The sequence below is a fragment of the Lutjanus erythropterus genome, chromosome 8 (genome assembly GCF_056507025.1).
Source record: "Lutjanus erythropterus isolate fLutEry1 chromosome 8, fLutEry1.hap2, whole genome shotgun sequence".
NCBI classification, from domain to species: Eukaryota; Metazoa; Chordata; class Actinopteri; order Lutjaniformes; family Lutjanidae; genus Lutjanus; species Lutjanus erythropterus.
The window spans coordinates 6,980,797-7,042,407 of record NC_139324.1 but is presented as its reverse complement, the minus strand read 5'-3'; the positions used below and the strand labels follow the sequence as shown (position 1 = coordinate 7,042,407).

General features: G+C 39.7%; 1 protein-coding gene across 2 annotated transcripts; it reads right to left on the bottom strand.

Annotated features, from left to right (window-relative positions):
- Positions 1-3,465: 3,465 nt before the first annotated feature.
- Positions 3,466-42,175, bottom strand: ccdc80 (coiled-coil domain containing 80). Of its 2 annotated transcripts, none has more exons than XM_084724355.1 (10): positions 40,604-42,175; positions 38,439-38,636; positions 35,782-36,260; positions 34,001-34,348; positions 31,164-31,320; positions 23,929-24,065; positions 20,115-20,266; positions 15,569-15,672; positions 7,666-7,749; positions 3,466-4,402 (listed from the first exon to the last, which is right to left on the bottom strand). In XM_084724355.1, the coding sequence occupies exons 1-10, from the start codon at positions 41,277-41,279 to the stop codon at positions 4,080-4,082; spliced, it is 2,658 nt and encodes an 885-aa protein (XP_084580481.1). In that variant the 5' UTR covers positions 41,280-42,175; the 3' UTR covers positions 3,466-4,079. The 2 variants fall into 2 exon arrangements, with proteins under 2 accessions (XP_084580481.1, XP_084580483.1); XM_084724357.1 differs by having other exon boundaries at positions 35,782-36,257.
- Between the last annotated feature and the right edge of the window lie 19,436 nt (positions 42,176-61,611).

Below are 61,611 nucleotides of genomic sequence, written 5' to 3'. Positions count from 1 at the left end.
CGCTTGTTATAGTCACTTTACATTGTTGCTGCTCGGGCAGGAGCTCCTGCAGCCTGCCAGAGTTCCCCTGAACGAAGGGAGGAGGGGGCAGGATGAGACAAGTCACATCAACCATAAACCGTATATTAAATAAGATCAACCTTTTTAATATACAGGCTCTATGGAACCAACTTGCTATTCTTACTGCAGGACTCATTTTTGCATGTGGAATTGCTATTGTTCCTTTGAAAGATGAAAAATGCACATCTATCAATAGCAGTATAGGGGAGGAGGTGGAAGAAATGGACCATAGGTATACTGGACAAATTGGATTACATGAGAGTTTGGAAGTGGAGAAAGAACAGAATGATTGTGGATGAAAACTGACAGGAGTAGAGGATGGACCATGAAGAAGAAAAAAAGATAAGCAAAACAGGAGAAGGTAAAAAGAATGCAACTGGGAAAGAAGCAATACACATTATAAAATATTAAAGGGATAAAGGGACAGTTCACATCCTAAACAAAATTACACGTTTTTCCCCTTATTTGTAGTGCTATTTATCCATCTAGATCAGTGTTTCTCAACCCTGGTCCTCAAGTACCACTGCCCTGCATGTTTTAGATCAGGGGTATTCAACTAAAATTCAAAGAGGTCCAGTTAGAGAAAAATATTGTGTTCTGCATTTTTATCTATTACATTACTTATGTTTTATTTAAGAACAATGGTAGTATACAAAAGAGAAGATAAGACAGGTCTATTAATCACTATCTATTTATCACTATATTATCACTATATTATCACTTCACTATATTAAGGACAACTGTGGGGGGGGGGGGGGGGGGCTATTATGATAACTCAAATATTAGATTTTTTTCCACAAATAGGCCTGTTTTGAAATATTTTAAATAATTACTCCATAATTTAATGTTTATAGTTTCTTTATCTCTGGTCCTGGCACCCCCTGCACCCTCCAACCTGGGCCCAGGACAACAGACCTGACTACTGTTAGTCTCCCCCCTTAAGCGGGAATCATGGCAACGGCGAGTGTCCCAAAAGTGGTCAACTTTGGATACAAAAACTACAAGTTTGTTTGAAACATGTCACATCTTTATTGGAATGTAGCCTTTCCCCATCTACCTTGGTCTAAATGATCAAACATGTAATGTAAGAATAGATAAAATTAACAGCTTTATGCTTTAATCCATGCAGACTAGACTGCATGCTCTTTTTTGGATGAGGAACAATAGTGAGAGACTTGACTTGACATAATCTGCGACTTGACTTGACTCGACAACCTTGTGACTTGACTCGACATAACCTTGTGACTTGACTTGATTTGACTTGCCCATGACAAAAAAACTTGGGACTTGGGACAAACAAACATTTGAAAAACTCAACATCAGTGTCTCTTCACAGAAATCTTGAACCAGGGGATTTTCCATCAAGACTGATAAATAAGTCAGTGCTGAAGTGAAAAAGCCTGGTTTTAAATCACTTCAGCTTCCACTCAAAGCTTAAACTGTTCCACTAACACCACTTCAGTGTTGAGAGGGTTACTTCAAAATGTGTTCTGATACAGTTATTACCTGTTAAAAAGTGTCATCAGTAATATAATCCAAGTATCACAATATTGTAATCTGATTACTTTCTGTTACATTTTGATTACCTCATTATAAAATATAGTGAAATTCTTAAGCTTTAAAACAGTGTTTTTTTTGTGCTGTAACTAACCGTTACTTTCATCACCAATCAATCAGCCAACTAGTTTGTCAATTAATCGAGAGTTATTTGGTTCATAAAATGATGAAAACTGTTGATCAAAGTCCAAGATGTCCTCAAATGTCTCCACAACTCATAAATATTCAGTTTACTGTCAGAGAGGAGAAAAGAAACCAGAAAATATTCACATTTAAGAAACTGAAATCAAACAATTATAACTTTTTTAAATTAAAAAATTACTCAAAATGAATAACTGATGAATGTATCGTGTCAGTCTTTTCACTTGAAAGGTAGGCCATATTTTTCAAGTATTTCCTGTAATGATTATTTCTTATTATCAATTAATCGGTCTACCATTTTCACCATTAATTGATTAGTTGTTTGGTCCATAGAATGTCAGAAAATGGTGAAAAATGTCTTGTTTTGTTCACAACTCAAAAATATTCAGTTTACTGTAAGAGAGGAATAAAGAAACCAGAAAATATTCCCATTTAAGAAGCTGAAATCAGAGAATTTGGACTTTTTTAAATTAGAAAAATTACTAATTTGATGAATAGGGACACTAAAACCTAAAATGAGATAAAAATGACAAAAGAATGTCTTCTATTGATAATGTATTAAACATCAGCAGTTAAAAAGTAAAATAATTATTTAATTTACAGATCCCATCATTTCATAGTAAATAGGTTTTAATTACCAAGTAATATGTTTAAAAAAATCATATAAATTAACTGCAACTTACCCACAAATTTCATGGTTAGTTATGTGATAATTAGCAAGTACTGTCTTTATATGGATCGCATGTGGCCAAAACTTGCAGTATGTTTTCATATCTTTGTTTGTCTTTAGTTGAGAGGTGATTCAAATACTCATGGCTTGAAACGGAGGGAAATTTAACAGCTTGTGCTGCGTCTCTTCGGAGAGTCTAGTGCGAGCCGCCATGTTGGCCCGTTGTTTTTGCCCTCAGGTCACTGTGCATGTCACATGACTTAAAACTATGAATGTAATTGACCTAAATGGCACTCGGCTTGTGGTGCTCAAAACACCGAAAAATCCATTTGAAAAAATTCAAAACCAGTGTCTCTTTCCAAAAATGACCTGTTTACTCAAGATAATCCACAGACTTTGTTAAGAGCAGTTTCATGTACAAACTACTTTATTTCTGCAGTAGGATTTACCAGAACTATTTTCTGTGGATTATCTTCAGTAACCCGGTCATGAGTTTTGGAAGGGGACACTGATAGTAGAGACAGACATCTCAACTGCCGACATCTTCAAAACTCTGTAACACATCAAAAAACAATGGATGGATAAACAGCACTACAGGCCATTTGATAATGGGGTGAAGTATCCCTTTAATAATAAAAGCAGCTACAAAAAATTCCAGATATCTTGCACATAATTTAATACACATTTAAGCTAAATTTAGCATGTTCTTTGTTTGGAAACTCTGGAGGAAAAGTACATTCAGTGGAGTTCAGTAGTTATTGGCTGCCCTACATGTTTACTTTAATAATGAGGAAGTTAACAGCCATCTTTTTTTTTTTTTTTTTAATTTGCATTCCTACTAAATTACAGCAGGCTTTTTTCTTAATATATGACAGGGTCTTAATTTGTCTTCATTATTAAAAGGCTGTTAAAATATACTGTCAGACAATTTCCCTTCCCATCTTATTCAGCCACTAGGAGGAGATGTAGCCTAAAAGAAGAAGAAACCTCACAGCTGAATGTTGATAGACTGTGCACAGCAATTCAGAGACCATTACTGGTAGTAAACAAATGTTTATTTGTCATATAGCACAATATAGAGTATAAATAAGAACATTGTGTAGCAACAGAAACTTTACAAAAGAGAAATAATGTGACAGCTTCTTGTCATAAAATAATCGATAACTGCACTTCAAATGCAACAGATGTCCAATAAATACATATATGTCTTATTTTAGCCCATTATCTACAAAATAAAAGTGTGTGCTGATAACATGAATATGTAAATTTGACCTGGAAATTGAGTGAAGGAGACAGATAGTGTGATAACGTGCAAAACACTCGTGGTTTGAAGTCGGACATGGCAAATCCATAAAAGAAAAACTAAGTACACAACAGATCCCTGAACCTCCAGGCTCATCTACACATCACACATCGACTAAAGCCCTTCAATGACTTACCATTACCTGCAGCATACTATGCTAGATATATCAAAGAACTGGATAGGTGAAAGCAACAGGTTTGAGGCTTTCACTAAGTGCTACAAAACATTCAAGGACCTCACTCCATCCGAGCCAACTGCCAACTGGTGGAGGATGGGTAGGAAAGATTAGAAACGGCTATGGGTGAAAGGAAGAGGGCAATTAGAGCTGAGCACCAGCTGCGAGGGGGGTTAGTAACCGTAACCCTGGTGATAGCCATCCTGATAACCGTGTTCGTATCCATGCTGGTGGTAGCCGTAGCCGCCGTACTCGTCCTCAGGGCAGCGCATACCCAGTGACTGCTGGATGGCCATCTCCTGTCTGCGTAGCTGCATAGAGTCCACCAGGTCGTAGATGATCGCCATGGACCACATGGGCGAAGGGTACCAGGACTTCACGTTGCCGTCCTTCCCGACCAGCAGCATGGAGAAGTATTCCGGGCTGATCTGGAAGTAGTTCCTCATGTCCTTCACCAGGGTGGCCGACAGCCCTTCGCGCTCCACAGTAGCACTCCCTGGATCGAGCAAAGATTCAGGTTAGAAATGGGGCCATATTACAGAAACTTCCTCAGTATGCAGACTCTGTCCTAACTGTTTGGTAACCATGGTAATTAGTAGGGTTTGGGTATTGTTACTCGATACCTTTAAGGTGTGGTTTGAAATAACTCAGTAGTGTCAACACTTCTCCAGTCAACTTATACCTGTATTTAATCCTTTTGGTACCCAGATCTAGACAAGTGTTCTTTATAAATAAGAACCTTCGAAAAAAAAAGTATCGAATGACGTACTCCATTGGTATAGGTATGACTTTAAGTGTATTGGTTTTGGTACTGGTATTGTAATTTCTTACACAATACACAGACCTAGTAATTAGGGTTAGGACCTGATTTAGGAAACAGCCGTTACAGATGAACAATTCCTAACTCAATAGTCCTATTTTAACTTAGATAAGAAAAGAGAACCGCTCAAAATCTTACATAAACTATTGTAATGAACTATTAAGCTGTCCTACCTTTAACTTTTCTACCTGCAGAAGTTCCAAACTAACTAGCTAACGGTAGTGTTCAGAGAATGTAACTAAGTACAAATGTTTCATTACTGTACTTCAGGTATCTGTACTTTACTTGAGTGTTTGTTTTTCTGACTCCTTGTTACTTTTGCTCCCTACACTTTAACACAACTATCTTCAGAATTGGCTGGTTAGTTTAGTTTTAATGCCACATGAAAACAATGTAAAAAGACATAACAAGACAAGAACATCATAACAAGGCAAAATGATGTAACAAAATCAAAATGACATAACAAGACAAAATTATGTAGAAGACGTGACAAGGTGAAAACAACACAATGATGAAAATGCGATGTAACAAGACAGAAACAAGGCAAGTGGACAAAAACAAGACAAAAGACGTAACAGGACATAACAGGGCAAAAGACAAAAACAACATAAAAGATGTATTAAGACGAAACAGATGGAGGGGGACACTCAGCTGTGGAGAAAAGATTTGGTTCAGTCTGCTTTACACAGAGACAGATGGTAGATATGTCCTATACTTTGAGTACATTTCAGATCCCGTACTTTTCCACTTTTACTGCAGTAAAGTAGTACTTCTACTTTACTGTACTTCTACCTGAGTAAAATAATGTGTGAGCCTTTGCCACCTCTGGTATTGTTTAGCTAACTTGTTTATAACTTTCATATGACTGCTCTTATTGCTTTTATGGATGCTGAATTCTGTGGAGACGGTGTCTGCTATTTCACTCATCATATGTCTTGAATTCAAGTACCTGTTGTTGTTTTTGCTTATTTTTTTTTATATGTTTCAGTATGTTTCAATGAAAAAACAAAAGTTACATAGCTGGTTGCTAGGTAACATTATTAAGGTTGATAAGCAATGTTGGATTAAGTCTTAGATGTCCTTATCTCAGATAAGATAGGATGAATTAAAATAGCCTACAATAGGATTCCTAAAGTTAGTTAGCAAGTTAGTTGCTTCTGTAATACCAAATAGAGGAAAATCATATTTTAGACTCTTCTTAACCTAAGTCTTAAGATACAAAATTTATGTAACATGGCCACTAAGGTTGGATATGGTTTGGGTTTTTTATGATATTGGAACGGTGCCCGAACTGTTTTTTAAACATCTGTTGCACGTCCTGGTGATGGAGTCCTTTTGAATGTAATACAGCCACACTTTAGACTGTTTAGCTTCAGGCATTTTAGCTGTGCTTAAGGTAGCTACTAGCTAACAGTAAGCTACTTGTTGCTATCACAGCAAGTGTAACTGCTTCTGTTGCCTGTAATGTCTGTTTCAGAGGGCAAATTAGACAGCTCAGACATTTAAAAGGAAAATTTGCTGCTTTTGCATGGATTTCCAATTGGTGTTGATGGTAAATGTAGCCAACTGAAGTAATAAAGTCTTCAGTGTATGCTATATTGACCAAGATGCTATATAACAAGATGCATTGCACATACCCACACCCATTTTGCCATGTACCACCATCCTAGCATGTAGCAATTACTTTGTTGGCCAGAACATAGTGTTAGGTGACAAATCTGCTCATCATCCAAGCTGAAATAGTCTGTAGTTCTTCCTTAACACAAACAACATCACAGTGACATCACTGAATACAGGAAGAACAACAGATTTTGCAGCAGGAGAACTCAGCCACAGCACTCACTGAGGAATACATGGCTTCAATTGACTACAGCTGCCATCAAGAGTGACTGGACAGTGCTGAATTTTCACTTTAAGTGGCACTGAAACCTGCCCTGCGATTCAGTCCTGTAGATACCAGTCATATATGAATCAAAGCCATATTGGCATTTAAGCTGGGTATTTTATTTTTACAGTGGAAAGAGTATTTTTACAGTGGACAGAGTAGAGCCATGCTTTCCTTTGCAGGTTTCTTTGACATTTACTGCATCTCTACATGCTGAGCTCACATGCCAAAAGCAGGAACCTCAACAACTTCAGTCAGCTGGCAACAGCTGGAGTTTCTACAATGTTGCATAAGCCTGACTCCCATTTCTCCGTTCCCAGAAGGGCTGAAACCTGGTGTGATTAAGAGGTTTCTTGAGCAACAGATCTGAGGTTCCCATGGGGACACGGTGGAACACTAAGAGGAACTTTAAGGTTAGATTCTATTTAACATACGGTGAATTACTGAAGAGGAGAAACACTGGTCTGTGCAGAGGTTTTGTGGACTGACTAGGATTCTGGTTTTGCATAAGGAGGCAAGATGTCTGACTTGTAGCATGAGGAAAGACAGCTGTTTTGAATAGAAGCCCATGTGACCGAAAAAAAAGATCCTGTGAGTCATAATAAGAAACAAAATAATGACTTGGTATCTAAAAGTAATGAGAAACTTTCTCAAAATATTGACTTAGTATCTAAGTCAAACTACACTATACAAACTTTTTACTTTTATAGTTTCTCATTACTTTGCAGTACTGTACAAAGTCATTATTTTATGATACTAACTATTTTGTGATACTAAGTCATTATTTTGATATTTTTTTGAGCTTCTTTCTCACTATAATGACTTATAGGATATTTTTATAAATAATAAATATTGGCAGAAATGGTCTTCCATATTTTGAAATGAAACAAGGGAACTGAACATCAGTTTGTGAGTATGGTCTGAACGTTTCAGGAAAAGGAAGTATTATGTGCATAAATAGAGGTACTATGTGTACTATGAGTACTGAGTGTGTTTGCGCCAGACAAGCCTGACCCACAGTCCCATTCATTATTTTATGAGACAAACTTCTTACCATTGATAGGATACAGTTCCAGGACTCCACCCATATCCGGCGGTTCCGTTCCGACCAACTTCAGAATGGCGATGTGCCTCAGACCTACGTCACCATGACAACGACAACCACAGTGACACACACATCAGAGAGAGGCAAATATGTTACAGTAAAAGAACATCATGCCTGACCAAATGTTTTTTATCCATCAGTCCCTCTGCTTATCCAAGCTGATTTGACTGTGGTTGTTTATTATTAGAACCATCCTGAGCGCTGGTTTCTAGGTAAAAAGGGAGGAGAACGTGGTGGTCCGGAGAGTCCTGCCAAAAAGCTGTTTCCTCTGAAGCGAGAGAGCCCACATTAAACACAGGAGAGGGCAGGCTTTACTTGGTGAGAGCCAAGTGCTGAATACCAGGATCAAACCTCCGAGGCCGTCAGCCCAGTCAGCAGGACGGGCCTTTGTCTGGAGCAGGGAGGGAGGGAGCCGGCCTGGGTGCCAACCCGGCCAAGAGCAACACATGAGGGGAAAAAAGTCCTCACAAACCCTGGTGTGGGCCTGCTGATAAGCAACACCAGCTTTTTTCTTCAGTCAGTTTACAGACATACTGACATCACGAATGAGGACCACCTTATAATAAATCATATTTTATGATAGAATAACTGTATCAACTGTAACTAATGCATTTTTAATGGATAATAAATAATTTATAAAGGCTTTATACATCAGTAACAAACCGTTATTAATAATCCATCAGAGGGCTCCCACCACATACCTGTGAGAGAAAAGTCTCAGTCCTCTTATAAACTTAAAGGGACAGTTCACCCTAAGTTAAAAAATTTTCTTCTGACCTGTAGTGCTATTTTTCCATCTAAATTTCGTTGGAGGGAGCTGCAGAGATCTGGAGATATCAGATGTATAGATGTCTGCCTTTTCTCCGATATAATGGAACTAGATAGCATTCAGCTTGTTGTGCTCAAAACACCAAAAAAATACATTTGAAACCAGTGTCTCTTTCCAAAAATGATTACCCTGTTAGTCAAGATAATCCACAGACCTTGTTGTGCGCAGTTTCATGTAGGAACTACTTTCTTAGAAGAAATAAAGTAGTTCCGGTATATTTTACTGCAGAGAGAAATCTTCTTCGTTGCATCAGAAGCCTCTGAACACAAATCTGTCTCAAATTAATATCATGTCTTTAAAACCATCAAATGACTTGCTTTAATGAATTTCGTTTATAAGATGAGGCAATAAATGAACTTGGCATTTCATCCACTTATCAGGGAGGCTAATTGGAAAAAAGGCTTCAGTTTGCTAGGGAGCATGAAGATTGGACTTATGTGGTCTGATGAGTCCAGGTTTAACCTGTTCCAGAGTGATGGGGGCATCAGGGTAAGAAGAGAGGCAGATGAAGTGATCATCTTCATGCCTAGTGCTTACAGTACAAGCCTGTGGGGTCACAGTTATGATCTGGGGTTGCTTCAGTTCCTCAGGTCAAGGTTCAGTAACGGTATGAGCCCAAAAAATGAGGTCAGCTACATGAATGGATTTTTTCTTCCCTGATGACACGGACATATTCCAAGATGACAATGCCAGGATTCATGGGGCTCAGATTATGAAAGAGTGGTTCAGACATCATGAGACATCATTTTCACACATGGATTGTCCACCACAGAGTCCAGACCTGAACCCCACTGAGAATCTTTGGGACGTGTTGGAGAAGACTTTAAGATCTTGGTGAAACATTAATGCAGCTCTGGACAGAAATAAATGTTGTGATATTGCATAAGCTTATCGAAACAATGCCATGGTGAATGCATGACATAATCAAAGCTAAAGGCGGTCCAATGAAATATTACAGCGTGTGACTTTTTTTTTGGACAGGCAGTGTAGTACTGTGTGAAATATGACCACTGTGTTCCGAGAATAATGTGCTTCTTTTGCCAGGATAGAAAATGTCTAATTTTCAGGAAAAATATTAATCCTTACTAGGGGATGCAGCTATATAATGGCAGATGTACTGCTTGGGACACAAAATAAGCATGATGACGAGTGTGAAGTTGTTTTGATGAGAAAGCTACAAGTACTGCACTAGTAGGAATCGAATAGCAGATAATGCAAGAGTCAAAGTCATACATTTGACAAATACATCTATGTTCCAGGCCATTTTAAGCTTTGTTAGGAAGTTCTGAGGAAAAGAGCCAGGGAGAAATGTCAGAAATCTTGAAGTCATATAAACAAGCCTGGAACACAAGGTTCAAGAAAGGGAGAGACTCCAGATGACAGCATTTATTTGGTTTTACTCAGAAGTAGAGTTCACCATGGGCTATTTGAAGTTTACATTTATCTTTCATAAATCTGTCAGACGCGCCAGATTGTTGAGAACTGCAAAGTTTAGATAAATGTCTCTTTTTGAGATATATAGTAATAACACTTAAGTAACTGTGGAAAAGTTGACTAACTGGCAGGCTGAAAAGGCTGTCATCAGAGAGAGAAAAGAGCTTGTTAGACTCAGACAGAACAGAACGAGCTCTTGCCAGTTCTGTCATCTGGGATCCTTCTGCACATCCCTCTGTGGACATACACAGATTCTGGCTACTTGAAATCACTCAAAAGATGCATCTACAGGTGAATCTTGGCACTGAAGTAATAATTTAGGACGCAGGTTTCCCACAAATTTTCACAAACAAATTTCAAACATTTTTCACGGTCAAAAGTAGATTTGACATATTGAAACAATGATATATGCTCTTGTAGAAACCACAAATCCATGTAATATCAACCTTGTTTCAAGAAAAACATGTTTTATTCGTGGAGGAGTACTACACTACCCACAATCCTAAAGTGTAATATCTCTAAGTGGCTGGTCTCACTGTTACAATGGAAATGTTTATTACTCCATGTAGCTAACAAGAGTCGTACTAAAAATCTTGTTATGCCATATTAAATATAATTTATATACATGCACAACACAAACTACAACATATTGCAACACTGTTATAAGCATTAAATCCTATCAACATGACAAAAGTTCAATTTAAGAAGCGGTACGCAGTGGTTTCTGGGATGAGTAGTTCCGTCACTCTTGTAATAACTATGTAAACACCTTTACACCTGTACCTTGGCCTTTTTTCCAGTCTTTTTTGCTCTGTATCAAATTTTTATGGTCATGATTGATCTTGTAGTTGTTTGTCTTGGTTCCAGGTTTAAAACTCTTTATTTAAAGATTTTACTGAAAGTGGAGAAAATGGATTGAAAATTCATTTGCGGAACCAGAGACGCTGAAAAAGTGGGCGGTCACTGTTGAGCGCTATAGTTTCAAATAGGAAGGTCTGAAGCTGCGCAAGCTTGTTCATTCCAGCTTTGGAGAGCATACGTTGTCCTGGGCAGCTGCAGTCCAAGCCTTCATGTCAAGTTTTCACCTGCACCCTCATCCCAAACTCAGACGTGCAGGTCCATCTGTTTGACTTGGAGACCTTTGTCGAGGTTCTCAACAACAGTCATTATGTAACAAGTCTGGACACTTCTCGAACATTTGAATTAGGGTTCAAAATGTGGTGCAAGTGTACACACTTTGTTTCTCTGCAACAAACATTGCCTGCTTTTCTGTTGTTGGGACATGCAGTCCTGAAAAGCTCACAGGTGTTAGCGCATGAGCTGCATGAATAATGTGAGTGCATCATCTTCAGTGCTCACATCTCTTCAGGCGATGGCAGATCATTGGTTAAGTTGTCTCACAGGGATTCTGATGCTTGCTGTGCTGGTAAAACGTTAACGTTGTCTGGCTACTGCAGGCGTGAAATATGTGCCTTTTAGCATGGCTCACCAGAACCGCTTCCCCCGTGTGACCTGATGTTGGTCACACGGGGGAAGCGTCATCAAGGTTTTGGTGCAGAACTCCATCCGGTGCACCCCAAAATTTCTTTCTATTAGACAGAAAGCAGTTCCAGTAGCTTTCTGGCAGTTCTGGCTGCAGACAGACAGTAGTTCCTACATGAACCTGTTCACAACAAGGTCTGTGGATTATCTTCAGTAACTGGGTCATGATTTTTAGAAAGAGACAGTGGTTTCGATTTTTTTATTTTTTTTTTTGGCGCTTTGAGCACCACAAGCTAGTGCCATTTAGTCCAATAGTATCTGAGAGAATGCAGGCATCTCCACAGCCAATCTCTCCAAATCTCTGCAGCTCACACCAAAACCATCTAGATGGATAAACAGCGCTCAAGGTCTGGGTAAAAATCTTGGGGTGAATTGTCCCTTTAAACAATAGCTAAAACAATGTAAAATCATTCATTTTCTGTAACCACTTATTCCGTAAGGGTCGCAGGCTGCTGGAGCTTATCCCAGCTGACATTGGGCGAGATTCACCCTGGACAAGTCGCCAGTTCATCACAGGGCTGACACATAGAGACAGACAACCACTCACACTCACGGGCAATTTACAGTCTTTGGACTGTGAGAGGAAACCGGACAATCCAGAGAGAACCCATGCAGACACGGGGAGAACATGCAAACTCCACACAGAAAGGCCCTGCTCCAGCCGGGGAGCTGGGGGATCGAACTCAGGACCTTCTTGCTGTGAGGCAGCAGTGCTAACCACTGCACCACCGTGCCACCCCAATGTAAAATCAAAATTAAAAAAAAAAAATACTCTGTTAATTCCCAACCATTTCCAGGCCTGGAAAACAGTTCTTCTCATTTCAAAGTTTTTCCAGGGAATTTGTGACTGTAGGAACACAAAGATGATTCAGTCTACTGCCGCTTCATTAAAGATTTCATATTTTCTCTTCCAGGTAGGTCTTTCCTGGGAGGTGAAGCTTTCTTTTTGTTTGTTTGTTTCTGGCTGCAGCAGCAGGAAATTGTTTGGAGCACAGAGAGAGAGTCCTCAGGACGAGCAGAGCCACTCTCGCTGAGGACAAGCAGAAATGACAGAAAACCCAAAGGACAGAGTCCTCACAGCACCAGCCACGCTGACTGAATACATACTTATCAGCAAAAAATGAGAGCAAAACAGAAAACACTTTAAAGGTGCTTTAAAGGATGAGTTCACTCAAACTGCACACAAAAGACATTTTCTAGCTTAGCTCTAGTGGCCTCTCACCAAGTGGATTATTTCAAACATTATTTGTATGGTTTGAGGTAAAATCACTTCACACTCGAGACTGGCTGTACTGTAAATGCTGCTCAGGTTCTTGAACTCCAGCCATGCAGTGTGAGTCCTATCAATCCCAATATATTTTTTGATTTACTTAAATCAGTGCGTGGTGTGTCTGTTAAGATATTTGATTTGAAAGTTAATAATTTTTGTCTTCTTTGCAGATATTAAACACTTAAAGAAATCTACAAAGAAATGAAAAGGAAAGAGCTTGATGTCCTGCCTCATCTGTCTATAGGTTTGTCCAAATGACCTCAGCCTGCCCACTGGGTTTACAACCTAACAGTTTACACATGCATGTGGGTTCATCTTCAGTGATCAATCCACAGAGACGATTATCACTCAATTCTGCAGCTCCATTCGGCCCTAATGGGCTTTATAGCGTCTTTTAAGTCATTGTTCTGGTTTTACAGTCTGCAGCTTTAGTGTGTTAGTCACTCATAATGTCATTTTCAGCTGTAGCAGACGGCAGCTTTCATCAAACTGAAATCTCTAAAAAGCACCAAACAGCAGAAGGACACAATTAGTGGCTAACTGGTGAACACAGTGGAACAATTAGCAGCTGAAGAGCCACATATTTGCCTCGGGAGTTATGTGTAAATAAATAAATATTTGCTATATTAAATTTCCTCTCCTGGCATTGATTAAACCCCTAAAAACCCATCTGTGTTCATCCTTAAAGTCTTAAAGCAATAGCTCACCCAAAAATGAAAATTCAGTCATTATCACCCTCGTGCTGATTCAAGGTCGGGTTTAGTTTTTTTAGTTTCACAGGAAAACAGTATTGCAGAATCTCCCTAAAGCTCCGACATGCCAAGTTGATTGAAAGACATCATTAACACCATGTTTTATCCTGAATCTTAACTGTAGATCCTTAGCTTGGAGCATTTCCTGTTTGAAAACTGGTCACCATTCACTTCCATTGTTTGAGAGATTCTGCAACACTGTTTTCCTGTTAAACTCCAGCAGTGTTTTGTGGATTTTTCTTTATTTAGAATGCAAAGACCTAAGAATATGCCAATCGTCTCTGTCTCTTCTCCAACCACCCCTCCGACGCTTACCTGCAGCTTGACAGACCTGCTAACCTCGACTCTGCTCTGTTTGTTTTTAGCTATGGGACACCACACAATGGAAAGTAGGAGCAGCCAAGAAACCGAAAAACCCATTCTGAAGAAGAATGACAAGAGTAAATTGTAGGGTTGCCTACAGAATTAGAACTAGACAGATATATTGCTCTATATCAGTAACGACATATTGGCATGTTGTCCAATATGAAACTGCATTATGCTCTGTTTGTTTAACAGAACATAATGCAGATTGTTTTTTTTTTTTTATTATAGTAGGTTTAAAGGCAGCATTTTATGTATCACATTTCATATATAAATATTTTTTGTTCTATTTGTCTTTTCTTTTCATTTAAAAATACTGGTGAAAGTTTACTGTTTCACTGCCCTGATGTTTGACGATAAAGTTTTTTGTTAAACTGTAAAATATGACGGTTGACGTAATAGAGGGATGGACGTGATAGACAGATGGTTCATCCAAACACCTGCCAAGTGTTTTTTGAAAGTGCCTATGTCATAGTCTGCCTTCTCCTTCATTCCTCGTGTGTCAGTTGTTTCCCCTTCCCCTTTGTTTCTTGTGGTTCCTTGTTTGTCTGTGTGTCTGGGTGTGGCTCATCAGTTCTGCTGCCAATCAACTCCTGCTGTCAATCTGCCTGCTCACCTGAAATCCATCCACCAGTCAACTCCAGCAGTACAAATACCCCGGCTCTGCAGTCCAGTCTCTGCCAGATTGTTCAGTCTGCCTCGTGGTACTAACCACAACCTACTTGTTGCTGATTGCTTTTTTGCCTTGTGAATTTTTGTTTAAAACCTGTCTTTTTCTGCCTCAGATCGACACTCACTGGCAACCCATTTGCCTGCCACTTCAGCCTGCAACCTGTTTCCAGCCTCGCTCTGCCTGCCTGCCCTGTTTCTCCTGAGAGCCCAGCATCAACTCAAGATGTCCATTCTTGTTTTTTTTTTTAAAATAAAAGCCACTTAATACTGAACAGCTGTCTGGGTCTCGCTTTTGGGTCCAGTTCTCTCCGTTTCACACAACAGCCTACCCTTTTCCAAACAGTTTCTAAGAACGACTTCCTTGATGGTTCTGTGTAACAAACCATCTGGCATGTCAGGTTAATCGTTGTTGGCACTGGCCCTAAAAATCCAGTATTGGCTGGGATCTGATGCTAACTGAAGTTTAAGACTGGTGCTGTATTTTATGTAGCGCTTTCCATGAAATTAAAAATGTAACAGGAATAGATGATTTGCAGCTTTCAGCTTGACTTTGTTATCAAGCAGCAGTGTTGTTAAACCTACCTGTTGACCAATATGTTGGCTCGTACTCAGTGTGTCCCCATGATAAATGGATGGAACAACACCAGACTTCAATGTAAGTTTAGTGGTGATACCCATCATTTTTTTGATTTTTCAAAACAATTCTCTGCAAAATGGCTACTGCAAATTTGGTTTCTTCTCTGACACCCCTAACTCATACATATAGTGAAGCTTCTCAGCCAGATGCAAACTGCAGATATTTGGACAGTCATGACTCAGTAGTGGTCTCACTACCTGTGCAAATAACATTCCCAGCATGGCTAGAGTCCACTTTAAGTGCAAAAGTGCGTTTTTTTTTTATTTGGGTGGACTGCCCCTTTAAAGTCCCTTTCCTGCCCTTTGGAAAGTGAGTTAATTAAGGAGTCACAGGTTAGCGTAAGAGCGACTCACCGAGGTTACAGGCCTGGCTGTTCAGGCCGTACAGCTGCTGCTGATAGGCCCACTCCTCGTCGTTGGGGCTGGAGATGATGAACAGGCGGCGTCTCCAGCGGAACCTGCAATCACAGGAAATTTCAGCCTGGATTTAAGTGGCACTTGGGCGCAGCAGTGAAAGCCCTGTTCTAAGACAAGGAGTTTGTACACTAACATGTTCCCATACTATTACTGCCAGAGGGTGACAACCCCGAATTATGGTCCAGATCTCAGCACTGATCAGGAGCTGGAATCCAGGTCTCCATGGTAACAAAAGACAGCCTGTCTGGTTTTAGACATCTCAGGAAAATGTGTGATTGCAATGATTCAGCCTTGAGGTACAGCAGGCTTTATGCTATTTTTAATATCCACGGAGCACACACACAAACAGGCAGCCGCAATCTGCCCACTGCTGCTTATACACTGTGTTCCAGCTGATTATTGAGCAAAGCAACAGATGTTTGATGGGAGCGGAAACAGCCTGATGGGACCACCCAATAATTCTGACTCCCAGCTTCTCAAACAAAACACTTCAGTGAGACAATATCAGCAACTCAAGGAGATGTTTTTCAGTCCAGCAGCTTTAATAAAGCCAACCCCAGTGAAGCAGAGATGTTCATATGCCGTATAAACTTTCAGGTGGTTGGTTGCTGTTTTTATGAATGTTCAAAGAAAAGCTATATGGCCCTGCTTTTGTATACTTACTACTACTTAGAGGGAGACTTCACCCCCAAATCAAAAATACTCTGGCCCGTGTTTATCCATCTCAATTCTATTCATGTGAGTTTCAGAGTTTTGGAGATATGAGCTGTAGAGATGTCTGCCTTCTCTCCAGTATAATGGGACTAAATTGCACTCGGCTTGTGGCGCTCAAAGAGCCAAAACTTCTCAACAGCAATGTCTCTCTCCAGAAATCATGACCCGGTTACACAAGATAATCCACAGACTTTGCTGTGAGCAGTTTCATGTAGAAATTACTTTCTCTCTAGTGAAAAAGAAAGTAGTTCCGGTAGATTCTACTGCAGAAAGAAAGTAGTTCCTACATGAAACTGCTCATAGCAAGGTCTGTGGATTATCCTGAGTGACCGGGTCATGATTTTTAAAAAGAGAGACCATATTTTTTGGTGCTTTGAGCAACACAAGCTGAGTGCCATCTAGTTCCATTGTATTGCTGAGAAGGCAGACATCTCTACAGCTGATATCTCCAAAACTCTGCAACTCACATCAAAACTATCTGCAATAAATAGCACTATGGGCCAGGAGGAAATGCGTGTGTTTCATTTGGGGGTCAACTGCCCCTTTAGAATATGCTAATAAAAATCCCAAAACATGCTTCATATTAAGCAAAATTTGTTCCTTGTATTACTTATTTAAAATGTAGTGCCATGGACTCCTTAGCTGATAAAAAAGATGGAGCAGGGACCCCCTGCCAAGAAGGATAATAGTAAAGCTGATTGGCCAAAATGTTTTAATTAGATATAGCTAACTAGTTTACCATTATGGATAGATGCTGCACAGTTAGTTAGTAGTTTAGCTTGCTCTCATGATCGCACAAGGATTCATGGGTATCCTTTTGTCAATAGTTCATGTGCCCTTTCAAACAAATTTTAATTAAAAATATATATATCAAACAATAATGTGGGGGACCCCTGCAGTAACTGTGAAGACTCTCTAGGGGTCTTGGACCCCCTGTTGAAGACCCATGCGGTAGAGTTTAAAATTTTGTGCATTTTCCTAAACTGATAAAAACGTTAAAAAATCCATCATTCTTGATAAACTGGATGAAAAAAACTCTTTATGTCATTTTAAGTTTTATGTAAACAGTTCTAGCACCACATTAATCCAAGGAGCATAAATGAAGCGACATCCGCCAGCTAATTCAGACTGTAAGCACTGTAATCACACATGACACACCTCACTTTCTGTAGTCAATACCAAACGCACCCTTCCAATCTGGAGGTCTATTTAACCCACTTAAACCTCCCATCTCTCCCTCTGTCTGTCAGTGTCATTGATGCCTTGTATCAGCGTCACTACCTGTTCATTCAGCCCCACCACCATCCCATCATCCACCTGCAGACTCTGACAGGGAGTCCAACATATGTGTTCATCACTCCTCAATATCTCCATGTCAACATGATCTGTGAGGAGTGATGAGGTTGGAGCCTAGAAGCCAAACTCTAACTATGTTCTGCTGCTGAAATAAACATTCGTAAATGTGAGCTGTCTGACTGAAATACTTTAAATGAACTGAACAAAAACAATGGTGCTTTACAGCCAAACAATAAAATGCCAAATGAGGCACAGTTTCTGTTATTTCTAGTCTAACAAAGCAGGCCTGTGCAAACTGTGATAAAACCTGTGAGCTCATGGAGAAATGGTGCACAAAGCACGCATTATCAGTGATAACATTTTAATCAGTTCAGTTCTTCAGTGCAATTAATCAATTATTGATTAACCATTAACATCCCTATAACCTGCAAACTTCAGTAGGAAGTTTTTTCTTCATACCAAACCAACCGTTTCACCATGTTAACACCACTAGCTCCAGCATGAGTCTCTCATCCACAAATACATGCAACAGATGCTTGATAAAAGAAATAATTTTTTGGGGGTAAACTATCCCTTTAAAAAGGCTTTTTTCATGGTTTGAGTAAGTTACATTTTAAGCAAAAACTTCATGCTGCATCAGTAGTTATCAGTAGTGTGCCTCCAACTGTACGGCAAGTGTGAGGAATTCACCAAACAACAACGCTCCTGTGAACACAGCCAGGTCCATAAAGACAAAAGACGAGTCCTGATCTCAACCTCATCCAACATGTCTGGGAAGAGACTGTGAGCCAGACCCTATCACACAACGTGGCTGGATGGGAGCTTTGAAATCTTGTGGAAAGTCTGTCCAGAAGAGCAGGCTGTTACAGACGCACTCCGGTGACTTTGGTGTTTTAAAGGGTTAGTTTGGATTCGACAAAGTCACACGACGACACAAACACACTAACAGATCGAGACAGTGGTAGACCAGCAACTCTGCTGATATTGCCAAAGGAGTCTGGTGGTTTTGAGAGGGTGATACAACAGTTTATATAACAGCAGTGTCCTGAAAGAAAGGCAAGGCAAAGTGGTGAAATTATTCTGAATACAACGCACACTTAAACTGAAATAAATTGTTCTAGATGGGCCTTTTTTTAGGTGGATGTACAGTATTTTAACCACCTACAAATGCTTGCTATTAGCCATGTAGTGTAGAGCTGTAACAATCAATCTAATAATTGATTATTAATCAATTATTAGATTGATTGTCCGCCCGCCAAAGGTGCCGGACCGGAGGCATACTGTTCTCCGGTTGTCTGGCCATACGTGAGTCCGTGCGTCCGTCCGTCACAGATTTTTGTTTGCGCAATAACTTTTGAACAGGTGGACGGATTTGCACCAAATCTTGTGTGCTAACACTCTATAACAGGTACATGAACTGGTTATTGACTTTGATATATTTTTGAATAACTATGTTGGATACTATGAGGTAATAAAGGTAATAGCTCTTTCCTTGCAATTTTTTCTCATTAATTGGATACTGTATCAATAGAGCCATAATTTCTCAAACTCCTGGGACACTTGCAAATAGGATTTATAATGAATCGATGGTTTCAATCAGGTGTAGGGAACACAAAAAGTCACAGTTGTATGAAACTGTTGCAGGCGGAGGCATCAGAATCAACGCTTTAGCGTCGACTTCTACCCGTTTTCATTGTTTCTGGTTTCTGAAGATGTCATGTTTGTATTTACATTTTTGACATATATCAACCAAACAACAAATTGATTTATCAAGAAAATCATTGACAGATTAATTGATACTGAAAATTAGTGGTAGAGGAAAGACCTGAAAACTAGATCTGAACATATGGAGCATACGGACATGCGTCTATTTTCTTTCAACTGATATGATTGTGACAATATTAATTATTGAGTAATCAAGAAAATGGTCAACAGATTAATTAACAATAAAAACGATCATTGGTACCAGCCCTAATGTAGAATATTTTAAGGAACAGTTGACACCGAACTCAAAAACACATCTTTCTCCCCTGGCCTGTAGTGCTGTCTATCCATCTAGACAGTTTTGGTGTGAGTTTCAGAGTTTTGGAGATATCAGTTGTAGAGATGTCTGACTTCTCTCCAGTATAATGGGACTAAACAGCACTCCACTTGTTGTGCTCAAAGAACCAAAAAACTTTTGAAAAATGAAAAAAGCAGTGTTTAACTTTCCAGAAATCATAACCTGGTTACTCAGGATAATCCACAGACCTTGTTGTGAACAGTTTCATGGAGGAACTACATCCTTTCTGCAGCAGATATCATTTATTTATATCACAGAGAAGGCAGAAATCTCTACGGCCGAAATCTCAAAAACTCTGCAACTCACACTAAAGAAGTTTTAACAGACAGACCAGGGGAAACATGTATTTTTGATTCTGGGATGAACTCATGAAACTCATACTCCTCATAAAACCTTTCAAAACAACGTTACCTGGAGAGGAAGTTCTCCAACGATCTCGGCTTATCCTCCTTCTTACAGACGACCCCGTCTCTCTTCTGCTGCTCCATCTCTCGGATGCGGGAGGAGAAGGTGTCGATGTAGTCAAACACAGCCTTCATGGCAATGGGAACCTCATAGGATTGCTGGCAAAAGAAGAAGAAGAAGAATCAGTTATCCTCTGCCAAAGGTTGACTGGAACTGTGGTAAAGCCACGGGATAAATAAATCAATATGGCGGTGGAAACAACGCAGAGCAGATGAGAATAGAAACAATGGTGAAGCTGTTTCCAATAAAGTGATGAGGAGAGGTTTTGGATTGTGTTAGTGGATGTTGTTTGGCCTCTGCCACATCACCAGCATTCTTCATCAACTCTGAGAAGAAGGACAAGGCAGACTCCTTAAACACAACACGGTATGACATTTAACTTATGAAATGATAAGCATTCTCAGCATGAATATATCCAGGCTTGGGAAGGAACAGATTACATGTAACAGGATTAGAATGTAACTGAAGAAGGTAACTGTAGATGTAATCTGATTACAGATGCTTTAAGTAAAAAAAGGGGCTTATTAGTAGGATTATAATTTTAAAATAATGAATGATATTCTACCATGCACAGTGCACACACACAGCTGACAATTCATTATCATGACCTCTAGTGAAAAAATGCTTCACTGGGTGAAAATTTCACCATTTTCTGTCTGGAAAATTAATCAATCAATCAATTGCACCAACAAATCAAGGAACAGCTGGACAAACTAATAAACCTAACAACAAAAATAAAACACAAATCTCCATCTATTTTGAGAATCAATTAATAGTTTTGAGTCATTTCTTAATATAAAAATGTCAAAACTTTTTTCTTTACTCTTCTCTGACAATAAACTAAATATTTTTCAGTTGTGGAAAAAACAAGACATTTGAGGACGTCATCTTGGACTTTGGAAAACCCTGATCAACATTTTTAAACATTTTCTGACTTTATGGAGCAAATGACTAATTGATTAATGGAGAAAATGGTCAATTGATAATTAAAATAATCATCATTACAGGAAAGAATTGGAAAAGTCTTTTTCAATGACAAGACTGTGGTGGGATTAATTCATTGATTAATTGTTTTGAGTCATTTCTTAATAAAAGATAAGTCCAAATTCTCTGATTTCAGCCTCTTAAATGTGAATATTTTCTGGTTTCTTTACTCCTCTCTGACAGTAAACTGAATATTTTTGAGTTGTGGACAAAACAAGACATTTGAGGACGTCATCTTGAACATTTTTAACCATTTTCTGACATTTTCTCCACTAAACAACTAATTGATTAATTGAGAAAATAATCAACAGATTAACAGATGATGAAAATAATCGTTAGTTACAGCAATAAAAACTCTATATTAAGCTAAACAATTTCACCATATTTTATCCAGAAGTAACAGAAAGTGAAAGTTACATTACCATAATATTGTGACACTTGGATTACGTTACTGACTCCATTTTCTAACAGGTAATTAGTAACTGTATAAGACTACATTTTTAAAGTAACCCTCCCAACCCTGACTATATCAAACACATGTGAGAAAATGTAATACAGCCACACTCTGCTCACTCTTTCACACCTCACTCCTCTCTCTCTCTCTCTCTCTCTCTCTCTCTCTCTCTCTCTCTCTCTCTCTCTCTCTCTCTCTGCCACTTCTCTGTCTCATGCCCACACCCACATCCTCACATGTTCACAGACTTCCCTGTCTCTGCCTCTGTCAGCACGGAGGTGAACACTGGCCTCTTTGATGAAACTGTCCAAAAACAGCCTGCTGATTTACCCTGGCACGCACACACACACACACACACACACACACACATACACACATACATGCAGGCGCTGGGCAAATGTCATGTTGCGTGAATTAAAACAGTGTTTTAGTGCAGGCAGTGTGTTGGCAGCACTGGGACAGGTCAGTCCACCTTCAAAGAGAAAGGGAAGATGAAAGTGTTGGACAGACGGGTGGTGAGCCTGTAAACAGAGAGCAGACCAACAAACCCACAGCAGTGCTGTGAATAATGCAGAAAAACAGTTCATTTAAGGGAATTACACCATGAAAAGGAGCAAGAATTTTAACCTTAAGGTAAAGTATGATTAAAATCATGGTCAGATTGTTAAAGTATCATGGCATGCTGAGAGTACTTTGAAAAATCTGTCCCAAATCAGGGGCTGGATCCTTCAAAAGATATCACTCTTTAAGGCGGGTCCATCAAAATAAATAATTAAATAAATAAAACAAAGGCTCAACTGAACCTGCACTTCCTTCCTTTTTTTCTAAGAAGTATGCAGATGGCCGACAAAATGAAAGAAGCAGAGCGATACTGGGATAAATGTCATGACATCTTTGTTTAGAAAGCAAGTTGTCTTCATGGTGATTCAAGACGTCTCTGTTTCACGCCAGGATCCTGCATCACCCTGTCAGGGGTTATGTACATTATTCTGCTTATTATATGGTTACTTACCAAAAAATATACATTTGCTTCACATTTATGTGACACAAAATATGAATTTTAAAATGATTATATGGCTTTATTTCATAATAGTGACCTGCTGACTGTACATTATTCTGCTTGTTACATGGTTATGTGCCAACAAAGCAATAATCTGACACAAAATATTAATTTTAAAATGATCTTAGTGATTTAACAATGATTTTATTGTTCTTCCAGAATTTATGATCAGCACTGTGTCCATAACAATGGTCTGTTACAGTATACAAAAATAACAGACCTCAGAATGCCAATCAGAATTCAGTATTTAGCAAAGCCATGTAATAATTTGTAATAATGACCTGGTCCTTTACATAAACAAGCAAAGTTTTGTGTGTGATATAATTCTACAGAGGGGTGAAATTATAGGTAAACACAACACAGTGTCATGTTTCAAGATATTTCACCTATAAGTAGACCCAGTACTCGATACAACCTGCTTGAGCCAAAATCTGATTTATTTCTTTATCTAAAAAGTGAACTATTCAGTCAAGTATGGATTTATCACAAAAGTAATGTAATTACAGTTTTAAGTAGTTTCAAGTACTTTATCCAAAATCCAAACACTTTTCAAAACTTGAAAACATAATATTAAAATTCAAGTGTTTTTAGAGGATTTCCAGCACCCGTACAAACCCTGTTTAATGTCAACTGTAATTGGTGTTTTTTTTCTTCCTTTTTTAAGTATCAGTTCAGGTGCTCTTTAGGAACAGGTACCATTTTAAAAGTATAATTTTAATATGAGAGAAAACCCAAACGATACCCAACCCTGTGTTCACAGATCATTCATTAACCAAAAAAGTTAAATACCAGCAGGGATGCAGGGATGCAGGGATGTCATCTTTGGTTTTGAATACAGTGTCCCTCAGTCGGTAGAGAAGAAATGGTACAATAAAAATTAAGAAAAACAATCTCTCTGTTTAAGGCCTAAAATTTGTATGTAGTTTTAGTGAACAGCACAAAAAATGGCAAAAAAAAAAAAAAAAAAATCTCTGCAAATACAAACATAGTTGAACAGCCAACCAGCTACTGTAAACTGAAACTCCCCAACTCTGCCTAGATAAGGTGCTGCTTGAGCGGATAAAAATAAGTTAGGTGCATAATATGATAGAATATGTCCTGACTTTACAGTTTGACTAAGTTGCCTGAATGCTTTGTTAAACAACTGTCAGATGGATTGCTGGAGATTGCATCAGTTTTATCCTCCTAATTAAGTTTCTACAGGGACTTTAAAGGATGCAGTCCCAAACTTTCAGGCACTGTCACAGAGAGCACGTCTTTACCTTGACCCTCATGTCGGTGTCAGTGAGGACCATGTAGAAGTCATCATGTATCATGCTGAACTCTTTCCTCAGCTCTGTGATCAGCTCCTGGTTCACCAGGTCCTCCTGACGAAGACCCTTCATAGGCTTGTCATTTTCTGGAGAAAGAAAGAGACCATGGTAAGACACCGTGAGACAGTTGGTATTTGTTATTTCCTCGTGATTTGACTGTGACAGGGAAGTTTTTTTTTTTTAATCTCTGCCAGATGTAAGCCTGGAGACGATCATGTGTTTGGTGTGTCTCTGTTCGCCTTTCAGAGGCTGTAGCAGACTTAGTTTTAAAGCTAGAAGATACTGGTGAAGATACTGGTGAAGTACTGGTATCACATGAATCTGGATACACTCAGGCATCCATTGGTACCAACCATGTCGTACCAGCATGAAAATGAGTTCTACAGTATTCGAGACTCTCCCCTTTATAGACATGCCCACTTTATTTTAGTCCCATGCAGTTTGGGGCAAAAACGTGGGATACAGTATAAATTAAATTTTTGCCTATTCTAAAATTATATTTGAATATTTCTGCATACAGGGGTCCATGAACCATATCGTACAGCTGCCTGGTTGCTTGTAATGCTTTAATAAATAAATAAAAAGTCCTAATTAAATAATGAAGTTTAAATTGAGACGTTTGGACTTACTGTCTTATCTATTGTCCCATTAGTTTAGATTACACTACTCTATGCATCTTAAAGACAACTGAGACTGCGCTGCACAAGCACAAGTGTTTGGTGTCAAGGATTCGCCATCATCACTCCCTGCACATTATGATTACATAAAGATATTAAGGAGTGGTGAGTCTGCAGGTGGATGCTGGGGTGGTGGTGAGGCTGACAGAGCAGGCAGTAATACTGATGCAAGGCAGCAGTGGCACTGACAGACAGAGGGAGATGGGAAATCTTTGCAGTTTAAGTAGAATGCCAAGTTGGGAGGGAGTGTTTGGTATATTACTATGGAAAGTGAGGACGGTCACGTGTGGATCAATTTGAACCTGCTCACAGGTGTCACAGTCCTGGGGTTTATCTGGTGATTTCCTGTTTTATTTTGTAGTCCTGGTCCTCCCTCATGTGTCTCGACTTTACTTCCTGTCTTTGTCCTTTTCCCACCCTTTTTGATTACCATGTGATTCAGCTGTGTCTGATTAATTCTTTGTCCATTTAGTCCTTGTGTTTCTCTGTTTCTGTGTCAGCTCATCGTCCTGGTGTGATCCCCTGTGTTTCAGACTTTTGTTGCATTTGTTGGACTTTGATTTTTTTTTTTTTTTGGTCCTCATTTGCCCTTATTTTTGTACTCTAGTTTGACCTGTCAGCCTCGCAAGTAAGCTTTATGTATATTGTTTCTTTATTAAAACACATTTTTAAGTGTTTCACATTTTTACTACATTTGTGGTGACTTTGCAGTAGGTGCTTCATCATCTGTTTCCTGGCAAAGATCAGCGCTCTACTGAGTGAATATGATTCATTCAGTGTAATGTTTCTTGTGCTATCCAGCATTTTCAGTAGAACTAGTGAAACCTAAACATAAAACACATCTCAGCTTTAGCTTTGATATTTTGACTTAAGAAATTCAACTGAAAAATGTAAATCTGACTTTTTCCTCTTGAGACGTTCAGTTACTACATCTGACAAATAGAAGCTCTTACATCACTGTAAGAAAGCACAATTGCGATGATTTCCCATCAAATAAACTGAACTAACACAAACACAAAGTGAGTGTGAGCTCACATTGTGATTTCCAAAGAAAATGTGTTTTCCATTGCTAAGCTCAAAACAATGTTCCTGTGAAAACTGCGCCTGACATAACGGTGAGGAGCAGAATGGAAACATGCAAGGTGAATCCGGGACAAACTCCACAGAGAGCAGCTTTTCTTCACTGATATCTGGCAGGGATGATGAAGAAATTTACTGTATCTGGTGTTTTTACAGGCCACTCCCTTCATGCACGTGTGCACAACACACACACACACAACACAGACCACAGAACAGTGTTTTTTTGGTGGTTAGTGCACCCAATCTGTGCTTTGTAATAAGTATGAGCAATCACATCAGGAAAACCCCAGCACATGCTGGAGACAGCAGACAGAAATATACAGCAAACAGACTCAAATACACTCCACATACAACACATGGTGCTGACCAACCAACCAACCAACTTGAAACACTATGAGGTCACCTTAAACCGAGGGAGGGGCAACTCTGAAAGAACCAGTTGTTTATATACAGTACGTTCTCACACACACACACACACACACACACTGACCCTCTGAACGGTAAGTGGAACAAAAGTGTAACCCAGTCCTGCCGTGTGTGTGTGTGTGTGTGTGTGTGTGTGTGTGGGTGGGTGGGGGTGAGTGACGTCACCTCTGCACTTTTTCCAGCATTCCATCTGGATAAACCCTCGTTGTCATGTGGGGTGACAGACTCATAAAGTTTTACAAAGTGGGTTTTGCGTGTCCGGATGTGAACGCACACCAACACAAACCTCGGGTTTGAGACAGCTGTAAAATGTCTCCAAATGTGAGGAGGCTGCCAAGCACAAATGACACAGCACATCCCATAAAAACAGCAGTGTTTCTTTCCTTTTCAACAAGCAGTAAGCTAAATAAAATTTTGTGTGTGTGTGTGTGTGTGCGTGTGTGTGTGTCCACTTTCATGGACACATTTCAGAGACAAATTAATTGAGGATTGACTGTCTAATTGGGGACAAAAAACACGTCCCCAATTTGGATAAGCTGATTTTGGAGTCAGTTGTTAAAGGGATAGTTAAATTTTTCAATTTTTTTACCAATATCCAGTGTTTTACCTACAGCGTATGCTGGTTGGCACATTTGAAGAAGCACCAGGACCACTGGTGTAAGAAGCTAAGCAATGTACTGCTGTGGACAGGGTCAGCAGCAAATCTTATTTTAGACACCTAAAAAAAAGCCCAAATCGCTGTTACATAAGTCAAATATAGCTCTTGCCAGAGCCACCAGACTCCTTTGGCAGAAACAGTAATTTTATCTCACAGAACACGGGAGTTGCCTGCCTTAAGCGGTTAGTTAGGTTCCATTATTGTGTGAGTTTGGTGTTTTAAGGGCTTAGTTTATATTCACCAAAGATACATGATAATATATAATAATTAACTTATTGAGGCAGTGATAGTCCAGAATCTCCTGTACTCTGTTTTTGCCAGAAGAGTCTAGTTGCTTTGGAGAGAGCAATATTTGACATATTTAACAGTCCCTGTATGTTTCGTGTAATGGTTTCCTGCTAGAGAAAGTTGTCTGACAGCAAGGTATGGGGGCATGTCGATCGCTGTCATTGATTATAGATTGGTACCTCACATAGCCCTACTTCAAAAAATCCAGACTATCCCTTTAAGCAGTGGTGGACAAAGTACTCAACCCCAGTACTCGAGTCAAAGTACAGATACTCCTGGTCAAATATTACTCAACTACAAGTGAAAGTTGCTCAGTCAAAACTTTACTCAAGTTAAAGTATTAGAGTACTTGCTTTTAAAAATACTTAAGTATTCACAAGTACATGTTTTTAAAAATACTTAAGTATTCAAAAGTACAAATTACAAAGTACATTTTCTAATATCAATACATGCTGTATTGTTTTCATGATGCATTTACAGAAGCTTGTAACTCTCTGAAACCACCTAATGATGCACTGACTTGCTTGTAGAACCACTCTGCTACACAAAGTCTATAGAAACACCTTAAAAACTTCAACATAGAAACACAATCAAAAATTTAAATGACTGAGATTTCTTTCTGTCTTCAGAGGCAGTATATATACATGAATTATGCTGTATTTTTCACCCTTATAAAAACAATCCAACTTTAAAAGTTACCTGGAATAATGAATAATTATAATAACATCTTGAGATTTAATTTTGTCTTTCTCCTGCCATCACCATTACCACTTTTTGTTTGAATGAAAGAGGGAGAGCTTGCTTGTGCTTGTTAGTGCACCTGGACGTATTTCTGCTTTTACATCAGTCCCATTTGAGAGGAGCTACTGTGATTGGTTTCTTTCTGTGAGGAACACAGCATGTGACCAACTGCATTTTAGAAAAGAAAAAACAGCAACAGCTGACTTCAACGATGTGCTCAGTCAAAAAGTAACAACAACCTTCCTAGAAATGTAGTGGAGTCAAAAGTACAATATTTGTCTTTGAAATGTAGTGGAGTGAAAGTCATAAGTTTCCAAAAAAACAAATACTCAAGTAAAGTACAGATACTCAAAAAATGTACTTAAGTACAGTACTCAAGTAAATGTACTTCACTACTGTCCACCACTGCCTTTAAGGCAGTGGTTCTCAACCTTTTTTCTTTGGAGCTGCCCCCAGCCCAAACACACACCAAAAGAATAAGGGACTCATATCAAAGCTTAATTGGCTAAAATGAACATAAATTATTGTTTCCATTCTTAGAACCTTTACATGCGGTAAATGTCTACTTTCTGTTATAAGCTTAACTTTTTTTTTCATTTATCTTTACCATAAATAAAAATGATTCATTATTACAGAGCTTGAGAAGTCACAGAGGTGTGGCCTACCAAGTAGCCTATAATTTTTGAGTGAGGACACAAAAGTTATCTTCTAAAATTGTTTTGTACACAGACTTTTGTGATTTTAGTTATTGTGTAAATCTAATTTTTAAGCCTTGGGGACCCCCATGACTTTCAGACCCACATTGGGAGCCAATGCTTTCAGATTATGGTAAGAGTTGGAGTTAGGCTAGTAGTGACAGTGGGGTAGTGTAGTTATGACGGACCCCAGTATGAGCTATTATGATTGGCCGTGGTGCACGCTAGTTGTTGACACACCACTGATGACAGTGTTGATGCTCAGCTTGTCAGTCTTGACAGATCTTGTGTTATGTATTGTGTCATCAAATTATCAAAAAGTGACCTGATAGTGGAAAACATCAACATATATAGTTTATTACAGAGCAATCATCACTGTGTATCTGTTTATGACAAAAAATATCAAGGTAAATAAGAAATTATTTCTAGCATAGTTATACTAGGTGCATTTCTGACGTTGCAGTCTTGCAAGGGCCCATTCTCTGCCCACACTCTCTATGGCCCCCCCAACCCATGGGCCCCAGTGCAACCCTGTTGCCTGCACATCTGTATTTACGCCCCTGAGTAATACTTGTGTATAGGGTTAGGTTAAGTCCCTAGAGTGATCTAAATCAAAGAGTGTGTGTGAATGAGATGAATCAGGTGTCTCCAGCTCACGCATCAGCACCAGAGGGGGCCGACTGGGGGCCGTCAGGAGGCTGATTGGAGGCCGACTCACCCCTCTCGTTTCAGATGATACACAAGGAAGGTATGTATTCTGGCAACTTTTCCACCTCCTCCCCTGATACACGTGATTCAGACCCCTGTACCAACAGCTGCTCAACTCATCTCATCTATTGTTATAGGAAGACCCACACACTCCCATCTCATCACTAAATGAGCGTAACATTTCTTAGTTGTACAGAGATAATGTTACTGAGGGAGTGAACACCACAGGCTTTTTGGAGCACAGAAGCCAGGATCACATAATCACCAGTCTGCTCTGTCTAGTATCACCTGCACAGTGAAGTACACAATGCTGCGGCTTTGGCAGAGTCTGTGCACATTCTGAATCCTATACTTGGCGCAGAGGTCGCTGCTGAAAGCGTCTACTTTGACATCATGCAAACAAGGTAAAACAAGGACAGGAGAGCAGACGTGGCAGGAGACACCTCTGACCCGCACACAATACAACTTCCCCTGGACTTACTGTAGCTTCAGTAAAAATGCTGAAATTATGACTAAATGTCAATGTTCACAAGTCTCTGACAACTACTGAGTCATTACGGGCCACACCACAACTATAAAGTTGCAGTCCAAACTCCACCATCCACTTGAGTGTGAACACTTTTTAAAACAGTATATTTATATTTATAGTTATTTTTATAGTTCTACTTAATGAGGTGGCCGCCCCTTTAAGATGTTTTTTTTTTTAAATAACAAAATCAGCTGTGGCTAGAATACAGTGAGGCATACACTATTTCGATTCTCTGTTCAGTGGAGAAAACAGAAAAACTATATGTCTTCAACAAATTTAGGAGGTCACAAATTCTATATGGATATTAGTCCAGGGCTAACAGAGTGCTATTTGACTCTACATACTTACATGTTTCCTATAAAAAACAGGAAGTTAGGGAGGGACTTGTCGCAGATATTGATTGGTGTTTATTGTAGCCAATAGAGCTGAATGTGCATCACGTAACACTAACATCTAGGGAATCCAGTACCAAGGTGGTTTTCTTGACAGTTTTGGGTCCTGGCATCCAGGGAGTCAGCTACTAGGAGTGCTAGCTGCATGGCTTAACCAAGCTAACTAGCTAACAGCAGCTACAGTAAGCAGCAGTTAGTGATTACTTTAGCAAGTTAAGCTATCTGTCCATCAGGAAACTGCTTAAATCACCTCAGTACTGTATCCCCATAATCAAATGGGCCATATAACATTTAAGGAATCTTCATTATTTAAGACAGAAAATGTCAAAACCAACCACATTTCACAGTTTAATGTCATATTAACACATAAAGCTTAAGTTTCTTTTTGATAATTAGGCCAGTCTGGTATGTTTATGATCTTGTCTTGGTTAATGTCAAGTTGTCATAACAAAGACATCTAAAACTTTTTTTAAAGTAACAGAATTGACCGAATTACACATAATGAGACCAGTCATAAATGTTCATAGAGACTCCTCCTGTGAAAGAAGACACATTTATGACAAGTCATGTCATGGTTATGATGGTGCCATGTCAGTCTTATGCACACCTGATCTATCTGCACAAAGACAGCTGCCATTTTCTGATAGGTCATTGAATGTATTTTACAGTATTTTAACACTTTTTTGGGAGTTTCAGTTTAGAATGTGAATGATTTTTACAGACTGAGAGGAGAACAAAGTGAAGTGGTTGCAAAATCAAAATACAGCTCTTAGTGGAAAACATTCACTGAGATTCTCATAAACATTTACTCAGAGTAGGTGCATGACTCAGCAACTGCAAAGATCGCTGACAGTCCACACTGAAAAATGCATTAACCCAGATGGAAGTGTTGGTTGGGTTAACGCTGAAATGTCTGAGACAACTGCCAATCATCTACTGCCATGACAGAAGTGAAACTGTGTGCTGTCACTGCATGTGGGAGCTACTCACCCAGCTGGTAATGGTCAATTTTCATGGTGGAGTTGGTCAGGGTGCCAAAGATAGTGATGATGGAAACTTTCCTGATGGCCATTTCACACACAGACTCCAGATACTCATCCCTCTGCTGAACATACATACTGTTCTCCTCACTGGGGGACGTAATCAGCTGCAGGGAGGGAGGGAAGATGGTGTGTAATGATGTAACAATCAATAACTCACCTAAAATGCATTAAAACTAAAGTAACAAGCCTGTTTTGAATATGCAAGGCATACAAAACATAGATTCTTGCATTAAAAAGAAGGGAGTAAAAGTAAAAAGGGTAACACTTTATATTAAGATGCTTGTAATAAGTGTTAGTTCATAGGTAATAAGGTCCTTATAAGATGCTTATTACCATTAATATGTGTCAAATTACTATATACATTATAATAGGATAATAAACATTTTTATTGTTAGATTAAAGGACATTTATAAGTGCAGTTTAACTTACTTCCCTATTATGTCATTGTTAAACCTTAAGTAAGCTTTTGTTGTTGCTTTATTAAGATTTCAACATACTTTATTATGCATTTATTAGCAGTTATTAGCAGAAGGAAAAGGCGTGCAAATAGTAATAATCATAGTAATAATCATGGATCATGGATTAGGATTAATTAACCTTAATAAGCATTGCTCACAGTTTAGATCTACTATCCCCCAAAATCTATAGTTAACTGTTAATAAGTGTATAATAAAAGATTAATTAATCTTAATAAACACTGTTCACACTTTAGATCGAGTACCTCCAAAATGCATAGATAACTGTTAATAAGTGCATAATTAACTGCTAATAAATGCATAATGAAGTATGTACAAAGCAACAAAAGCTTAGTAAAGCATTAGCAGTGACATAATAGGTTAAACTCAATAATGTGTGGAGTAACTCATAAGAGCAATAAAGTATTAACAGGTTTCTTATAAGACTGCTTACAAATGTCTTATAAACTTACTACTTACTTACTATCACTTATATTGTCCTATTAACACATATTATATGTGGATTTATTGCCTATTTATTAATACTCATTACAAGCACCTTAATATAAAGTGTTACCAGAGTTCTCAGAAAAATAAATATTCAAGCTGAAATGGTTAGGGAGGCAGGTTAGAGTGTCATGTATATGCTTTAACACACACACACACACACACACACACACGCACACACACACACATACACACACACACACACACACACACACACACACACACACACGCATGCACACACGCACACACACATAGACATATAGTGTGCTGCAGAGGTGATGTTTACATTAACCTGCAGGCGGAGGATGGGGCATATTTTCCCAGCCTGCCCACAGCACTGCTGTGATAAGAATCTATACTGGCTGCAAAACAGAGACACACAGTCTGTTAGCACACAGCTGTGCAGCCGCTCGGAGAGCTGCTCCGCATAGTTTTTGCCTGTTCACATTACAAACCACTTTAGTGTGGCATTGGCATTCTAGACAAAGGGGAAAGAAGTGAATGATTTGCTGCCCCTGCTTTGTTGACCAGTACAAATTAATCAGCAATAGGTTACTTTTCCAGATATTGAGATTTGTTGGCTTTCATAAGTTTCCAGCACTCTGTTTTGGAAAACAAACTCCCTCTCACTTAAGTTGCAGTATAGATCACCTCCTCCTGCTCCACATGTCCAACTGTTCAGTGAGGCACAGTGGTGCTACATTCAGCTCATTTTGGCTGAAAACTGTGAGGCAAGTCAAAAGTGGAAGGCAATAATTTATGACTGTGATTTTTGATGGCTTTTTCAGACATTTCTGTTGCATCACTGCTCTAATTAGACAGTTTACTTCTCCAACTTCCTGTCACTTATTGTGAAAGGATCACTTTGTGGTAACCACATGTAATATCAACACTTTCCTCACTCCCAGTTTATCAAATATATTAACTTAGTCAGTGCCCTTATGCTTCAAACTAACTAACTGTAGGTACCCCTCTAGTGCATGTGCAAATATGCAACATCTGGGTAGACTTTCAAAATAAAGGCACAAAAACCACTTGGTTAGCTTGAGAGTAAAAACTGACCCTTCCCGCCCATTTTGGCTCTCTGCTCCAATGACAGTTGAATGAGTTTAATACCTTGGTCAGCTGTCTCCTTCCCTGTTTTTGTACTTAATTATGCAATGTATTAGGTTTGTCTATGCTAAAAAGAAAACCAAATTTTGAAGATGGTTAAAAGATGTTGCTGTGGGACCTGTATATAGCCTTGTATTGAACATATGGCAGCAGACTGTGTTTGGCAAGATATTATGTGTTAGCCAATGAGCTTCAGAGGTGTTCTGAGGCAGATTTTGTTACCTACAGACAGAGCCAAGCTAGCAGTTTCCTCCTGCTTTGATGCTAAGCTAAGCCAGCTGACTGTTGCCTTATAATGAACATATGAAGGTAGACTGTACTTGGCAAGATATAATATGTTAACTAATGAGCTTTAGAAGTGCTAAAAGGCAGATTTTGTTACTTTTAAACAGAGCTAGGCTAGCAGTATCTTATATGCTAAGCTAAGCTAGGTGGCTGTGGCCTTATACAGAATAAAGTGGTAAGAAAGTGGTATCTATCTTCTCATCTGACTCTGTATGAAAGTAAATATGCATGTAACCCAAAAAGCTAACTGTTCCCTTAAAACTGGTACTTGCACGTGCTGGAGGTTGGTAGATTAGAGCATTTTAATAATGCTACTGTATGTGAGCACCAATATTTCTCCCTGGTCAAATCCTGAAACAGGAGACTTGCCAGGCAACAGAGGTACTGAGCCTCTTATGAACTGTGAGTTATGTCATGCTCTCACCAGCAGCCGTCTCCTGTTCTCGAAGTAGTCCAGGAAGGAGGCCAGAGATCCCTTTGGAGGGGGCGTGGGCTTCTTAGTGGGCTTCGGGTAGTCCTCTTTCTCAGGGTACTTTAACAGCTTCTTTCCATTTTTCTTTCCCCCGATTTTGCCCTCTTTCCCTGCCTTTCCTCCCCTCCTCTCTGCTTTCTTGGCAGCCTTGTCGTTCTTTTTCTTCCTCTTGTCAAGCTTGTCATGTTTGCCCTTGACCTTCTTGGTGGGGCTGATGTCGGTGAAGGTTTCTGCCTCCTCAGGATCGCTGACTGTTGGCTTGCTGGGCTCGTACTTGTCCTCGTACTCATTATTCAACACCTGCACAGATAAATATGTGTTGTTTATTGATTAAGAGTTACTGTCCAAAACATTTTATGGTAATACATTACTGATTAAAATAACATGACAATGACTTTGCCAGTTCCTAAGAATTTTCGAGTTCCAAGAGCCAGTGTTTCATAAATCTTTACTGGCAAAAAAAATCCCCTCATACACACAAAAAGTGAGATACAGCAGGGTTTTTTGGCAGGTAGCATCACCAGGATCAAGATCCACATCCATCAGAGTTAGCACTGCAATTCCAGAGCCATATAAGCTGTATTATATATCAAGGCTGAGTAGATGAAGAAAAGTCTGATCCCTGCAGATACCACATCAACATACAATCTGAAAAGAGACAAATCGTCTCAGGCAAAGTGTAGTACAATGCTCTCCACAGTGACATTTTAGTAGATAGTAGTTATTTTAGCGGTTCATTTTAACAGAATAGTAGTTCACATCTGTAGGTCTATACTGTATTTTTTAGCCTGGTGTTTGGCTGTACTGTGTAGAAAAAGTCCACAGCTGGGCTGACAGAGCGCACTGGATGCGCTGCTGTGTGCACCACTGGAGCCAGTGTGTGTGTGTGTGTGTGTGTGTGTGTGTTTGACTGAGAGGGAAACAAAGAGGGGGAGAGGAAGGTAGAAAGAGGATATCTGCATGCAGACTCCCTGGAAGTCATGAATACTGAGTCCAACCACTGCTTTGTCACTTGACCTGCATGTCACAACCCATGGTATTTTCTAGAAAATTGATATGAACCTGCCCGCCCTGTGGGTTAACTGGGTCTATTCACATATCACTTCTTTTTTGTTTTGGACGAGCTGAAGCAGAGCTGTTGCTGCAGCTGCATATGGTTCTATCTTACACATGTAGTTGTTGTTGTTCAGTGGTGGTAGGTGTTCTTCTCCTTCCTCCAGCTTTTAACAGCAGACTAGTGCTGTCGTGTTTTCAAAAAATTTGGCATCGGCTTGGTACCAAAGTATTGATTCTAGTGACATCTCTAGTACGGTTGACAAAAGTATTGAAGATATTTTTTCAATACCACTTGTTTAAAACAATAAAATATCTGTTAATTATAGTATTGAAAGTAGTTAAGTTATATTTAAAAAAATCTAGTGCTTGTTCCAGACCTTAGTTCGTCTTTATTGTTCTGAAATTTGGCTTGCAGAAAAACCAGACAGTGTTCACTGATTATTTTGAGTGCCAAGGACTTTTTCCTTTTTGCTGAGGTATTGAAAGAGGTATCCAGTATTGTTTCTTTAAACTGACATTATGACAAAGTTTAACATTCTGGTATTGTGACAGCTACAGTATAGTACGCAGTATCAGAATGAACCCCAAGCACTTTTTACAAGCCAAATACATTTTGCAGTCAAGAAAAAAACAAGTACACTTGAATAAAACACTTTTGCTACAGTTCATTGACTCACCTTCTCTCCCCCGTTCTTCCTCCTGGTGGGTTTGACCCTGGAGGGTTTATGTATGGCGGGTAACAGCTTGCGGCTGTGTGGATCTCTGCTGTCCTTGTCAGTGCGGTTATCTCCAGCCGGGGTAGTTTTAGCCGGGTACCTCTCCCTCTCTCTGCGGTTGTAGTAGTAAGGGTCGGCAGTGGTTCTGGGGGCTGGGAGCCACAGGGCTGTGGTGTGGGCTCTGGTTGTTCTCTGGGTGGCGGTGGTGGTAGTGGGTCGTTTTGTGGTGGTTGTGGTGGTTCTTCTGGTGGTGGTAGTGGTGGCTTTGGTGGTTGTCGTTGTTGCTCTGGTTGTAGTGGTGGGCCGGGTTGTAGTCGTGGTTGTGGTAGTAGTTGTTGTGGTTGGTCGTGTAGTTGTTGTGGTGGTTGTGGCAGCCGTGGTTGTTGTTGTGGGCTTTCTTAGGAGTTTCTTCATTGGTTTTCTTTCTACTGGTGTGTCTACTAATCCACAAACACACAAAGGCAGATAATAGATAAAAGATTTTCTTCAATCACTCTCCCTTTTTATGAGTTAGACCTAAAGACAGTTAGTCCAACAGTCTGACTTAAATTGTTCTGTCAAAATACATTATAGCGTGAAAATCTCCAGTATGTAACATTTACAGCAGGCTTGTCACTCTGTGTGCCAAAACCAGCACAATGGCAGATCAAACCCAGCCTGAAACCAGCCTGATGACTAATAAAACCAATGCCAGCAGGCAGCAGGCATAGGCACATTGTATTTATGTGTGTATATGTGGGTAAGCTTGTGATGTGTGCCAGGTTCATATGTGTATATGCTTATCTGAAGTCAGTTTGATGGGATTTAAATATGAATAAATTATTTTATTTAAGATATGGATGTGTATTTATAGATATTATGCAAAATAGGTTCACTCAATCAGCAGACAAAAAATCATCCCGCAGCAACATTTCAAAAGTAGCCTAATTCTGTCGGAAAACGTGGACTTGGCAACCCTGATTTATTGGGATCTTCTGGCGGAATGGGGCAGAAGTGGAATACAATAATCATAAGTATGTTTTCATGAGTATATAATCACCTGAAAGTAAGAATCATTGTGTTTTTGTGGAATGAGCCCTATATATCCACAGAGGACATGGGTCCCCTATCCTGGATCATAATGTTTCTACAGTAGCCCAAAATATACAAACCAAAAACTTGTAGATATAGCAGTTCACGTTTTTTGCGAGTTTCATGGCCATCGTAGGTGCTCCTACTCACTTGGATGGAGAGTGTGAGGCGAGTGGTATTCAGCTGGTTGCAATCTGCAACCTCGCCACTAGATACCAATAAATCCTACACACTGATGCTTTAAACTGACCCTTTTCAAGTATTACCAGATGACATGCTCAGCCAGTGTAGACCAGGGATCTTCAACGTTTTTCAGGCCATGGACCTCTTAGCTGATAAGACCTAAAACATATATTTTTGGGGCTTCTCTCAGTGCAGCTAAGTCAGCAGCAGATGTAGCATGGCTAATGTTAGGTGTGGGTTTGAGGGTATATCAGAGGCTCTTGCTCTAGAAGTCACAAAACACAAGAGTCTCTGTACACTTGAGATAACTATACAGCTAATGAGCCCCTATGTTTCAATAATATGGTGCTAACTAGGAGGTTAGCTAGCTCATGAGGATTCATGGGTAGCCTTTTATCAATGTTATGTAAATTAAATGCCTTTGGGAGTTTTTTTTTTTTTTTTTTTTTTTTTTAAACGTGTGTTAATGTATATTTGCTAAAAAAAATAAAATAAAACATTTGGAAAAAAAATTTGACAGTTTGGGGGGGACCCCTGGAGTAACTCTGAGGACCCCCAGCAGGGAGTCCCAACAACGTGCTGATGACCCTTGGTGTTGATTTTACTTAAACAATGGCCACCTCTAAAATATGTTTTAGTTGTTGTAAGGATCATGATTTAAACCCACATTCCATAAAAAACAGGTTTTTCTCACATCTCCTCCAGTGATATGTAGCCATGCAGATCGCTTTTAGAGACTGTTCCTGGAAATGAAAGGTCGCTGTGGAGCTTTTTTACACAATGTCCCCATAACTCTAGATAATCCACAAAACACACTGCTTTCCTTGAATGTATTTTCCTCTCATGAAACACCGCCTACGAAAACTACGGGAGACCATTTCTGCCGATGTGATGACAAAAAAGATCCTGTAAGTCATTATAATGAAAAACTTTCTAGAGATAATGAGTTAGCATCTCAGAATAATGAATGAGTATCTCAAAGTGATGAGGCAAAAACCAAAATAATGGGCTTCCATAGAAAACGGTGGTCAGAGTAACGAGGAAAGACTTCTTTTTCTGGAAAGAGATGGTGATGTTGATTTTTTTTTTTTAAATGTGAATTGTCATTGCCATGAGAGCCACAAACAACCACCACCATTGTACTGGAGCGGAGGTTTCACAGACAGGTTTCTGACAATCTGGCCAAACGAAACCAATGTCTGGATGGCTCGATACCGCTAGAGAGAGAGAAAGTATGATATTTTTTTGTGATTTGAACTGTCCCTTTAAATAGATAGTGACTGACAACCCCCAAACAGTGTGGCTTGTGTCTTGTCCTCCTGTGATAATTGTGGAGAGAGAATAAAAATTCACTACATAATCACCTGTGAGTGTTCCCTCCTCCACTTGGCCCTCCACACCTGCTCCTTTGCACTTCTGGACGAAACCTTTCTGTCGGAGCTTCTCCAGCTTCCTCATGGGCGACTGGTCAATCACCTCGTACATGGCCTCCAGCCTCACGGGGTAGGGGTACCTCTCCTCCACCTGCAGCGTCTTCTTCAGCAGCACCATCCCAAACTTACCTGCAGGTCACCACATCACTGATCACATTTTGATACAAACTATGTCAGGTTTTCTGTCATGTTTTCATCCAGTGTGAGTGTGTAAGCTCTGACCATGCACCACGACAGAAAACACTCAGACAGCTCTCTTGAGAAAGGAATTTTTGGAAGGAAATTTTGGGAAACTTAACAGGTATAAGCACCTTCACTTGAAAGGAAAATTCTTCACTTTTCAAGTGGATGTCCAGTCAGCATTGTTGGGAAATTTAGTAATAAATTGGTCAGTGTTTGCCAATTTCTCCAGCTTGCAGTGCCTACATGTACCATGATGCACTACACACGTTTTCTGTTGCCCATGTCGTCATGTATCACACCCTAGCCTGTAGCTACTTTATTGGCCAAAACATAGTGTTAGATGACAGAAAGTAATAATAATAAGTAATATAAAGCCAAATATCACTCTCTCCAAACAAACCAAACTCAACAGACAAAATCTGTCATTTTACCTCATTGAACACAGGAGTTGCTGGACTACCACTGCCTCCATCTGTCAGCTTGATTGTGTTATTGTGTGACTTTGGTGACTTCAAAGTAACTTTTTAAAACATAAAAGTCACACAACAACACAAACAGATTAACAGACTGAGGCAGAAGTAGACCATTATACGTGGTAAAATCACTAATTTCACCCATGGAGTTTGTTTGGGTTGGAGAGAGTGATCTTTGGCTTAGATAATGTTGGTGTCCTGTCGGGAAAGGCTGTCTGATGTCAAGGTTCAGTGGTGAAAATATTCTAAAATACAGAGTACACTTAAACTGATATTATTAGTTTTTTAGGTGAACCTTTTATAAGTGGCTAAAACACCTTTTGCTGCTGTATGTGTCTACTATAATAGGATTGTAAATCACAAGTTTCATCAAAAGACAATATTATATAAGTTGTTTGGACAATAATACAATATTTGCAGATATGACAAAGTCTGCTATGATGTGATTTCCATATAGTTCAGAGGTCTGTGATCTATATCAGACTATGTCATGTGCATTTAAGTCATTCGGTTACTTTTATGTCGATTCCCAAAAAGCAAGTACATTACGATTTAACAATTTCTTTGACACAGAAATGCCGTGTGATTTTCAAAAATAAAAGTGTATCTTAAGATGACAATATAGGTTCATATGCTCACTTTGCATCAATCTTTTTGGATCCCTGAACATTGAATCGATATATTGATTCAGATCGATGTATCATTACACACTTAGTAGCAATTACACTGAGTATTGATAAGTACTTTATACAGCCTCACTTCAAATAATAAGTAATTATCCCTGTAATACCAACTACATCACTGTGGCATCACTGGTGCAGGAGGAACAACTATTTTGCAGCAGAAAAACTCAGATTTCTCAGTAAAGATAACACGCACTGAGGAATGTTTTATTTCATTTACCATCAATGCTGGTTAGACATCCATATGAAAATTGGCATTTTTAATCCTTAATGGGACAGTTCACCACAAAATCAAAGATATGTATTTTTCCCCTGGTCTTTAGTATTGTTTATCCATCTTAATCGTTTTGGTATGAGTTGCAGAGTTTTGGAGATATCAGCTGTAGAGATGTCTGTCTTCTCTCCGACTACTCAGGTTGTGGTGCTCTTTCTTTCTTCAGTAGAATCTGCAGGGACTACCCTCTTCTCTACTAGAAAGAAAGTAGTTCAAACATGAAACTGTCCACAACAGGGTCTGTGGATTATTTTGAGCAGCCTGGTCATGACTTTTGAAAAGAGAGACTTTTTTTTAGTGCTTTGAGCACCACTACCAAAGTGACACCAAGAAATCTAGGTGGATAAACAGCAGTACAGGCCAGGGGAGAAATATGTATTTTGGATTTGGGGGTGAACTGGCCCTTTAACTTGGACTAAGTTGCTGTGGAGAACTTAAAACCCCAAATACAGACTCCAGTTGTGACAGTGATCACCTCCTTACCTTTCTCCAGTTTGAGGAAGCTCATGAGTCTGGGGATGAGGGCTGTGTCCAGCGGCTCCTCCATCACCTTCCCCTCGTTGGTGATCCTCCTCACTTTGCCCCCCATCTCTCCCTCCTGATGAAACATGACAATTTGGTGGACATGTCGCTCGGCCAGCTCGCAGTACACATCTGGCTTGAGGAGAGACATCATCAGGCGGAAATAACCGTCTGAATCATGGGGCGCAGAGATCACCAGGACGCGGTTCTTCCCTGCAAAGCTGGCCAGCAGATTAGGTGACCCGGCACTGCTGGGCATCCGTGCGACCCTGGCTCTGGCTCCCGGGGCGCCCTCATCTTGCAGCATGTCCGGCTGGCGGGGCAAACCGATCTGTCCGGCCACCCCTCCCCTCGGCAGCGGACCCCGACCCTCTGCTCTCCTGCCCTGCACAGTCCCTGCTGGAACAGCCTCATCAGCCAGCACGTCTCCCTCCCCCTTCTTAGTGCCGTGCACCGAGATCGCCGAACCAAACCCGGGGCGCACACGCCCGACCAGGCGCTCCTTGTTCGCTGCGCCCAGCTGGGCACGTCCGAGCAGTACGCGTCTGCGCAGCTTGAAGCGAGTCTGTGTGTCGGCCTCACCTGTCCAGGTCAGCAGATATATGAGAGATAAACTAAGCACGAAGTATCTCCGCATTGTGGCGAGATGTCAGATAAAGTCACTGAGGAAAGAAACAAATCCTGTGGAGTCGCGATCCTGGCGCGTCTTTAGCGCATTTGAGATTGTTAATCAATTAATTCCAGATGAAGATACAGCGTGCAGAGTCTGCACATAATATTCTACCGGTGATGTGTTTCAGAGCATGCCTCCTGCAAGAGGAAATCCGCCTCACTGTCTCCTCTTTAAGGCGAGCGAGAGCAGAGTTTGTTGTGCGTAAAGACAGTTATATCCAAAGCTTCATCTCCGTGTTCAAATATAATCCCAGCAGATCAGGAGCACATCTTTATTACACACACATCCAAACTATGAGATAATCCCTCAGCCCTCACAGAAAATGAATGAAGTATTTCGGAGAAAAGTTCTGGACCATGTCACGCCTCCAAAGTACACTCACGCTCACGTTTACATCCTAATAATTTACCTTACCCACATTATCCTCCAGCATTGTTTATCTCCAGCACACTGAGACGATCTCCTGCGCGCAGGAAGGAGGAACCTCCAACAAAATGCAAAAAAGAAAAAAAAAGAAAAACCCTGCTCTGATTGTACGGGGAAACGCGGCTGTGCTTCTTCCCAGGTTCTCCTTGGCAGAACTGAGCTTTGGAGGCTTTCCCAGAAATGTCTGCACAAACCTCAGCCTCCGGACTCTTGGCGACGCAATGGCAGGACCTGCCCCGGGACTGTCGGTTGCCAGTTCAGTCTGCAACACCCTTTTCACTAAAAATGTTGCAAAGTTTCAGTCCCCGTGCTGGGCTGGTTTTAGGTTTCACTGAAGCACAACGTATTAACCAGCAGACTAAAAGTAGGTTTCAAAATGTGTCAGAAAAGTTGGACACGTTGCCCCCCCTCTCGCTGGACTGATTACCGGGAAGAGAAATGACCAGGATCACACTCAGTGTCAAGTTCCTCCTTTAAAGCCAACAGAGAAACGCCCCCAAAATCCCATCCCATCCCCGTCCACCATGATTTTCTCCAAGTGGACCGTTTTTTCTCATCTACCTCCAGAAGGCTGCTCCTTATTTAGGTGCTGCTGTCCAGAAACAGATGATTTAGAAGGAAATACAGCGCGGGTGTATATTTAAACTCAGGCTGACCATCCATTTACTGTCCTCCTAAATGTTTACAGTGAGAAAAAGCAAAAATGAATGTTGTCTTTACACGTTTATGGCCAAAATAATATCATTGCAAATGACTGTCTTTGCTCTTTTATGATGGCTCTTTCAGCCCAATTCAGTCTCTTTCCATTTCCTCCAAGAAACTTTCCCAGTTTTGGCTTGTAATTAAGGCCTAAGTAAAGAAAAGTAAACCACTAGGTCTGAGCCACATCCACTCTCACTGCAAAGGCGAAACACTATATAGTATGTGCCACTGCCACAGCATGCTGTATAGCTGCTAGTTTGTTTCAATGTGAATACATTTTCCACCCATCTCTGCCTGTACAAAATGCAACAACCACATCTGATATGTTTAGAACAGTTTCATGACACCTTTGTCATTTTTTTCTTGGTTTTCTCTCAAATCGGTACAAGTCCAGTGGTGGATTCTTAAATTACAACAACTGCTATACCTCTGTAATAAAAACATACAGAAAACTATTAGCTTCAGCAGTGGGTGGGAAGAGGTGGGAAATAACTAAGTACAAATACTTTGTTACTGTACTTAAGTACATTTTTCAGGTATCTGTACTTCACTTGAGTATTCTTTTTTCTGACAACTTTTTACTTTCAACTCCCTACATTTAATGCAAAAAGCTGTACTTTCTACTGCTTACATTTTCAAAACAGGCTCATTGCTTTAGTTTTAAAGCATTTCAGGGGAATTCTTTTTTTTTTTTCAACTTAACGTCATTGCGGAAGATGTAATGAGACAAAAAACAGCGTAAAAAGATGTAGCGAGCACATTATCACATTTTGTCCAGTGGAAAGACACCCCAAGGGCATTTTATCAGATTTGTATTTTTGTATTGTATTTTGTCTAGTGGAAATGCACCCTAGACCCACATTATCACATTTTGTCAATTAGAAAGACACCCTAGGGGAATTTATCATGTTTTGTCCACTGGAAAGGCACCCTAGAGGAAACATTATCATGATTTGTTTCATGGAAATGCACCCTAGATGGCACTTTATCACATTTGACCATTGGACAGGCACTTTATAACATTTTGTCTTGTGGAAAGACACCCCAGGGGCATTTTTTCATGTTATCACCCTAGATAACAGAGGGTGATAACTCACATTTTGACCAGTGGAAATGCACCCTAGAGGGCACCTTATCCCATTTTGTCCAATATGGACAATATGGAGGCATCATTAAGGGCACTTTATCAAGTTTTGTCCACTGGAGGGGACTTTATCATGTGCAAGTGATTTATTTGTAAGTGGTGAACTGCACCACTGGATTTGAAGCATTTGGAAATAATAGACGGTCCTGGTGGGACTTTGCTAGAAGGATGCTAAAAATAATGGAAACACAATAAAAACTCTCCTAGACTGCTCTTTTTTTTTGTCTGAAAACCTCCAGCAGGAACAAGAGGGTGCCAGCTGTTTATTTACACCATCACTCTGGGAGTCGACACACACTTAGCTGCAGGCTACTGGGATGTGTCGAGAAAACAATGGGTGCTATACAGTTTATATCAGAGTCACATGCGGGTTCTCGAGACAGTGAAACAACCATTTAATAGACATTTTTTGTATGATGAGAGCAGCAAATGGCCTCAAGCATCCTGTGTCCCTCCTGATGTCAGCAGATATTAACAGCTGGAGGACAGAGTGTGATTTGGGTCGGAGTCAACTAGACAGACAGATGTCGTGCTCCTGCTATGGTGGGCTTGGATGTGTTCAGTCTGTCTCTCTGTGGTACCTTGTTGTGCTGTCGGCATTACACAGAGCACTGATTGCTACATGCAGTCCACAGAGATCGCCACGATTTGCTCTGTAATTACACTCTCTGTGTGTCCTCTGCCCACTACACACACTGTTCACTTCACCCCGAATGAGCCAGAGTGCAAATCATTCCCAGGGCTGCCGGCTGAAGCATGTAGTTTACTTCCATCAGATCTTTATTACATTCAGACAAACCAACAAAGTCACAGAAGTGGTGGTCCATATTCAAGTACACATACAGTACACCACACATGAGGGAGGCAGATGCCACAGCAGCTTAACTTTAAGATACACTTTAAACATCTGCTGCATGTGGTGTTCACGTGTGCCACTTATGCTGACCCACCGACCCCGACATCCTGCACCCAGTAGATCTGTTAAATAATAAATGTTCATTCATTTTCTGAAGTTTACAACATGATTTCTCTTACTAAGCGGGTCACAGGCCATGGTGGCTGTGGTACATAATGTACATTTGATCAGTGTCCCTGTGTGGCCTTACTTTTATTTCTGTAATGTCTATTTGCGACTAACCGGACACTGTGACAGACACATATTCAAACTGGGTTTCGAGTACGTGTTAGTGCTGGAAAACTGACAAGTATGTTTGGTGCATGGACACTATTGTCCCTGAAAGCACAAAGGAAATGGTGGAACTACTTACAGCTGGAAGACATTAAAAGAAGCTGCAAATGGTGGTGAGACATCTCCAGGAAGATCACGGAAAACAAACAGTATGAACTCTTTGGAAAAACAGTTTGTTGTCTCTGTTAAAGGGTAAAATTAGCGCCCTATTTTTACAGATTCACATATTAAATGACTAGTAGCAGTGGTGGATTCAGGCTGTCTGAGGGGTAGGGGCAAAAAAAGTAAAAAAGGGCACCAGCTATACTTGGTGGGGCACCAGAGCAGCAAAAATTGTTTTATTGTACAATTACAAATAATTATACAATAAAATAACTGTAATAAAACAAACAGGGAACGATTTAACTATTTTAAGGCACATAGCAGCCAAATAATATTTTAGTATGTAGGGCAGCCTATATGGCATTTTACCACATTTTGTCAACTAGAAGGGCATCTAAGAAAGGATTTATTATGTTTTCACAACTGAGAGGACACTTAATAGGGCATTTTTGCACATTTTCTCCATTAAAAGGGCACCCTGGAGACCACTTTATCATGTTTTACATTTGGGCACCAGTCACTAGGGGCACCCCAATCAATCAATCAACCAATCAATTTTTATTTATATTGTCCCAAATCACAGGGGGCTTTATAATGTGTTCAGTGTGTGACACCACCTGTCCCTTTAAAGGCTAAGGAAAAACCGGAAGAAATCTCTGGGAGAACCACAGAAGAGGGATCCCCCTCCCAGAATGGACAGACATGCAATAGATGTCACATGTACGGAGCAGCAAAATCACAAAAATACAGAAGACAGTCTCACAAACTGCAACGTAATCCTTGGGGGCAAATACACCTGACAAAATACATCCAGTAAAAGTGCTTATTTTACTGAAAAGTGACCTTTTCCGACAGCCCTTTCTGACAGGCAGCTGAAGCCCTTATATGACTATCCTCAAAGCCACCAAACAAACAAACAAACAAAAACAGTACCTCGCAGAAAACAAGAGCTGCTCACCTACCTATTCTTATTCCTAAGTCATCAAATACTGACATTTTGTCACGCTCCTCAGCCGCCCCACTGCACCTCAGCAGCTAATATAGGGATAGACGAAGAGGTGTACCAGGTGTTCAACATAATATAAAGAGAAAGTCCACATACGGAGGAGGTCAGGTGGATGGATGGATCCAACAAACACAAGACTGTCACCCAGGAGACCAGGGTTTGCGTAATTTTTGTGTGCATCATATGACTTGAAACTTGCTTCATTTACATGACATGACATACTTATTTTAACCCAAACCATAATCCTTTCTTAAACATAACCAAATTGTACCTACCCAAACTGTGACCATTTCATGTTAACCACATGTTAGAAAGGGTTAGGGTTAGGGTTGAGCTTGGATGACAATGGTGTAGCGCTGCCTCAGTCATTGTCTGTGTCTGCAAGTCACCAAGAGAAAATGGCGGCTCAACTGCAGGAGAAAAAACCTGGGCAAGACGCAGCTGGCGTTGGATGTAATTTCAAGTTGTTATCATCAAGTTTCAAGTTGTTATAATCCACAAAAGTAGACTGTCATCACTAAACCATAAAGCTGAATGACTTTCATTCAAAACATTCAACTTCCACAGTGTAGTACAGGCTGTATATATTAGTAGGCTATGTAATATGGAACTGGACACAGCTCAGGACAGGGTCTTGGCTCTCCTGCACCACCCCTCAGCTGTTCAAATCAAACTCTTCACAAAGTCTGACATCCCACACACATCTGTGTGTCACATGTTCTGTTCAAAGCCTTGAGTGTAATATGCCTGAAACTTCACTGACATCTTGAGTTCTCTGTGAGATTTAGAGCTTAAAAGGTCCTGATAGCTTTCCTCCGCCCCATAAAACATTAATCGGTGTGTGGATGAATGGCAGCCTGCTACATGCCTCATTTTCAGATGGTCTGAGTTCAGTGGATATGGTCACATCTTCGAGTTTCACCACGCTTACAGACACGTGAAGAGATATTATCAAGCTATTTCTTGTTGTTGTATGTTTTAAAGTTCAAGATGTCTATCACTTCAAGTTTAGAAAAAAAGTTGGACAGACCTTGTTCATCAACTGTGCAACAGACCAACCTGGTGGAAATACGAGACGTTGTTTAGGAGACGGTGTCTCACTCCACAGTGACATCCTGACCCTAATGAATTTGTGTTGACGCAGCACATCCAGTCTAGGGCTGCATTCATAAACACGATGACCTTTGACCTTGCCCCTTGACCTTTGAACTCTGCTTCTGTTTTATCAGCCTGCTGACAGGTCAGTGAGAGAGTTACCTGTCACATGGCACACACATACACATTTACATGACACATGAACACACACAGACAAATCTATCTACATTCTGATTGGAGAAATTCTTTACGATGCACAATGATGGACTCTAGCAGAGTAGGCTGGCCTTTGAGCAACCAGACAAAAACACATTTCTGCCTTGCTATGACTTCTGGGGTGGTTCCAGGAGGGGGGCAACAGGGGACAGAGCCCCTGTAACAGCGAGTTTGGACCTGCCCTGAGGCACCCCTATGTCCTAAAAAAAGTGAAGACTTTGAGTTTTAGTCACCAGACTTACTTCTTTAACCCTGTTTCACAGAGTGATGCAGTGTCCCTTAGCCCACTTACTAAACATAAAAATTATGCTCCTTATTACTCCAAGCATTGCCTGAGAATCATCACATTTTTAAGTTTTCTTCAGTGTGAAAGTAATTAAGTGATAGTTGTCTTTAAATCCATGGATACATGACAAATATCAGCTGATAACAGATACTTTGGCTAATTTTAATGGTGCTAATTTGCCAAAATATGAACAAGTATTTATATTTTCTAGGGTTTTTTTGTGCACTACTACTTTATGAAACCATTACTACCCAGGTCAAATGTACTCCTCTTACAAAACAATTGTCCCCAGTCAGCCTCTCAAACCAAGCAACTACAACAACAGGCACATTCCATATACTAAACAGAATATAATGTTGACACAATATTACATACTGGCTTACTGGCTTTCCATAGAAATTCTACTATCAGGTGCACAGACTGTGTAAAAGAAGTGGACATAGCCTCCGGGTCTGATAAGTGAAGCCAATGTAGAAGTGCCTTAATCCTGTATACTTTCTAATATCCAACAGGGGGCGACTCCACTGGCCGCAAAATTAAGTCTAACTGTATGGAAGTCTATGAGAAAATCTATCTACTAAATGGACTTGGATTTATGTATCACTTTTTCAGTGGTGGCTAGAGTACACACATTCTGTACTCAAGTAAAAGTATAGACACTTTTTAAAAAAAAAAAATACTCTGTAAAATTAGAAGTACAGATTTAACTTCTTTATTCAACTAAAATGAAAAAGTACAGGCTCTGAAATGTACTTGGAGTATTAAAGTGAAAAGTAACCCTCTGAATGACATTTCTACCAACTGTTTCTGTGCAAAGCCACCTGAACCATGTGAGAAGTCATCCTTAGAAACTGTTTGGAAAAGGGCAGGCACTTTCAAAAAACACTTGGCAGGTGATTGGATCAAATCTGTCTATCACGTGTAACACAGGCTAACTTCAACTTTGTCATACTGTACCACTTTTGGCACAGACACAAACGGATAAGTTGAAGCCTGGCAAGATGGATTCTCATGTGATCATGCAAATCCAGCTGCCTCATAAGGTAAAAAAAAATAACCTCAAGTGAACATTTTCTAATGAGATACTTCAAAATGTATATGAAACTACATTGACGATGGCCAGAATGCCAAAGTCGAGGCTTGACCACAAACCAATGGGTGACATCACAGTGGGTATGTCCACTTCTTTTATACAGTCTATGATCAGGTGTTTGTGAAGACAGACAAAAAACACAACATAAAAAAATCTGATTAGAGAGATGGAGAGGTGTCCTTTAACTGTTATCTGTTATATTCCTCCAAGTGTGCTTCAGAAGCAGACTCCTTGACCATATCCACCCACAAAGATTTTAGTTGGGGAGCTAATGAAAGAGAGGACCAGTTTAGAAATAAAGGGGAAGTGCTCAGATGTGACTGAAATATCCTAATGATTCTCATATGTCGTCATTTAGTGGAGCTCAGTGGAAATATAAAAACTATCTGACTGAGCAATATGCAGATGCTGATGCAAGTCAGACACTGACTTTAACTCATATCCCTGATGTCTTTTTTCTCACCCTCAGTCCATTGTTCTCTTCGGGGTTGTGTCCTCTGTTTTAATGTGTACTACTGTTTTTTCCACTTCAACAGACCATGACTTCACATGTGAAAACACAGAACAGCTGTGAAAGTATGTGAACGTGCATGCATGTGTGTGTGTATGTGGTGGTGGCTCCTGGGCGTGGAGCTTAATCCCAACCACAAGTGTTTTGCTGAGACCAGAGACCCCGTCCACTCCTGTTGCGCACACCTTGTGCAAACAGCACAAAATGAAAACCCACTGGAGAGTAAAGGAATGATTTATAGTATGTCTTTTACTTATTAATACTTTATGTTGCACTGCAGAGGAAGAGAGATGGATGAGGCAGCAGGCCAGGAGAAATACCCAAAAGGCTAAAGAAAAACAGCATTGCTGCATACCAGGTCACATGTAATTGTTATTACATTTTTTTTATTAAATGTAGACGTCAACTCTGTAAGATGTAAAATCTGACAGTACACACAATGTTACATTTTGAATTTGACAACATAGTAGTGAGCAGCCAGAGCTGCTCAGAGTTCTCTTAATGCTAAGTGTGCTGTAAAGCTAATAAACAATGCATTCTGAGTATAAGTCATGCTGATAATGTATTTAACCAGTACATTCTCACTACTAACTCTTCAAACATGGCAGCTTGGTCAGTGGCCCTATGCTTCAAACTAAGCTTTAAACACTGTTGTACCCCCTCTAGTGTCGGTTTTACTCACTGCTGTGAAGTTAGCAACAATAAATAGTCAACTTCCCGGCAGTCTTTTAAACCAAAACTACTTGGTTACGTTGGGGAAAAGATTGTTGTTCAGGCTTAAGTACATTAGTTGCTTTAGTTCACATGTAAGTTCGCATAACTTATGTACACATTACTTAAAGCTATAATATGTTACAATGTCTAAAAATGCTAGACCTATGTTATTTATTTTGGTAGGTTGTGTACTTGCATTATCCCACATCCTTCCTACAATGGTCAAACCCAGAGAAGTCTATAATTTATTTGAGGTAATGCTGTGTTTCCTGCTAGCTTAGTTGCTATAACTTCCGGAAAAACATCTGTCCTGGAAAAAATTGATTATGTCAGATGTGTGAGGGAAGAGTGAGGAAGGAAGGCTGCAGATTCACCAAATGTAACCTGAATAAAACTTGAATGCATTAATCATCAGTAAACATCATTTCTGCCTGTGTCACATCAGTCAGATTTTCATCAGCTATTGTGGGTTTTTAACAATGAAGAAAAGAACTCTCCAACACCAGAGTCCTGCACAAGTCTGTTTTACAAACCCACCCACACTCGCACCTGCAAAGCTGTGTACCCGCAATTATATCTACGTCAAATACACTCCTACCTAGAACCGTTGATATAAAGTCCTGCAACCCAGCCTGCACCTGTGGGTACCCAACCTGTTGCAGGACTCTAGTCATGCAACTTCAGCCAGCATTGACTTTTGGTTTCACATTGGACGTGAACCCCATTCTTCAGGGTGAAAGTCTTATGTTTGTTTGACCCATCCGTCCATGCACATCCTTAATGTTTACCAAAAGGAATGCAGGAATGCAGTTATTGTTTGACTGGAGATGTTTCGATACTACTTGATACTGGATTATTTCAGTCAAGGTATTGAGTAGCGATACCCAGCCCTAGCCTCCAAAAAAGACATCAGAGCATCATATTTTGAAGCACAGGGGCACTGATCAAGCTGCCGTATTTAGCATGTTAGGAGTGAGAACGGCCAAGTTAGATGGTTTAGTTGTTTCAATCAGTTTGCTCATACATATATTTTTAATCATGTTAATGGTGATAATACTCACATGGTCTCTTTCAGAGCATGCACAGATCATCACATTTCCCCGTTTTACCTCTCAGGTCATTTTAAAAAAGGGTAAAACATACCCCTTTGGCCAACAGAAGACCTCCTAAAGAATCTGATGTAGAAGGATGAGATTGGGAGAGTAAAGTGACTTAGAATATTGGCACTGTGGTACTTAAAACATTTTAAACCACATGAAAATACAAAGAAATGCATTAAAATTAGTTCTCAGTGCCAGTTATCAGGCACAGGACCTTCACAATTCTGAAAAGCCTTTAATTATATCAACCAACATGGCAGACAACCTTCCCATTGAGACATGTGAATAGATTCTTCAGTAAAGTTTGCTCAACTAAGTAGCCTCTAAGTGTGTTAACCCGCTATTGCCTGTGGGTGTATATGAGGACGATTATGTTCATGTGTAAACCAGGCCTGGACCGATGACCTCCTGACTATGACTCCATTTCCCTGTGTGCTGCACCGCGAGGCTGAGGCCATTCATCACGTCAATAGGGAGCCTTTCATAGGGGTGAAACATCATAGAGGGCCTGTGGCGGAGGAGGACAGACTATGAGTCAATCCCCACATGGGGCTGCCCAGGCCAAGGCTTCCCAGCTAATGACCTGAACATGTGGGGCTTTCAAATCCCACTCTGCTGCTCTGTGGAGCATGGCAGGTAAAGAAATAACTTGTCTGAGATTGAATTCAGACTCATCCACGAGATTCCTCTGCATGAATGAGATGGCTACAGGCTGAAAATGATGCATTGCTTATGTGTATGATAAGGATTTTTTGTGGCATTTGTCCTTATCTGAATGAGTGATCTTTAATGTCATTACTAACATGACCAATATTACGAAAAATTACCCATTTTTGTTCCAAATATTAGCCCGTCCTCACCAAAAAATGTGTGTATTTGTTCCTCTTAAAGGAATACTTAACCCCAGTTAAGTATTCAGTCATTATCTATTCACCCTCATGCTGATTGAAGGTTGGGTTTAGTTTTTGAGTCCACAAAACACTGCTGGAGTTTCACAGGAAAACAAATGGTGGAAGTTAATGGTGACCAGTTTTCAAACATAGAAAAACATAAAAAAAACATAAAACACCTCCATTCTCCTCAGCTGGTGTAATTCAAGTCCCCTGAAGCCCCAGCATGCCAAGTTGACTTGAAAGATACATTTACACCATGTCTTTGACCTAAATCTTCAGTGTAGATCCTTAGCTTGGAGTCACATTCAAGTGCATGTGTACACCGTCTGAACTGGGTGTGTGTGGTATGTTGGTGTATGAACAGCATGTTGGGGCTTTAGGAGACTTGGATTACACCAGGTGAGCAGTATGGAGGTGATTTGTGTTTTTTTCTGTTGGTTTTTCCATTTGAAAACTTCAAGTTTTGGATGAACTAGCCCTTTAAGGGTACAAAGATTTATAAATGTAGATTTCTAAGTGACTCAAACAGGCTATGACTACATTAAAAGAGTTTAAACTTTAAATCACCTCCAAATCAATATCTGACAGCTAGAGGGAACAGAATAATAATTCAGTGAGGCAGCGTGTGATGCGGGTGGAGTCGCAATAACTGCAGCAGAGCCAAATGCAATGAGCCGCATCCCCAAACTCAGCGGGACAAAGCACATTCCTGCATTGCATTAGTTCTGAATAAAAAAGGGGGAAAGAATGTTGCCTGATTTATCTTGGTAGGAGCGACACACTGAGACCAAACTGTATCCCAAATCCATTCCATGTGCACTTTTGTTAGTGCTTCACTAATGGTTTTAGTGCAGTGAGACCCTGGGAATGTGTGAAGGAAGCAGTGGAGCAATAATGAAGGAAAAAAAGGAAGATGTGGCACTATTTTTATTGTTTTATTTGCTGCAAAACTTTTAGTAGAATTAAAGGCCACCACTAAAAGATTGGTGATTTTAATATATTTTGAAACTTCAATGATTCCCATGTGTAAAGTGAGTCATCCCAGTAGTAAATAGTACCAGAAAAACACAGAAAAACAAAAGGGAAAATAAACAGAATCTGCACAGAAAAGTTGAGTTCAAATGACCATGCACAGGTACAGGCATCTACTGAGATGCAGAAAAATTAATGCAGAATATGTATGATGAGGAAAAGGTGCCACTAATATGAAATATATGAGGTATTTGCAGTTTTTCTGTACTCAGGAGTCTAGTTGTACTGCAGCACAGATTGGATAATGACTTGCAGACGTCCATGCTGGGAGAGCATGGGGACTATTAACCTTGAATACTAGCCACACACACACATGCGCAAACATTTCTAAATCCAAACGCATATCAAAATAGAAATCCCATGCCTTGCGGAAGGAAACTGCAGCTATATAACAGAGTACAGATGAGGATGATAATGAAATCTGGCCATGTTGCAGTATAAAGAAATCCAGGGATGGCAATCAGATCCAGGCTGGACAGCGGATGTTTTCCTTGGATTTTTTAGGTTACCTGATAGGCATCTTTAATAAGCCTGTAAATGTGTTAGACCTCTAAGCTTGTTAAATGTTTGGATAATTGTAACTTCAGGAGGAAATGTCCTTCTCCCTGAATTTGATTTAATACTTCCTCATTGTTTAATTACTCTAGCAGCTTGTTTAAAAGATAATAATATCTTTATATGTTTCCTTATCTAAACAGTTTTGTTTTTTGTTCATTACAACAAGCAATTTTGATTCTGACTTGACTCTAGTGTTTGATTTTTACTTCTGGTGATTGAATTTACACTTCAAAAATCATAAAAGTGATGTTTATTTGTGAAAATTATTTTGCTGAACAAAATGTGACTCGACTGCAAGTGAGTCTGGTGTTTTTCACCTGCATGTCTCACACATCAGAAATTCTTTCATTTTTATCAGTGCAGCTGTCTGCACCAGTTCTGTGAATCTCACATCATGAATGCATTAATACAAGATGAAGCATTTATTTTGACTTCAAGTCTATTTTTTTGACAATACTTGTGTATTAAGGCTCATTTATACTCCCTTATGTACAAAGATAGACATGTACATTTCAAACAATATAAACATCTGTACCCATATACTTCCATGCATCCTTTACATTGGCATAAATGTTAAGCAATACATCCACAAGAGGATCAGAGTCAACCTCAAGAAGAATGAAAAGTTTCTGACTACAGCAAACATGACAATGCTGGAAAATGATAATTAGATAAGAATGTATATATTTTTTTTTCACTATTTGATAATGAATGTCATTTACAATGCTGTTTGATTTTTAAAACTTCTTCGTCATGTACTGTAGTCATGTCTTGTTTGAACTACTGGCTATACTTACTGCCCCCGAAGGTTGGAATCCATGGACTGAAGTTACTGCTCCATTTGTCTTCAAGCTTTCAGAAAACGTGCAGAAGTACAGACGGAATGAACGCAGAGTACTGACAGAGGGCTCCACCCATATCCATATGCATATCTAATGTAGAGCATAACTAAGGCTTTAGACTGATGACCACTGGAAAAATATTGTAGCCACATTTTATAACCAAGACAGACCACAGTGTGCTGTAAAGCCTTAGATCAGCCCATTCTGTTCCTATTTTTTCCCCACAGTATCTCCCTTCACTGTGCCCAGCAGGGCAAGCAAGTAAGTTAGATACTGGGACCTCTTCCTGCAGTGTTTTTGTGGGCAAACTGTACATTTACTGCCACCGGACAACTGGCACTCTCTTTTTACCCTCCTCTCTTTTTCTCATCCACACAAACTGTGCACACACATTCACACTGCAGTGCTTATGCATTATGCTGATGAAAATAAATCAGGAATATTCATACATATCAGAGGAAAACTGCACAGACAACAGAAAGTTTTGCTGCTCAATTGCTCCTGGATGCTTTGAAATACATGGACAATCCGGGCCTATATAATAAAATAGGAAACTTACCACCATGTTCTTGTTAACTTCTACAGGAGACCAGTAGAAAGTATCCTGACATCACAAACTGACATCATGGGATGTGCATGACCCAGGACAGGAGGACTCTGCAGTGGGTTATGAAAACTGCCCAGGACATCATTGGTGCCCAGCAGAGCATCAGTGATATCAGCGGGGGGTGAGGTGCTTGCAGAGCCCAGAGGAAACTATAACACAACACCACTACAGCTGTTCACAGCATGTTCACCCTGTTGCCATCAGGCAAGAGATACAGGAGTACCTGCTGCTGTACCACCAGAATGAAGAGCAGTGTTTTCCCTCAGACTGTGAGACTACTCAAGTCATCGTCAGCACTCCTCCACATGGATTAGTTTGTCCAATATTTATTAACCATCTCTTCAACCAGTTCAAGTCAGTCACAGTGGGAAATCTAAATTTTCAGCTTTGTTGTACATAATAAATTTTCATTGTATCCTTGTTAACCTTATACACTGGACCTTTAAAACAATAAATATTTGTTTTTGTGTATAGGAAAAATATTTGTAAATCTTCTTTTTTACATGTGAACTTTTCTAAGCCCAGCTGCACCTCTGGCGACGGGGGAGGAGAAACTTTTCTTCACCGTTGCTGAGGACTGGTGTGAGGAGCCGCTTCTTTCACTGGAGTAAGGACCGCTGTGAACTGAGTAAGGAGCCGTTTTTCGGAAGCTTGAGTAGGGATGTAAACGGGACCCCGGATGGTGAGTAACCCTCTTCATGGTCACATTCAGCGGCCGTCATCATGTCGGCGGCCCAGCGCACATCATCAACAGTTGGGCCTACAACAGGGTTAAATTTAAGCACTTTTGCTGGCATTTTTATTTTGATTGAGTGTGGGTCCACAAATATTGCATGTGTATTTTTGTATGGTTGAATATTGCTGAGTAGCAGCTGAGTGTGGTTTAAAGTGCCTGTGTGCACATTGACTATATTGAATAACTTAAGATGAACTGACATTTCAAGTGTTTTAAAAGCATATCTGCCATAGCTTTACTAGTATTCCAGTGGAGCTGAGTAAGTACTTAAATCAGAGAGGAAAGACGAAAAATACAACTGGTGTATTTGGTTATTGGATATCTGCCTGAAAGGTAAATTGTTGTTTTATTTTTATATTTGATTAGGCCTGCTTTGGGTTGAATAAACATTTTACATTTGATGTTTTCAAACGTTAACAGTGTTTCCTAGTTACTAATTTGCATTATCCATAGATTTAAAGGTACAGGGTTTACTTCTAATTCATTTAAATGTATATATTAAAGTAGATATATACTGTCTATTCTATATGTGCTATATAGGTGCCAACAGAATTTAAGAGCTCATAATGACTTTAAAGGTATTCTTTGCAAGGTTAAAAGTACTCACAAGGAGATTAAACATAGTCATAACATGTTTAAAAGTACATTATAATTGAGACCACATAACAGTTTGAGTCTTTATTCTTTAACAAAGTTGACAGACATGCACTCAATACAGTAGATTTACTTTATTGAGTGCAGGTAAACAAAGGCCAGCAGACCAGAACAGTGTTACACAGTCACTGTCTGTCTATGCTTTGGTGTAACAACTACCAAATCATCAGTGCTTCTGTTTGAGGAGGGGATGCTTTCTTTCATTCTGAGTGAGAGAGTGAGTAGAAAAACTGTACTTCAGGTCATGGTCAACCATGCAGAGAGGAAGCCTTTCTGAGCTGAATGACTGTAAGTCAGAAGAGATGTTGTCACTAAATAAAGTAAGTGTGAGAGAAATACCAAGCTCACAGATAAAGCAGTATGTTCAACACACTGCAAGTTTACTGTGAGATGCAGAAAAGTCTAAGGAGTAAGCCATGTGCTGGAAGCAGTGTTTGGCTTTCTGCCAGAGGATTTTTGGGAGAGCATCAAGTTGTAACTGTTTAAAAAACAGCATAATATACATCTTATTATTCAAGATAAGGACATCAACATGGCAACAGGATTGGGAGGGTTACTTTACAGTAAACTAATGTGATTACTTTCTGTTACTTTTAGATTACCTCAGTACCAATTTTGGTGAATTTGTTGAGCCTCAAGTAATGTTCGTTATGTGTATTGTTTGTTGCAAAAATGTAGTATATATAAGTCTGCTATTCACATGTAACACTGAACCTTCAAGTAAACTGCCATGAACTTATACCCACACACCACCCTGATCACCAGCATCACTACCTACAGTCTCAAAATATTTTTCAGTAGGAGTATTGACAGGTTCGCTAGCTGGTCTGTGTAGCTAATGGCAGAAGTTGGTCTGTGTAGCTAACATTATCGGTTTGTCTGTGCAGCTAACGTTAGCAGTTGGTCAGTTTTGTCATGGAACTGATTTCATAAAGAGAGCGTTTCATCTGGCTGATGTGTTCACGAGTGAGCGTTCGTCCAATCAGGTGCAACCTGAACTGTTTGTGTGGTTGTACGAGGCTGTAGCCTGTTGTTGGTGAACCCCTAAGGTATAAAAAAAACCCTGTGGTTATGTATCAGGAGTATGACCACACTACTACTACTTTATTTCTGCAGTAGAAACAATCTACTGGAACTACTTTAGAGTCAACGTGAACTACTTTCTTATAGAAAGAATGTAGTTCTTACATGAAATTGCTCACAACAAATTCTGTGAATTATCTTGAGTAACTGGATTCAGACACTGGTTTTGAATTTTTCAAATGTGTTTTTTTTGGGTACTTTGAGCACCACAAGCCAAGTGCCATTTTGTCCCATTATATTGGAGAGAAGGTATCTCTATGGCGGGTATCTCCAAAACTCTGCAACTCACACCAAAACTAGATGGATAAATATCACTGTAGTCCAGGGAAAAATATGTATTTTTGATTAATGAGATTTACGAGATTACTGTTTGCTTTGTGTTTTGAGACAATATTGTCATTTAACCTGGAGACTGTTCTTGACTGAGTGAACGTCTCGTCACACACACAAGCTCGATGAGCGTTTGCTCATTCAGTCTGAGCTGACCAACGCTGAGGGAGTAGAAACTGATGTTTCCAGTAAAGAATTTAAAAAACTCCAAAAATCCTCAGCACTCAAGAAGGCTATCATAGCCACAAACCTCCCTTGTGTGGCAGCATTGAAAAACTGATGGCTGGGAGTGTTCACCAGACTGTGCAGATCTGTCTTTGACTGTTTGACATGCATTATGGTGCATGAATATGTATGCCCATGCATGTTTTTTGACACACCGGTAGATAAACGCTCCAGGCATGTGTGATATATTCATATACTGTATCGACCAGTGCAAGTTACACATTTGAGCAAACCCAGATGAAGGACATCATTTTATGCTACTGAAGTGCTACCCTGATGTTTTCAATCAGCATGTGAAGGGAACGTAGTACAGTGTGTGGGTAGGTCTATAGTGTTTGAATAGTACATTCCACAGTCAGGCTTTAGAATAACATTCCCTTCATGCACAGCTACTGGTACAAATAACTCCAAGTGCCCCCTAATGATCCAGGCTTATAGATTCTCATACTCATACTGTACCTGTGCAGTCACATGTAGTCTGAGCATCAGTTCAGTATGTTCACTAAAATAATCAAACACACCCATTGTGTAGGCCAAGGCAAATCTTTACACACAAGGTGTAGACAGTTTAATTATTCAGTCAGTTTCATCACTGGTAGAGTGTTAAGACACTGATAATGATTTATGTATGAGAGACATGAGAGTGGAGTTTGACTTGATCTCTATGAACTGATATCTCAAAATGAATGCAGAAACATTTTTAAGTTCAAGCTGCAAGCTGCATTAGACGGGTGGGGACTCTGATTAATCATGTGAAGTTTGGTACAGATCAGACCGTTTACACCAAAGTTATAGCAATTTCATGTTTTCATGGCGAGACATCAAACTTCGATGCCACGCCACAGCCACACCCTTAAACGATAGCTAAATCTTTTAATAACTTCTGATCACAAACTAGTCCAGATGGCACACACCATTTTGAAGTCAGTCTGAGTAATTCTGAAGGAGGGGTTGGTTGAAATACAATGTGTGGAAAACACCAAAATTGAGGAGTAAATTCAAAACAGCTGACTTCCTGTTGGGTTTAGGCGATGGTTCCAAGAGACTTTTTTTGCGCCTGTGCATGATACACATGTGTACCGATTTTCGTACATGTAACTGAAACAGGACGTGGGGCAGCTTTATTTATCCAGTTGCCCAACCCTAATTTAGCTTACATTATTAGTGAAATATTTGAATAATAAATTAGAAAATAAAAGTAGTTTTTATGATGGAGTATGAAGGATGAATTTAGGAGTCTCACAGCCTGAGGATAGTTGTACCATGGAGGGGCAATTTCCTTTTGAGGACTTACAGAATAGAGTAAAGAAGCTTTACATTATATTTGTATGCTATCAGTCTGTTGTGTTGTGGTTAGTAGGACTGTTTGACTTTGACATACAATTTTTAAACACAGGAATAAGAAATTGTAAGATAATGTAATGTTAATAATTAAAGTAGATATGAGAAATGGTACATTAATGTGCGCGTGTGTGCATGCTGCATGCTACCCCTGTGTAAATCATTGCCCCACTTGGGTCAGCCCAGTCAAAAAAAGTCTGGAAATGCCCCTGACACAGATCTATTTATAGAGATTCATTATAAATATAGTTGATAATGTGAATGTGATTCATTTTTAGCTCTAACATGTATAGTGTTATATTTTTGTACATATGAACATTGTGCTATATTTGATATTACACCTCTAATTTACAGTGTGGGACAGCTTGAGGAAAGATATATACAGTAAATAAGTGTTTCTCAAATGGGAGTATTAGTACCCCCAGGGGTACTGTGGAGTGCTGCAGGGGGTACTTAAAATTTTTTTTTAGATGTTAACTGAAAATATCTCAGTCATGCATAATACCTCAAATACTTGTGCAATAATAAATTCAGTTAAAAGTGTAATTTTGATTTAACCACATTTTATTTTCAGTACAATGTTAACTGCCCTAAAACCTCACAGAAGAAGAAAGTGACTAATGCAATCAGATTCACTGTGAGTGGGAAGTCAGTTTGGGTATTGAATGTCAGACAAAAATCAAGACAGTGGATCTGAGGTTGAAGCGTTCCAATAGTACAGCTGAAAACATGGAGAAAAAGAAAGGTAAAACAGAGCCAACAGAATACCATCAGTATCAGAAAGAATTCTTTCATGGGATTTCCCTCTATGAGCTGGCACTGATGGTGCAGCGTTGTATTGTGCCTCTTTATAAAGGCTTCTTATTTCTACCAAAAATGTTTTTCACTGGTCAGATGGTACTTGGCTTAAAATGTTCACAGGGAGCACATTATTGGAAACAAGCTTGAGAACCACAGATAGGCTAAATGAGTGGTGGCTGGGACAGAGATCCAAAATCAAAGCTCTCCTCTGACCACCCATCTCCAGTTTCTGTGGCTCCATGATGGCTGGCTCTCTGCAGTGCATCTCCCTGTCACAGCAGGTTCCACCCAGGTCAGTGTCTTTGAAAACTGGAATATGAGGTGAAACAACATACAGCTGGGGCTTAAGTGTGTCAGTTTTCTCCCTACAAGCACAACCACATTACATCTCAGATGGTAAAAGTGTTATATTAACTCAGAATCTTAGACTTTCTAAACCTGTATTGCAACTTTTGCACAAGGGGAAATAAATAACTAATTCTTGAGAATTGGGACAAAACTGTAATTTGAGGATGGTTGATTTTTACCCTTCAATTATGCTGGAAAATACACTTTAGAAAACCAAACCCTTGGCTATTAAACCTTGTGCCAACTTCCTAGTGATTTAATTTTTCATTAATGTAGATGTCAGCGGTGTCAGATGAAAAATCTGATGGTGTTGACGTCTTCGGAGTTGAGAAAATGTTGCATTTTTTCATTTCACAGCATAGCTGTTTTAATTATTTTAAAAATAATATAATAAAATATAATAAATATTATTTTATTGTTTTTTTCTAAGAGTCCTCAATGCTAATCAAAACACGCATTTTTAAATGATTTATTCAGTGTGCCTGAGGAGGCACACTATATATAATCCTCCATACTTTTTCTAATTATTTTTCTTCCTTCGGATTTTCGGCAGACAAACATTTCTGCAGCTTATTCTGTCTTCATCAGGGTTGCTTTGATAAAGACAGAAGAAGCTGATGAGACCGTGATTCAGCTACTTGTTACATGACATTTGTAGTTTATATGTTGATATTCTTAGGCTATTATTTATATGACTGAAATGTGGACAATAAGTATTAACAAAAAGCTGATCATCAGATGTACATGATTTATTTTTTTGCAGTGACGTACATGTAAACATACCTACAATTATACAATAATCATGACAGTACTTCCCTGTAATGTCTGTAAATTTTCATTTCTACTTCAGGTTACACTAATGTGTGTTATCCTTACAGAGGACAGCTCTACCTCACAGTTTGGAATGAAAAGATGAATATAAAAAAGAACACTTTGCTTTGTGTTGCGAATAGAAGGAGAAATGTTGGTGTACAATCATAACTTGCAGCATTTAGTGAACAAACACAACTTAGGTTGTTATGGAGGTTCTCGTTGAGCTCCAGCTCTTTCATCCTGTGGTCCTCCCTCAGAAGTACACTGATTCAGCTCTTTGTTATTGGATGAAACACAGTGACCTCCTGTCTAATTCATTCCAAATCAGCAACTGTATTAAGTGTTGGTCCTGTTGAAGACAGTATCAAGATACATTTAGTTAGAATATTATTTTATTGCTTTTATGCATTGTGGTCAAAATACTAATATTTCACCACAAGTATGATTTA

Coding starts and splice junctions, on each gene's coding strand:
- ccdc80 (XM_084724355.1), bottom strand. CDS start 41,279: ATGCGGAGATACTTCGTGCTTAGTTTATCTCTCATATATCTGCTGACC. Junction 36,261..38,438: donor GGAGGAGGGAACACTCACAG/GTGATTATGTAG, acceptor TTTGTGGATTAG/TAGACACACCAGTAGAAAGA. Junction 34,349..35,781: donor GGAAGAACGGGGGAGAGAAG/GTGAGTCAATGA, acceptor TTATCTGTGCAG/GTGTTGAATAATGAGTACGA.